Source organism: Jaculus jaculus, chromosome 5, assembly GCF_020740685.1.
Source record: "Jaculus jaculus isolate mJacJac1 chromosome 5, mJacJac1.mat.Y.cur, whole genome shotgun sequence".
Classification (NCBI taxonomy): Eukaryota; Metazoa; Chordata; class Mammalia; order Rodentia; family Dipodidae; genus Jaculus; species Jaculus jaculus.
In genome coordinates, this window is record NC_059106.1 from 143,475,949 (window position 1) to 143,548,037 (window position 72,089).

Sequence of the window (72,089 nt, forward strand, 5' to 3'; positions counted from 1 at the left end):
AAATGGTCTCCACTTTCTGGAATCCTTGGACTCACATCACTTCATGTAGGAACGTGATGGATAAATAGGTAAGTCTACCTTTGAAAGCTGACTTGGGAGAGAGCCTGGAGCGTGAAAACAGAAAGCTCCTTAGGGCCAAAGAATGCAATGGCTGGTTTTGAACTAAAATCCCAGAGATGTACTGAGAGGGAACAGTGATGGTCTTGGGTGCCAGAGTAAGTGTGGGGAATAGAACTAAGGCTTAGTATGGGCCATGACTAGGTATATCAATGTCAGAATCAAGCTACCCAGTTCTACTATTCTGTGGTGTTGAGCAAGCTTCATGCTCCTCATGTTTTCATGTGTAGAATAAGGATAGTTGGATCTGTCTCACAGAGAAGTTGTGACAAGATGCAAAGATATGGGAAGAACAGTGCAGTGAAATTTCATAAATGCTAGCTAGCATTTTGTTACTTATGTCAGCTGAGGATAGTATGATGTTGTCAATTCAAAACCACTTCTTTCACACTGATGGAATTTGAAATGGAGGATCAAAGATTTGTGTTGAGAGCCATTACACCATTTCCTCACTTATTTTTGCTTTAAGTATTGTTACCGTTTTGTACCATTAATCAATACGGTTTATTGTTTTCCCCTTGCTTTTAGTGGATAAAATCCAAGAATAAGAAGGATTTCTACTAGATTTTCCACTTTAATTTTCTGTCCGCTATATTATTTTAATCATCAAGCTTTATTTTCTTATGAAAAAATCATAGTTCTATACCTCTTTTCCCTACTGTCGGCATTCTCCTCAGCATCAGCTTTGATCACTTGATCGAGGTAGATTTTGCCAGTTTTCCACACCATAGAGTTACTTGTTCTTCTTTGCAAATAATAATTACCTAGGGAAGGTATTTTGTTAATCTCCCATTTCTTACAAAAAAAAACTCAAGTTACTCATTTTTCAATCAGCTTAGATACATAAATTCTAATTCATTCTAACTGATTCATTGATTATTTCAATGCTTAAATTGACCCTGATTTGGTCAGTTGGTTCCTTTCTACATTAGTGACCTTTGGGTCCTTTGAAAAGGTTCCTGTGCTTTGTTACTTCTGTACTTTCTGGAACAAAAAGATGTTCTAGACTCACCTTGCATTGTCTTCACCAGTTCTAATGTCAGTCGTTTCTTACCATCCAGGGATGCTGTTTCAGTAAAGAACAGTTAAAAAAGAAACAAAAAAACAAGATTTGGTATTTGTAGCACTTGGGAGGTGGGAACAGATTAGGAGTTCAAAGTCATTCTCAACGATACAGCAAGTTCAAGGTCAGCCTGGAATTGTGACCTTGTCAAAAAGAAGGAAGGAAGGAAGGAAGAGGGTGGGAGGGAGGGAGGGGGATTTGGCCTGGCCTCTAGGTGTCATTCTTAGTGGATAAGCTCACGTGGGTACATTCAGATATGTGGGCATTTTGAGTCTTATGTTCATCTATTTAGACTGCCATGAGGTCATTCACTATCTTTGATTATAACCAGTCTTGGGTTTCATTCTGGGTCTCTCTCTTTCCCTATCTGAAACTCCTTGAGGAATGAGAAACCAGGCTTCCATTATCCTAATGTATCCATTTACTGATCACACTTCCTGTGTCCATTGGCACCCTTCCCTTTCTTTGCACGTGCCCACCAAGGCTTTGATTCCCCATACTCGGCCCCATCTCTCCCTATTGCCCTCATGGGTGTCCTCCTCACCTCACTCTGATAGACTGTATATGGGTGTCCTGGTCCCCTTAGAGGCCTCCTCATTCTCTCCAGCTCTGACAGCCGGGTCCTCCTTGCTTGTTGTACCAATATCACTGAATCGTTCCAGAAGACAGGGGAAGCAGCACACACTGGGGGTTTCCTTAGGGTGTTTTGCTGGTGCTATTTCTGGCATCTTCACCGATGACATTTTACCTGGGTTGACTGCTCAGCACATCTAACCACAGGCTATCAGCAAACACTGATGCTTGCTTATAGCATAGGTAGGTCTCTGTTTCTTTCCCTGCACAACAGGAAGCAGAGCAGTGGGTAAGGTTTCTGGTAATGACTAAGAAGAGAGCTACTTAAGAGTTTCAGAATCTTGGGCTGGAGAAATGGCTTAGCAGTTAAGGTGTTTGCCTGCAAAGTCAAAGGATCTTAGTTCAATTCCCCAGGACATAAGCCAGATGTGTCTGGAGTTTGTTTATAGTGGCTGGAGGTCCTGGCATGCCCATTCTTTCTCTCCCTCTCTCTTTCCCTCTCTTGCTCTCACAAGTAAATAAGTAAATGGCAGTCACAGGCGCACATAGACTTAAAAAAAAAAAGAGAGAGAGAAAGAGTTTCAGAACCTGTCCTAAAACTCTAACTGGGCTTCCATTTCAGATTGACTCCAGTGTGAGGCTATGATTGGGTTTCTTCAAGTGATTCTTTGTTGCTTAACTATTTCAGCCTTCCTTTCACTGGTACTGGAGAGCAATATAGAAATATCACCTCTTGTACCAAGAAATAAATGCTTGCCACTTCTCTTAATGGTCATACCCATATATATACTCTCACTTTTGGTAGAGAACCTTCCCTATTCAGATGGCAGTGACCTTGGGATGACCCAGAAGGCACAATGGTGCTGAAAAGTGACAGAGGAGTGCTCAGCACTGAAATATCTCTATCACACCTTCTAAGGCTCAGGGTCCATTGCAGAAGAGGTGGCAGAAAGAATGTAAGAGTCAAAGGAAGGGTAGGGCTCCTTACAATGTGTTCCTGTATCAAGGAAAATACCAGTGATATATACATAAGATCCAAGTGTCCCTTATTATACAAGCAATTATTTTTTTAATTGATTTTTTTATTAACAACTTCCATGATTGTAAACAATATCCCATGATAATGCCCTCCCTCCCTCCACTTTCCCCTTTGAAACTCCATTCTCCATTGTATCCCTTCCCCCTCTCAATCAACTTCTCTTTTATTTGGATGTCTTCATCTTTTCTTCCTATTATGATGGTCTTGTGTAGGTAGTGTCAGGCACTGTGAGGTCATGGGTATCCAGGCCATTTTGTGTCTGGAGGAGCATGTTGTAAGGAGTATCTCAACACCACATACACAAGCCTTCAAACACTGCAATATATAACTATTTCTCCTCTACTTTGAAAAATCCAGAAGCAGTAGGCTGTAGGTCCCCCAAACCTACCAAGGTAATAGCAAAGGATGGATATAAACTTTGAAATTTCAGAGCAATGAAACTTTTCTGGCTGTAGCTTTTTTTGGTGTCAGGAAGACATACACATGCTCTATTACAATTGTAGTCATGTGGGCTTCTCCTGTCCACTATCTTCCAGAAGAATAGAGACATTCAAGATATTTCTGGGTCCACTAAAAACCTTGCCTTGCTAAGTCTTCTCCAAGTATGCTGTTCTCTTTCTGGCTATTTCTGTGGTCTATCAGAGTACAGGGCCATTTCATGAGACAGAAGAGCTCATGTGACAATAATAAAAGCTAGAAGCCAAGCTGAAGATGGCACGTGTTGTGGGAGCTCTGTAAAGAGAATCAGATTAGGGTTTGGTTCTTGCCTCTGATTAAGCACAGAGTGTATGAACGATCTTAAAGCAAGTTAGGACACACATGGGTAATGAAGTAGACAAGCAGCTTCTCAGTGGTGCTTTGCGGGCACACAGGCACTCTGGTTTCTTAGGGCTGCCTCAGAGGCTCATGGTGGCAGGTTCTAGAGGCTGAGAGTCATGAGACAGATGTAATGGAGACTATGCCCCAGTAATCTCCAGTCGTTCAAATAAATCAGCAGGTGTGTTTTCACATATGTAAGTTGCTCATGAAACTTTATTTTATTTATTTAGTTTTATTTTTAAAAATATTTTATTTTAATTTTATTACTAGAGAAAAAGACAGGGGAAGAGAGAGAGAGAGAGAGAGAGAGAGAGAGAGAGAGAGAGAGAGAGAGGGAGAGAGAGAGAGAGAGAAAATGGGCAAGCCAGAGCCTCCAGCCACTGCAAACGAACTCCAGATGGATGCACCACCATGTACATCTGGATTATGTGGGTTCTGGGGAATTCAACCTGGATCCTTAGGCTTCATGTGCAAACGCCTTAACCAGTAAGCCATCTCTCCAGCCCTTTATTTTATTTTTTGAAAGGTCTTTGTTGTCAGGCACAGTGGTGCATGTCCTTAGTCCCAGGACTAGGGAGGTAGAGGTAGGAGGATTGCTGTGAATACAAGGCCACCCTGAGACTCTATAGTGAAGTCCAGGTCAGTTTGGGCTACAGTGAGACCCTATTTCAACAAACAAACAAATAACTAAATAAATGGCCTCTTTTAAAAGAAAATAAAACAAGATTAAATCAATTGCAAGCAGCAAGACTTTCGAAGGGCCTTCTACCAGTTAGTTGTCTCCCATGATATTTATATCCCACATGCTGGGTTACTGTGTCCTTTGAGATAAGATCACCGGGTAGATCTGGGACAGAAGTTCCTTCCATCTGTGATGAAAGGTACTGTCGCCTTGTGCCAGGCGGCTCTGTTGTCTCTTACCTTGTTCATACAAGTATGATGATGAGAAGGTTTTGCGCTTCACTGGCTCAGCTCCTCACTTCCCCCCACCGCACTGTTCCTTTGTAAGTGCAGGGGGCTCCTCAGTCTCAGGAGGGAAGCAGCACACTCTCCCCGCTGCCCCCCACCCCCAGCCTTGGGTTTCTGTCGCTTTTGTGTTTTCTGTCAGCAGCAGCAGCAGCTGAGAGAAACCTAGCGGGAGGCCCAGATGCCTTTTCTAGTTTCAGAGCTATCTAATCAGGACTAAAAGGAACAAAAACGCACCCACAGAAATAGCCAGCAATTTAGTTATTTACCCAGTCAGTCCTGGGAAGCTTTAGAGATCTTCCGGCACCCAGGACTACGAAAATTTGTTTCAAATGACCTGCTCTGCAAAAAGAGCGCATGCAATCACTGGTGGGCTTGGCCTCCTTTTCCCATTCTTACCTTATCATTCCTGACCTGCTGGATGGCACACCCCACACTTAGGGCTAGCCTTCACCCTGTTTGCCAGTCAACTCTGGAAACACGTTCGCAGACATACCTAGTGTTGTGCTGCACTAACTTCCCAGGTATCTCCTCATCTGATCAATTCAGCAATCAGGATTAACCATCCTAAAGTAAGAGCAGACAGAATGAAAAAGCAAGCCGCTAGATGCAAATGAAAGCCTGTTGCCTATTGTCAGTCTTTCAAGAAACAGTTTGCTGTCCCAGTACCTGGAAAGATGTAATCTCAGAATGAAACACAATCCTGTGAATGTAGTACCGAATCTAACAATGTTCTGCTCAACAGTTGAACAGGTGTCTTCACCTGGCGCATAGCCCATGCGCAGGTGAAAATGATGTGTGCTTGATGACTGGTCTTCCGATTGCGTTGGTAAGATTATTTCTACTGTTCTTCCGGAGGAACTCCCCCCCCCCCCCCCACACACACACAGCTTAGAGGCTTTGAAGCAGCTAGCACAGAACTGTAGAGCTGCTTAGGAGCCAGGCTGACTGGGCCCTTTCTAGCTTGCTCATTATACAGGCTTCAGTTTCTTCTCGAATGAAACCATACTTCCTCCGTGACCTTTCACCTCAGACTTGCTGCTCATGCAGGGGCTGGGCGGTTTTCCATCGCAAGTTCTTAATGTTTCTCATAGCTGCAGGATGTTGGATTTGGAAGTTCCCTCAAGAATCAAGTTCTTCCATGTTTTACAGATGAGGAAAAAGAAGCTAAGAGAGATAGATAGTTGCCCACAGTGGTACAGGAGAACTGGAACTGAACTTCCTGGAGGTCAGGTGAGCCATCCTTTGCTCCTTAGAACTTCTCTGCTTGTCCTCATCACCTCTCCAGTCACTTTCCTTTCTCCTGGAGCAGCTTTGCTATTGGACATTGTCCTTGGAATCTCTTGGCTAACTGTCCTGGCTTTCTTCCACATTCGCAGTGCTGGCCCGTTCTCTTACTAAGCTGCTTTCCTTTGGGACAGAGATTTCTCCAAATTCCTCCTGGTGAAGCTTGATACCAATTAATTAATAGAGGCTGAATTTTCCAAGTAGTCTTAGTTGCCCCTTTCTGGTAGAGCCAATTGAGAAGAAAACTGATGATTGCTTGAATAGAATGAGTTAAAAATTACAGACTTCTTTTCTGCCATTTGCAAGAGCTTTTCAAATTGGTTAATATATATATATATTTTTTTTCTGTTTTATTTATTTATTTGAGAGGGACAGACAGAGAAAGATGCAGATAAAGAGAGAGGATGGGCGCGCCAGGGCCTCCAGCCACTGCAAACGAACTCTAGACGCGTGCACCCCCTTGTGCATCTGGCTAACGTGGGTCCTGGGGAACCGAGCCTCGAACCGGGGTCCTTAGGCTTCACAGGCAAGCGCTTAACCGCTAAGCCATCTCTCCAGCCCTCAAATTGTTTTTAATCATACTTGACATTTCATCTGTTGGTTAGGGTCTTGTGAATTTTCCTCACACAAAGTTATCTGAGTTTCAGATCCTTTTCCTAGTTGTACAGCTTAAGTTACTTCAGTCAATTATAAAAAAAAAAATCCCCCCCACAACACCCCACTCTGAATAGCAGCACAAACCTGAATGCAAATTCAGAGGCAATCATTCTCAGGCCTGTTTCTACCTTTCCTCCCATGTGGCAACCCTGTTGTCGTCAGGACTTGGAACACGGGCAGCTGTTTAGCTCTTTTCCTTCACCAAGCCTCTGACCCCATCAGCGATCCCTTCTCAGTCACAGAGAGTAGAGGCAGCCAACGAAGAACTTTCTCAGCTGAAACCCCAACAAACCTCTTTCAAGGGTGTTCACCTGCAGTTTCCCTTCTTTCGCGCTGAAGGTCTCGGGAATACCAAACTTCTTCAACCATGGCTGTTTTAGGGAGGATATTCTCTCTTTGATTCTTATTGCTTCATCTTTTCCACTGGACCTCTCCTAAGTATTCAGTCCACCCTTGCAACGTAAATACTGACTTTGGTCCCACATGCTGACTGCCTCAAGCCTACTTCAGTTACAGTTTTGAAAAGGTAACACCTCAAATCCAAACCTAAATCTATTGTCATCCATTTTTGCTCCCACAAATTGGTTAAAACCATTCTCAGCATGAGGAGATGGATGGCTCAGCGGGTAAAGGCACTTGCTAGCAAAGCCTGCCAGCCTGGGTTAAATTCCCTATACCCATAGAAAGCCAGATGCACAAAGTGGTGCATGTATGTGGAGTTTGTTTGCAGTGGCAAGAGGCCTTGGCCTGCCCCCCATCTGTGTCTCATAAATAAATAAAACTTTTTTTAAAAATTCTGGGCTGGAAAGATGGCTCAGCATTTAATGTACTTGCCTGTAAAGCCCAAGGAGCTGGGTTCAATTCCCTGGCACCCACAAAGCTAGATGCAAAAAGTGGCACATGTGTCTAGAGTTTGTTTGCAGTAGCTAGAGGTCCTGGTGTGTTCATTCTCTATCTGCCTCTTTGTCCCTCTCTCTCTCTCTCTCTCTCTCTCTCTCTCTCTCTCTGTCAAATGAATAAATTAATTAAATATTAAAAAATAAAAATTTCTCAATAACTTCCTGGTGGCTAAATATAAACACTATCTTTCAATTTGGATTTTTAAAAATCTTCTGGTAGGATACTTTTTAGCTGATTGTGTTAGTTTTGCTGACTTCTATATCCCCTGGATCCAACATTTTAAAGTGCTTAATGGAGTTGCTGCCACTTCTCCCCTCCCCTTTTTTTGTGTGCTAGGGATTGCACCCAGGGCCTTATATGTGCAAAGCAAGCACTGCATCACTGAATGTCAAGCCCAGCCTCCCAGTGCAGAACACCAGTGGAAGACTTGAAGTGGGAAATAAATGGGTGTGGAATGGCGAAGGCTTTAAATGCTACTGTGGGTGAGTGTTTCTATTATGTAGACAATGATTATCTTTCTTGAAGGATCTTTGAGCTGAGAAGCACCATTGTCACATTGTTTTTCTGGGATCTAAGCGCTCTGGGGTCCCATCATCACAGTCGACCTGGACATTTGCTACATGGAAAACTCTTTAGTCCCATCTCTGACCGACTGATCAAGAATCTCTGGAGCTGAGGCCCAATTTGACAAAACTCGCAATGTGGAGAATTACTGATTTGTAGAAGGAATAGAGTCAAAGCAATATAGGTTGTCAATGGCCCAAGATAGTGGGGGGCATGGGGAAGGCAGGCGTGGTGATCAGTTACTGGAAGAGAGGCTTAAGCTTTATATCTATTTACTCTTAGCGGATACACACTCCTGATACCGCATCTGCTGTCTGTCATGCATTCATCCCACAGATGCTCACTGGGCTGGCAGTCATTTGTTACTACCGAGGGGAACACAAGCTAACCTCTCTGATCTCTGGTTCCATTGGGCCAAACATTCCGGAACCTAGTAGCTGGAATTCAAACACTTTTCAGTTACTAGTGGCAGAAAGTGAGAGGTTCTCTAAGGTCAGCTCTCCTGTGAACCAGCTACAATCTAAAATAACATATGAGTTACCAAATATTTAAAGTTTAAAAAAAATTTTCTTGTCAGTTTTAGCTGACCCAACAATTTCTGAGCCATAGTTTAGATATATTCAGTAGCTTTCACCAGTATACTTTTAAAAAGCAATTGCATAAGATCTCGGAGTAGTTATGAGAGCCCTGAACTCCAGCCAGACCAGAGGTAAATGTAGCAGAATTCTGTGTTGCAAGCTGGTGAAAGCCAAATAGTTGATTTATGCTGAAAAGAATTTAATCAATGTAAAAATACCATCCTGAAGGCTTGACAGCCCGAGCAGAAACAAAGGGGATTAATCAGTGACTAGACACACTCAAACTCACACGACGCAGGGACTACTCCACACAGGTGCCACCCGTCCTCACTGGGGTAGGAATGCTGCCCCTATTGAAGACAGCGACACTCTTCTTACCCACAGCCTTTGCTTCAGCAGCTAGGATGGGTGCCCCACAAATAAAGGAGGGCTAGGAGAGCAAGTTTTTGCACCCAGAGGTGAAGTTTTGTGGCCTGTGCCTGAAATGAGATTTTGATGGAAAGGAACATTTAAAAAATTCTGGGCTGGAAGAGATGGTTTAGCCATTGATATAAACTTTAAATTTTCAAGATAGAAGCGACTAACATCATTTAGATCAGACTGTAGAAATAAGAACTTTTAGAAGCTCTTTTACAATTCAGAATATTAATAAATCATATAAAGAGGACGTAGTTCCACTTACGGCTCCTCCTCCCGTTTTATCCTACACTCGCAACCCTACTGGCCAGCTTCTCAGACATCCACAAAGAACTCTGAATCGTGCCAGTAACAATGGGGGAAAAAAAGAAAAGCTGGAGAGATAGCTGATTAAGGCACTTGCCTGTGAAGCCAAAGGACCCAGGTTTGATTCCTCAGGACAATATGTAAACCAGATGCACAAGGGGGCGCATGTGTCTGGAGTTCATTTGCAGTGGCTGAAGGGCCTGGTGCGCCCATTCTCTCTTTGTCTATCTCTCTTTTCTCAATCTCTCTCTGCTTGCAAATATATATATATATATCGTTTGTTTGTTTGTTTTTTCGAGGTAGGGTCTCATTTTAGCCCAGGCTGACCTGGAATTCACTATATAGTCTCAGGGTGGCCTTGAACTCACAGCGATCCTCCTACCTCTGCCTCCCAAGTGTTGGGATTAAAGGCGTGTACCACCATGCCCAGCTTAAACAAAAAAAAAAATTTTTAAAAGCAAGAAAAATAAGTCATTTTAAATAGTTTGAAAATTCTCAAAAAGTGAGGGAAACTCAGTGCAAACAAAATTTAGTGAGTTAGAAAAGTCAGTTTACCCTAAAATTTCATTTGTAGCTGACTGCTTTTCTCCACATCTTTCCAAACCCAGCTCTCAGCTCCCTTTCTTCTCCCATTGAAGTGCAGTGACAGACTGTTTGATTTGGAAGAGACGTTCAAGGACAACGTTCAAGGATTCTCCTAGCTCATCAAATGTTTCATTGCTCAAACATTCCTTAATATATAATCTGTTTCTGATCTTTTGAACAAATGTCTTTGTTTCCTAGTTTTAAATTATTAGCACAAAACATAATGATTGCTTTAAAAATTATTGATGAAACACAGATTTGTTATTAATAATGTAAGCCATAAGTGATCCGAAATACTTATTGTTTTCTTGTATTAAATATTCTTTGAAAAGCTAGTTGCAATATAAGTGTAAGTCTTATTCTTAGTCCAGCCTGGGGAAAAAAACTCAAATGTTCATCAATAGAAGAGGATAAACAGGTATGATTAAATAAATAATAATAGCAATAAAAAGGCAATGAGCTGTTGATCCCTAAACTGGCATGAATGAACTTACTCAGCTCAGTGGACAAGAGCAAGAGAGAAATGACTACTCATGATCTGAAACATATAATTTCCAAAGCAAACCCATGTGAATTACGGTGATGGAGATCTTGAGTGGGTGACAGATGATTGTGATGAGCCAGGAAAGGGGCCAAAGGAGCCTAAAACTCTTGTGGAAATCACATCTTTCGTTCTGCTAGGAATCAGACCCAGGGCCTCTTGCTGTGCTATATATCCCAGGCCTTACACCCCAATTCAATAAACTAAACAATTGCACATACATCCAGCAAGTCCCAGGAATCTTACTTTATGCTTCTGCACTTTTGAGAAAAAGGAAGAAAGGAGGTATTATTAAAGATAGTATGTGATTCTCACAAGAAATTAAGATAAATTGTCACAATATAAGACAATTTTATTCTGTTGTGCTCGGGAAGCACTCCTCACTGCTCTACATTCCCAGATAAGTTAAATCCCCAGAGTCTGCAAAACCAAACTCTTTTGTAGTTTTCATTTTCAAAAACCTTAAGGATACCAAAGTTCCCATGTATGTGGAAGAGCTGGATAGAAACCATGCACGGGAGGACGTGATTCTAAAAACGCACATGAGGAATTTCTGACTTGGCAGCCTCACAGTATTCAATGGTCACCCATGTGGCAGGGCACAGCCCACCAGTACTGTCATCACCCATGTGGTGGGGCACTCATTTTCTACATTTGGAAACAGATCTTTTAAAACAACAAATGGGGGCTTGTGAGGGTTTGGCTAGTCAGTTGGCCATACGACCTGCTCCACCAGAGCTCATCTGCCCAGGGCACTTGGCAACCTGCACGCATTACAGTAAGCCTGCCGGAGGCTGCTGGGTAAGGAGCTGTGTGCTCAGTTCGTCTGCACCATTCCAACACATCTTTGAGGGAGAACATCTTGGTGCTTTCCTTTCAAGAGTTCCCAACCACAACAGGCAGGCTATACAGATGATTCAGTCTCATCAAGGAGGGCTGCAAGAGCAGCTTCCTGGTTCCTCCTCCTCCTCTGTGTGTGTGGACAAGCCCTTTCTGAGTCTGCGCTCCTAGTCAACCAAGGGGCTACAGAGATGGCTTAGTGGTTAAGCGCTTGCCTGTGAAGCCTAAGGACCCACGTTAGCCAGGTGCACAAGGGGGCGCATGCATCTGGAGTTCGTATGCAGTGGCTGGAGGCCCTGGCACACCCATTCTCTCTCTATCTGCCTCTTTCTCTCTATCACTCTCAAACAAATAAAAAATAAGCAAAAAAATTTAAAAAAACAAAACAAAACAGGAATCAGAAACAGAAACAGTAGACATTATTGCAAGCAGGAAAACTCCCTCTAAGATGGAAGGGAACCTTGGAGTCGGGGCTAGCTCGTCTGAAGGGCTGTGTTGGGAGTATAAGTCTGTTGGGACTGGAACTGTCCACAGGCAGGGTGTCACAGGCTGATTGTCTATGTGGCAGTTTGTCAGGAGTAATAGTAAAACCTTTGTGTTGAGGAAGGAATGAAGCAAGCTGACAACAGAAGCAGCCAATTGCAACTGAAACAGTTGACCACATTTCTGTGTGTGTGTCATTGGGTTAGTTCTGGCTGAACCTGTACCTCAGCTGGCCCTCAATACCTATATGGTTCCTTTCTCTCCCTCAACTCATGGTCCTTAACTCTTAGGGTACAGCTGCCTCTCTGTGTCAATGCCTGTTTAGATCTCAAACCTCATTCAAATACTGGGCCCTGGGTCAGCAGGATAGGACCCCTTGAGTGTCCTCTCACCTCATCCAGAACCAACCTAGCTGGTATTCAGAACACACAATATGGAGGGGTTATCAGTGGACAATCCTGGGTCCAACTGCATTGCAAGCATGTCAGACCATGTAAAGGACCAAGTGGATTTGGTAGCAGGGGCATCAGCTGGCTAAGGTAACAAAACCACCAGGATCTCAAATAATTGTTTATAAGATTCCTTATTTCTTGCATTTTTTGCCACATGAAAATGCTGAGTACATATACATCAGTTTATGTCCAGTAGAGGAATTAGTAAATTCCAAATTGCGGGCTGGAGGGATGCTTTAATGGTTAAGGCATTTTGTCTGCAAAGCTGAAGGACTCAGGTTCAATTCCCTGGGACCCATGTTAGCCAGATGCACAAGGGGGGCACATGTGTCTGGAGTTCGTTTGCAGTGGCTGGAGGCCCTGGTATGCCTCTCTTTCTCCCTTTCTCTGTCAAATCAAATAAAAATATTTAAAAAAATTCCAACTTGCCTCCAAATTCTGGAATTTGAGAACCTCAATATCGTAGGCTTACTTTGTGTGTACAAGTCATCCATATATTCTAAGGTGAAGTTGGACATGTATTTACTTTGGGCAGAACCAACTGAGTGACATAGCTGGGAGACAGCAAGCAGGTCAGTGAGCAGAAGCCCTTTACCCGACATCCAGCCCATCTTACTGATAACTGGGGACTCTCTTTCTTAAGAGCCAAACATACATTTTATCCTAATATAATTGTTACAGTCGTTTTTACAATCTTTCCATAATATAATCTTCTGTTGTATCCTCTAGCTGATGAAAGGTTGTCCCAGAACTTGTTCTATAATATTAAGTGATAGAACCAGGAGGGAATTCTGTCTGCCTCACATCACATGCAAAATAACAGTCAAAACAGGGAATAGGTGGACCACATAAATCAGATGCCAGTTGAAGATGGACTTTCCAATGTCTTGAGTTCCATAAAATAGGATGCCAGGGCAGCTGTTTACTAAATAAAAAATACTGCCTACTCTTCCAATCTTGAAAAGGCATGCTCACTTAAATCTGCCTTCTGATATCAAATGACCTCAGTTAAATATTTCTATTTAATCTTCACAGGACTCTCTTGCATGGAAATGTTAAGACAAGCCTGGGTAGCTGCTTACGAAGCTTTACTGGCATCCCTGTTATCTGCTGTGGGGGAAACTGCTCCAGCCCACCGTATCTGCCATCCAATTTCAGATGAGGTCTGAGCAGAGGCTGAACATCCCTTAGGACCTTCTTTTCACTTTCCTTAGTCACTGGGTAACAGGACTATGGTTGGGGACATCCCCAACACCTCCCAGCTTGGACAAGGATGTTCGAGGGGCAAGAGCCCAGCCTGGTGCCCTTCCAGTCTGAGGGGCCTGCACCTCAGCTGCCCCCACACTCACTGCCTTTTGTACCCTGCAGGCTGCTAGCGCCCTCAATAGCAGGACGGCTGGGACCAGGCCTTACAGACTTGCAGGCCTGTGGAGCAGCAGAGACCCATCTTGAATCTCAGCTCCTCTGATGCTTAACTTATAGGATACATGGACCAAAACACAATAAAAAAGGTACTCTTAAAATCATCCAGTGAAACTAGCAGGTAACAAAATATTTATTTTATTATTGTAAAATTAAAAATAGACAAGCCTTATATAGTTATAGATTCAAAGCAGAATACAAATATATAAATTATTGCAGTTTTCAAAGAAAATATAACAAAGTCTGAATAAACTTTTTGAAACAAACTTAACAGTTCCAAACTTAACTGTACAGCAGTTTCATTTACATTTTCTAAATGTTAGCACAATTCTAAACTGTACTTCTAACACCAGAGATTAAAGTTCAATGACCATAGCATACACTTACCAGATTTACAGTAAGGTTAACACACACACACACAAACGCCCACGTTCTCTTTCTCTCTCTCTCTTAATAAATGCAGGAATGGTATTCAAAAGAAGCCACTACCAAACACTTTTTAAACTACCATTTTTGGAGGCAGTAGGATGAGGAAACAAAAGCAAAAAAACAGTGTGTTTCATTAGATAGGCTTAAGGAAATAAGGAATGAAGAGATGCATCTGGTCTAAGTTCAACGAACACTCTTGTAGGGAATATACTCATCTCCATGATTTTTAAAATTTATTTTTGCTTCACTTTGGCAGCATTAACTGTGAAATAATTCCAAGCTACTAAAATGCATTAAAGTAATACAGATTCACCAACAGTTACACTGACAGTATATGTGACATACTAGGTGTTAATAAAAACTGAATGCTACAAACTTGCATAGCAGGGTACACATCAAGGTCATGTGGCTAAAGTTTCTCAGCAGGTTAGCAAATGTGAAGGGACAGAATGAGTGAAAGATGCTGAGAGGCACAGGGCTTTGCTGTCTGTCCCAAGTTCAGCCTGATGGCCTTCTTTTTCTTGTCATGTTCCTACTATCTCAGTAAATAGACGGCTCTGTACCATCACCACTAAACATGGCAAAAGCACTTTGTTTAGTTGGGTTTTCTCCCTTAGTGATTTTCACCTCACATTTCCTTCAATAAACATTTATGAATCTAATCATATACAGAAATGAAATCAATGATCTTTGCTTTAAAGTCTTACTTAAATACAAAGCCTTTTAAAAATATTTTGAAAATATTAAACTTTTTAGTAAGCACTGAAAATAGTTAAAAGTCCATAGCATAAGCAAAATGAACTGGCAAGTCACAAAAAAATAACATGAAAAATTACACTGCACCACTTAACATTGTTCATTGACATGTAAACCTACTTTTTTATGGTTATGAACCTCAACCTCCTAATTAACTACACAAATAATTTAACCTTTAAAAATTCCTACTTCATTTTAGAGCATATACATTTTGTGTTACATATTACAATGAATGATAACAATGAAGGCAGAGCTCTCCTACAATGAAACAAAACTCAAACTGGTAAATACTAACAGAAATATATCCAAAAAATTAATTAAAAAAATTAGTAACAACTAATAAACTGTGTAAACACCAAGGTAAATATTATATAAACAATCCAAAAGCCATTTTCAATGGCAAAGAACATGGTAAAATATAAAACCAAAAAATAACCTATCACAATGACAGTAAAATATATCATAACTATATTTCTGAAAGCACTTTACAACACAAACTAGAATTTTAAAAAATAATCCTTAAATATATATCTAAATGGGCACTTTATGGTGAAATGAACACATTTCTTTTCTTTTTTTTTTTTTTTTTGGTTTTTCGAGGTAAGGTCTCACTCTAGCCCAGGCTGACCTGGAATTCACTATGGAGTCTCAGGGTGGCCTCGAATTCACGGCGATCCTCCTACCTCTGCCTCCCGAGTGCTGGGATTAAAGGCGTGCGCCACCACGCCCGGCATATTTCTTTAAACTCTATAAGCACTGCTCTTTAATCCACCTTTGTGCATATAAAATTATACAACTGATCAAAACGTCACTTAGCTGCTCAACCATGTAGCATTGGTGTTTCCAACAAATGCCCTTTCCAAAGGACTAACTTAGCTATAACACCAAGATTAAAGGATAAGATGAAATTCTAAAGGAGAACATTTTAAGGTTGGACAAGTTAAAAACTTTAATTAAAAAAAAAAACCTTTAATTAAGCCAGGAATGGTAGTATATATCTGTAATCCCAAGGCCTGTAATATGCTAGCACATTAAAACTTCAATCTTTAAAGATGGAAATCATATGATAAAAATTAGTTTTCAGCTGGGCGTAGTGGCGCACACCTTTAACCCCAGTAGAGGAGAGGTATGTGGCAGAGGTATAAAGACTGCTTAGAGTTCAAGGCCACTCTGAAACTACATAGCAAATTCCAGGTCAGCCTGAGCTAAAGTGAGACCCTACCTGGGCGGGGGGGATGTCTTGACTTCTTCTTTCTTTAAAAACATCTTTAACTTTTCTAATTTTGAAATATAACAGAAAAAAATTATTTTAATCCCCTTAGTCATATAAATGCTGAAAATGTTAGTGACAGATCATTAGCATGAGATTTTCTTTCAATCTTTCTCAAAATGCATGGGCCTGTACCAAGTGTGGAAACCAAGCCAGGTGTGGAAACCAGTATTTGCGACAGTTTATGTTCTCTGAGCTTAGAATTTAACTGTGTCCATCCTTATTTTTGTATAACCATGATTAAATCAACAAAGTTTATGAAGCCAGTGTGGTGGTGTAAGTCTATAATCCCAGCCCTGGGTAGGATTATCCTCCAGAGGCAGGAGAATTCCTCACAACTGCGAGGTCAGCCGGTCAGCCAGGACTACATAGTAAGGCCTTGTCTGGGGGTGGGGGAGGCCTACTGAATGTTTAACAGGTACTTGGACAAACTGTATGCAATACAAAATTCATCATCCCCTAAAATTTCATCTGAACACTAGTGAGAGAGCCAGCACCACAGAGGACTTTGGCAGCACCTTTCCTTTGACATTTCAGAAGGAACAGCTAAATGGATAAATCAGAGTCCTCAATGAAGACCTTAGTAGATGGTGCAATCCCACTCAAGTTATTTCAAATGTATTAGTAGAGCTACATGTTGCCAGAAAACTCTCTAATGAGACAAACAAGTATTTTCTTTGCATAACACTGCTGTAGTGAAGACTGTGCCATATGGCTCAGTCTGGAAATATACTACTACTGATACTAAATGGAGCATGCCCTAAATGCCCACAACTGTCCTTAAGCCATCTAAACACAAGGCCACATGTGTGTAACCACACTGGCTGCTAACATTCTTAATCAATTATGCAAAAAAGAGAATAAAGCCAAACTCAGAAATGTAACCTTAACTACTGAGCACTAAAATACTCAGGACCCATCTTTATCCAGCCTGTAAATCTGGATACGTCTATATTGCACAGATCACATTAAAGCTTATCAAAACTAAGGCAATGTCTTCATCTCCACTCCCCTGGACTAAACAGAGAAATTGAAAGCATTTTTCAAAAGTTCCCTCTGAAAAACTTGACAGTTAAGTTTTATTTCAAGGCCCACCCCCCACCAAAAACAACAACAACAAAAAAAATCAATGAACTATCAACTGATACCCATAGACCAATTTAATACAATTTCGTGTTAGGAAAAATTGCTTTCAACTAGAATAAAGCATTGCTTTGCTTAATCAAATACTGTTTTTTGTTCAAAACTAACATCTCACCCAAGCCAGGATAGACTGCCAAATTTAAGGCAGAAATTATTTATATCTTTATGCAGAAAGCTGGCAAGTTAATGGGCTTATCTGCAGATTCTTCCACAAAGGACCTGCCACATAAGTATATCCTCAGCACCAGTTAAAAACAAAACTTAGAGCTCATCTTAATGTTGCATTGGTAACTGCATTATTAACACATCTAGCTTCTTCAGACTATTAGTGAAGAGCTCTTTAGGAACCCAAGTAGCTTTTAAGAGTAACCTTTAAACATGGGTTTATTTCACTGAATGAAGACTTTTTTCTTTTGTCAAGCAATCTTCCCTTTACATTCTAAAGCTTAGAAAAATACCTTACAATGTTTTTTTTTTTCTTTTGAACATGAATATCAATGATGTTGGTAATAGAATTTGGACAGGTTATGGATTCTTGGAACGTAAAAGTGGCACAAAGATCAATTCCATTTTTTTTCCAAAATAGGATAATTTGAATTTGAAGAGATTACATTTGTCTTAGAAGTGAGACTTATTTACTCTATCCAAATTCTAATACATTCAAGTCATTAGAATGAACATGAAGAAGATGCACTTATTTTTATGGAGACAAACTGACATACAAAAATTAGGCTAGTATTTTTTTCCTCAGTTTGTTCAGATAGCTTTTGTTAGAAAAAGACAATGTCATTTATTTACTTGAATATTTACTTTAAAAAATTATTTCCCTTTACTACATTATTAAAAGTTCAATTTCTACTCCAAAATACACTTATCTTTGGAAAGACAACAGTTAAAAAACTCTGTACTGAGAATAAAATGCAGTGATCTGAAACATGAATGAACACATTCATTCACAGTATAACCACACATAACCATCCAAACACATTTATAAAGAAAATGATAAATACCTAAAATATCAATTTCATATATAAAAATTTATACCAAAATATTGTGCATAAATTAGGGGTTGTATTAGGAATTCTATTTCCCTCTTAAAATTTCTTTAGAAGGTTAGACTAATATAAGGAGCTTATTAAACTATTGTTTTGACAGTTGAATTATATTAAAATGTTCACAAAACACTTAATTGTTTATGTAAGTAGTCACACATGGCAAAAGTTAGGGAGGAACAAATGATTCCCAAATGAAGCCAAATGACTAGCCCTAGAGACCTGGGGTAATCTGCTTTATTAGACAAAGATGTTAAATATTATCTTATGCTTTGCAAATATAATGACCATGAAACATGAACCACAACTTTCTTTACACTTTTTCTAAGTACACATGCTTGCTTGGCAGGCCAATGGGGAGGGAGGAAGCACACGGAATGCATCAGTTCCGCTCAGTTGTTTATGGGGAGGTGTGACTTCATTCCTGCCCGGCCTACTTGTAGACACGGCAACTTGGAGTGGTTCTTGTGAAGTTGCTCGATGGCCACGTGACGGACATGGAGCTCAGAGGCCAGAGAATCCTTTTCTTGCACTTGGAGTGTTAACTCTTCAAAAACTTCTGCAAACATTTTAAAAGCAGTTTCGTTTTTTGATATGCACAAAGATAAGCCTAACATCTATGTATTTTAAGTAACTCTAAGTATCCTTACTGAAATAAAGCCAATGGGTAAATTTTAGCAACCAAGCTGATTTGACACATAGGAAACAGCTGTTTTCCTCTAAGCCTATCAGTTCTGATCACACTATCACACAACTGGAATGTTGTTTCTTTCCCATCACAGTGACTGCACTCATTCTCAGCATAAACAGTGGTTACTTGCACAGCTGAGCCAGTTTTCAGTTATAACCTCTAAAGAGGCTCAATCAGTATTTAATATGACAAAGTGTTCATCTGGGTCTGGAAACTCCAAGCTGCTTTGGAACAGATTACCTGGATTTTTAAATTCCTTCCACCTACATCACTTTATGCTTTAAAAGCAAGTAATTTCAATCTTCTGTTTCATTTTTTCCTTCATGGGTAAGAGCAATAATGATAGTAAAAGCCTTATAGAAATACTGTAAGAATTAAATTCAGTCTTACTTGTAACATACATAGGTAAATACTTAACACATGCCATTTTCTTTTCAAAGTCTACATATATGTTCAAGAAAGAATCCAGTTGTTTTTATGAAAAAGACAGAATCCTTGATCTGTTACTGACTAGGTGTGTAATCTCTGCAAGAAACTTAAAGGTCTCCAAAGCAATTAATTTCCTCCACCGAGATGAGAATAAATTATAAAAGTCAAATGGGGGAATCTGAACACTAACTTAGTGTTAATATATATCACATTTAAAAAGTTTTTGAGACAGGTCATATAGGCTGGGTTTACCTCAAACTTGTTATGTGGCCATGGACGACCTTGAACTTCTGGTCCTCCTGCCTCTACTTCCTGAATGCTGGGATTACGGGTTTGCACCACCATGCTTAGTTTATACAGTGCCAGGGATCACACCCAGGGCTTCATGCATGCTAAAAAAGTACTCTATCAACTGAATTATACCCCCAGCCTCTTTCTAAGAAAATCCTGAATTATTTGTGAACAAAATAGTAAACTGTCAGGAATTTGTTTCAAAACAACCCCTCCAGGGCTGTGCAGCATGGGGCAAATGGAGTGAGAACAAGCAGAGGAGAAGAAAGGAAGATGTTTGAGAGTAAGAGCTGAAGCTGGGGAAGATGGGCAGAGATTTGCTACACTGGCTTCACAGCTTTTTCTATGATTGAAACTGTTCACAACTAAGAACAAACAAAACAAGGGTTGGAAAGATGGCTTAGCAGTTCAGGTGCTTGCCTGCAAAGCCAAAGGACCCAGGTTCAATTCTCCCAGTACCCATGTAAATGGAGATGCACCATATGGCGCCTGTGTCTGGAGTTCGTTTGCAGTAGATAGAGGCCCTAGTGTGCCCATTCTCTCTCTCTAATAAATATATTTTAAAAAACAGAATAAAAGAAAAAGCCAGGCCTGAAGACTTTCTAGCCAGCACACACCAGAATGCCTGATATGTTGCTAAGAGGTATAGGTAAACTGTATTCTCCATTTTTACTTAGGTGAGAGACACCCATCATTTTTCTTGAAGGTCAGAAAGTTATTGGTTACTCTCTTATTCCCTTTGCTTTGGAAATGCCAACAGGTTGGAATATCTAACTATGCAATGTAAATGCTGCTGAAGCGAACAGTTTTCAATCAAAAGGTAATTTGTGCTTCAAGCTTTTCACACAGAGAAAAAAAGCACTGAGGGTGGGGGAGATGGTTCAGTTGGAAAAGGGCTCTTCTTGAAAGCAGAAGGACCAAGTTTAATCCCCAAAACCCACGTCAAAACAGCCAGGCACGGTGGAGCACATGTGCAGTTCCCTGTTGCTTGGGGGCCAGCTAACATAGTACACTGGGGAGTTCCAGGTTAGTGAGAGACAGTGTCTCTCAGTGAGGAGGAATGGCACCTAGATTGTCCTCTGTCCGTCACACACACCTCTACACATGAACATGACTTGCACACTCATGCACACTCACACTCATTCTTTACCCTGGATTTGCTGTTGGAGCTTTGCATTCAATTGTTCTACTTCAGCAAGAGTCATCAGGTTCACTGCAACATGAAAATATTCATTGTTATTACAACAATCTGAGAAATGAGTGGCCTAGCATAGCATGTTGTTTTAAAAACTGGAGTTATCTACCAATACAACATTCAAGCAGTACCCTAGGATTCAATCGCTAGTTCCCAGTGTGGAGTTTGCAAATCCTGACTTATACAAAATATATTTCACATCACATCACTACCATTAACACCTCCATCCTCCACAGGAAATAAAAATTTACCAAGAAATGCTTAGTAATGGGTCAGCTGGATTCTGGTGTAGTGTTTTTATTTATTTTGGTTTTTCAAGGTAGGCTTTCACTTTAGCCCAGACTGACCTGGAATTCACTATGTAGTCTCAGGGGGGCTTCAAACTCATGGCGATGCTCTGCCTCCCAAATTCTGGGACTAAAGGTGTGTGCCACCACGCCCAGCTGTTTTTTTTTTTTTTGGTTTTGTATTTCCATTTTCTAAAATTACTAGTCACTACTCATTCACACTGACTTTAACTTAATATTACACAATTCATGACCTGCAGTCTAAAAATACTATGTTAAAGTAAAAAGAGTTTGAAAAATCAATTTGTCCATCTAGTTCAATTACCAATTCATTCACAATGTCTTACCAGCTTTAAATCACTTGATTTAAAGCCAATTAAAACTGCCTCAGTTTCTGTGGAGTTTCTATAGAATATATACAGATAAAATGTTACTCTAATTTTTTTTTTGCACGTGTGGTGTGCATGTGAGTCAATATGCACTTGTAGGCATGTGTATGTTGATATGTATGTACAGAGGGCGTACATGTGTACATGTTTGTATTGCATGTGGGTGTGCATATACAAGTGAAAGCAAAAGGCAAATGCACTGTCCTCCCTCAAAGTCATTCTCCACTTGCACTTTTGCGACAGGATCTATCTGAGGTTGGAACTCCATGATTTGGCTAAATGTGCTGGCCAGTGAGCCCCAAGCATCCTCCTGATCCCTTCCTGGTGCTGGAATAGGGACACACACCACCATACCTGGATCTGATGAGGATCTAAGGGTCCCAACTCAGGTCCTCATGCCTGCATCTTACTGAGTTTTCTTTCTAACCCACTCTTTTTAAAAATTTAAAATAAATGTACAGACTACCTTTTGGCCTTCAGTAAAATGTCTGATATTTTGCTTTTAAATTGACCTCTAGCCAATTCATCCTGTAGGGAATTAGCAACGCGACAATGTGCACTGGCCAACAAATGAGGCCATATGATGTTCCAATTTAGGGCTGGAGAGACTGCTCAGTGATTAAGGTGCTTGCCTGAAAAGCCTAAGGACCCAGGGTCTATTCTCTAGGAGCCACGTAAGCCAGATGCACAAGGTGGCACATGCAACTAGAGTTTGTTTATAGTGGCTGGAGGCCCTGGTGTACCCATTCTATCTGTCTCTCTCTCAAAATAAGTAAATAAACAAAAACATTAACATTCCAATATGGTTGGCTGATTCCACTAAGTTTAATCATATAATGGCAAAATAAATGACAGAATGCTGAACTTCAATGTGATACTCAGGAATACTCCAAAGAATAAAGTTTTAAGACATCTCATTTTTGTTAAGGTAAATCAGTCATTTAAATGTTTCACAAATCTATAATTCTACATTTAAACTGTCCATATCATACACATATAAAATCATAAAAACCAAAACCAAGCACCTCCTCCCTTTCCTCCAAGTTACTTACGTTCCTCTCTGCTGTAGCGCAGATTCTGGGTCTGGACATCAGCCTCTGGTCTAGAGTTCATCTCTTCTTTTTTCTGTGCCTGACTGTGACTACGAGGCCACAATACACCTTTATGGCATAAAGTATCCCCGGACTCTTGTAATATAGCAAGCCCCAAGTCTGTATTTTCTCTCTGCTCCATAATCTTCTCTGTACAGCTTGAGTTTCCACACCCTGTGGGTCCATCTATCCATTTTGCGGAGTATTTTGGCACTTGAGAGTCAGACTGTGGGAGCAATTTCTTCTCTGGCTTATGTCTAAAGTTAAACAGGTGATGCTGGGGAAGTTTAGAATGCTCTGCATCAGAATCCAGGTCTTTATTCTGTGCATACTGAACAATCCAGTTTATCTTCTTACTCAAAATTGTTTTAACACCTTCATAAGTACTTTTGGACAGCTTGGATCTAGAACAATCCTGGTTTGCAATTAAATGGTATTTTTCAAAGCAGTCTTTATGGCCTCTCAAAGATTTGGTGTGCAAAAGATTTGATTTTGGAACTCCTAAAGGAAAGAAAAGGAAAACAAAACAAAACAAAAAGTACATTTACATAAAGATGCCTTAAGATACAAATCTTAGTAAATCAGAGTACCTTATAATTTCTAAATTAGAGGAAAAATATTAAAGAATATTGACACTGAATCATGCAATCTAATAATCTATGCTTCTATTTGTTTTTATATTCAGTAATTTTTATAAGGAGCAAAATTTTTCAAAGAATTTAATGATTTGATTTGAATCTTAATGCTATGACACGCTAGTACATACAGTATAAAAACATACTACTGAACCCAGCAACTCACCCTCAGACTACTGGTCTTTACATTATAGTGTTTGTATTACTAGTATTCTTGAGGTGCCTACTTAACTTTTTTTGTGTGTGTGCCAGTCATTGTGCATTTTTAATCCCAGCACTCTGGAGGTAGAGGTAGGAGGATCATCTTAAGTTCAAGGCCACTCTGAGACTACAGAGTGTATTCTAGGTTAGCCTGGGCTAGAGAGAGACCCCCTATCTCAAAAACCAAAGGGAAAAAAAATTAAATCAGACTCAAAAACAGAAATGTTCAATATGCTATTATGGCTAGCAAAATTAAAGGTAAGTCACATTCTTCAATTACTAGCTATGTTTTTACTGGGGAGAAAGAAACCAGAACCAGAGAATACATATTAGTAAGGCCTTAAAAATTTAATCAAGTATTTTCATTTAAAATACCTAACAGTTTTCACATTTTTATTTTATGCTTACTAAAACTCTTAATTTTATTTCCTAGAATAAATGAATTATATAAAATTATTACTCATATAGTAGTAAGTTCAAGCTGGCAAGATACATTAGTCAGTATAGATTCTTCAATTCAAAAATATTCATGCAACACCAAAAATAAATATTTCATTACATGTTTCTTTTAAAAAAATTTAATGAATTTGTATGTGTGTGAGCACATACACGCCAGGATTTCCTGGCCCTGCAAATGAATGCCTGTTCTGCTTTCTGTAGGTAGCTGGGGAACTGAACCCAGATAAGCAGGTATTGAAAGCAAGAGCCTTTAACTGCTATGCCACTGCCTCAGCTTACTGGATTACATGTCTACCTCCTTGTTTCTTAGAATATAAGTTTTGTACAGTACAGAATATATTTTTAGACATAAAATGCATTTTAAGATATAGAATATTCATATAGTTTCATAACTTCAAACCATATAATTCAAGGTAAAACAGCACTGTTTTTCTGCTCAAGGCAAATCAGGGATGAGTGCTGGCCTACAAACCATCTGCTTGATTTTGATAACTGAGTGAGTGGAGAGCCAGGTTCAGACTTGTTAAACTATTATAAGACAAAGACGGTTATTTCATGTAACTACTGCTCAGTGAAATCTGAGCCTCTACCCTTTTCAGTTAAATTACTCTCAAATTTTAAGTCAACTGAATTTTAAAGTTTAATGTGAAAATGTTTTATAAACATACTCTAAGTATTTCATACAGTAACAAAAGGTAAACAATACAATATACTGACTACTTCATATGATTGAACAAGTTACATGTTAGTATAGAAAACCGATCTCAATTTATGCTATAGTTTAAATGTAATATGTTTCCTCACAGGCTCTTTGTTTGAGTACTTGGTCCCCAGTGAAGTGGCTCTGTTTGAGCAGGCTGTGGAACCTTAGGAGGTAGGTGACTGGGTAGGACTTCAAGTGTTATGTAGCTTGGTCCCCACAGGAGGCCCTGTACGCTTGCTGCCAGTGGCTGTTCCAATCTGACTTGACTAGTTGGCCACAATGAAACTTCCCTTCAAAATTATAATGTGAAAAATGATGATTTTTATCAATATAAGTGGCATCCTAATTATCATAAAATTTGCTCAAAAGATGCCTCCAAGGGGCTCAGATTATTATTATTATTATTGTATCACAAGGTTTATTAGAGAGACAAGACTTAATTGGAAACTATAGCAGCTAGTTTTTTCAAAGCACTAATCTTTTTTTTTTTTGGATAAAAGATGTTAAAAAATTTCAATGTTTTATCTGAACAGTATTTTACAAAGTCCAGCAGTTACTATTCAACAGTTAAAAAAATATATTTTCCTATGTTTTTCCATCGTTACACACATGTAGCATTTTTTTTCCTGAAAATCATCCCACTAGCAGCTAATTCATCTAGATATTATCCTCACACTTATATTCTTTTAAATCTCTCTTTAAAATAATTGTTTTATGAGAATTTGGTCAAATATACAGAAGAGCAGAAACTACTCAAATGTACATGTTTATCTCACTACCACAGTCATACATAAATTAAAAGTATTCTGGTATTTTTATTTAATCTGCCCATTGTAGTGATACATTTTTTCCTAACAATATATATATATATATTACAAGAAAACAGCCATATTAGCCAATACTCAGGTGTAGTAAACTAACTCCCAGAGAACCTGAGCCCCGATTCAAGTTTTCCACACTTTTTATAGCAAAGAACCACATGCAGTAATGGTGATCATATGTGGCAGTCCATGACTGGCTACTTTTATTACTAGGCAGAACAGGGTTTGTTTCTCCAGTTTTTCTGTATCATCTGGGCTCTCCTAGGCGACTGGGCTTCAAGACTTCATACATGCCTAGGGACATGTAGCTGTCTTCTCTGCTCTGTGAAGGCTCTTACCACATCCCCCCCACCCCCCCATGACCACATATACAAAGCCATGCTCTTGAGCTGGGCTATAATACTCTTAAAGAAAGCTACAAATGGGCTGGAAAGATGGCTCAGCAGTTTAAGGTGCTTGTTTGCAAAGCCTCATGGCCTAGGTTTGATTCCTCAGTATTCACATAAAGCCAGATGCACAAAGGAGTACAGAGAGCTGGAGTCTGTTTGTAGGCAGTAGCAAGAGACCCTACTGTGCTCATTATCTCTCTGCTTGCAAATAAATAAACATTTTTAAAGCTACCAATATCAAAAACCCTCAAAAAGTTCTGACATATCTCATTACCCCTAATGTCTTGAAGATCTTACTTATGATTTAGTAGCAATGGAGTAAACTAATCAGTCATTTCCCCACAGTTCACCAGCCGGTCCTGTAGCAGAACACTCTCTCAGCACTTCCCCCTGATGCCACAGCAATCTACTTCACACATTCTTGAATCACATCCTCTGACTGCCTTATGCATATTTATCAACTAGATTTTATTTTAAATTCAATTTTATTTATGTGCAAGCAGGATGATGGGAGACAGACAGACAGAATGGATGCACTAGGGCCTCTAGCCACTGCAAATGGACTCTAGATGCATGTGTCACTTTCTTCTTCTGGCTTTACGTGGGTTCTGGGGAATCTAACCCAGGTCGTTAGGCTTTGCAGGCAAGCACCTTAATCACTGAGCCATCTCTCCATCCCTAGACTTTCTTTTGAACTTGATTCCACACTGTGTTTTCCAATAAAAGGAACAGCTTCATATCTCTGCAGCTCCACAGGCAGAGCCTGTCCTGCCTCCTGCAGCAGGAAGCAGAGCTGCGACACATACACAGAGGAACAGTGAGAGACACAGGCTTTAGCAGGAGCCCTTTACTCGCCTCAGCTTGGGCAGAATTAACAGAAGCAGTAGTATGGGTTTTCCGACTGGCAATATGGTGGATTTGAGTGTTTTTCTTTAACGAGGTATGAAAGTTTAGTTATGACTATAAAATTCTATGTTGTTAACATTCTGTGAAAAAAGTGTTAAGCACATTACCTTCAAGTAAGACAAACATTTATGCAACAATTCTTGTAAGATTGCTTCAAAATGTTTTTCTCTGTATGGAGGCTCACATTTTGCCCAGTTTAAATCATTTCCCAAGATTCAAGGTGTTTTCTTTTTGCAGTAAGTTTACCTTGGTTGCTATGGAAGGGAGCAGGAGAAAGAGTGTGTGAGTGTGTGTGTGTGTGTGTGTGTGTGTGTGTGTGTGTGTTGCCCAAATGAAGTAACATGTGTTTCTTTTAAAAAGTGTTCATTATAAACATGGAAAGAGGGGCTGGAGAGATGGTTCAGTGGTTAAGGTACTTACCTGCAGAGCCTGACAACCTGGGTTTGATTTCCCAGAACCCACATAAAGCTAGATGCACACAGTGGTGCACGCATCTGGAGTTCATTTGTGGTGGCTAGACGCCCTGGCATACCCATTCATTCTCTCTTTCTCTGTTTGCAAATAAATAAATAAAATATTTTAAAAAACACAGAAGGAGTATCTACATAGTTGATTAGAAAAGACTAAAGGGAGTAAAAGGCCATTTCTTTGTTTTTGAGAATAACCACTTCGTTCAGCAGAGGTGGGACACGCATACCTGAAGACATATCTATACTATATACGTACACTTTGTTTGGTCTCCAAATATCTTTAAGAGAGAAAACAAAATAACTACTACATTCACATACAATTCTCCACTTCTTGGCTTTGTTTAAATCAGAAGATTGGCAGCAACTGGCTTGTATGCAGGACCAACCACTGTATGAAAATAGGGCATGTTACCTTCAAACCGAATCTGTCATGTCTGCTGCCTTAATGAGCCCACATGTGCCTGTGCTTCCAAAGGCTCTGGACCCCATCAGGTCACCTGTACTACACGACGACCGTATATCCACAGTGGTGTGGTTGCTGCACTGCAAATGCTGCTTGTCAGAACAATGCTTTGACAGGCAATTTCACTTGACTACCCAGACCTTCCTAAGCAAGCAGTAGGCAAACCATGACTCCAGGAAAGTTACTACCATTCTATGCATTGCTAATCACTGCCAGTTAGTGGGAACATGTTCAGGTTGTTTATTCTCTCAGGGAACTACAGGGGAAGACAGAGATGTACTGAATACCTACTTCCTCCATCCACAACGGGGCAGGTTTCTGCTTCTTGGAAAGCTGTCAGTTGTCCTTCATACTTTAGAGTATAGTGGTAAAAAATGCTCCTTCCCCTCCTCCAAAAACACCTTTAGCAAACTCAAGAGCCACTTTAGTGACTAAATAAAGTCTGTCAAGTTCCCAACATACTGTTTGAAAGTAAATAAGAGGTAACTGCTTGTCTCTGCACTGGCAGCAGATGGAATTATTGGCAACCACACTAAGCCAATACACAGATGGGTATAGCAACTTTCCCACATTTGAGAATTACTGCTTCAAAGAAAGACACACCAACAGGTGGCCTTTTAAGACAGCAGATTTCGGCATAGGGATGACTATGCTAGGCTAAAGTTTCTGTGTGCTAAGAGAAGAATTAGGCAATTAGCAAGCCAGCTTATGCCAACAACTGAACTAAGAGACAATTTCAGTATAGTAAGAGTTCAGAGAAATGATGTTAAAGATAAGCCTCAACATCTGATAACAAAGAAAGACAAAGCAGATGTGTGTTCTTGGTTGGTAGTATAAATGTCTATACATTACAAGTGGCTTGTCAAAAAACCCCCACAAGAAACAGAAACAACCTTGTCCCAGTGAATTCTACTTTTTCATTCCAACAGGTAGGAAGATGGTAAACACACCTACCTAACAACTCTTTATTATTAAAAGGATACAAAAAAATAAAACTCATCCTCAATTTTACTCACTGACTTTTTTTGTTGTGATTTCTTTAACAATTTATTGTTCATTTTTACAAAAGTTGTAGCCTTGTATTGCGTCACCCCTGGTTCCCATTTTCCTGAGGGCATCCTCAGTAGGGTTCTTGGTGTTAGCCAGTGACGCTCAATAGAAGGTCCTGTGATGATGGCCATGGTCTATGTCAAGTTCTTTAATGCCATAGTCAGCAGCCACAGACACATGTTTAGTATTTGACCTAGGAACTTTGAATTGTATATACTTTTAATTCATTTAAATTTAAATAACCACACTGTAGCTACACTACAGAACTGGGACACAGCTTGTCTACAGGAAAGGGGAACCGATTGTGCAAAAAGACATTGGAAAGAGAAATACATGGGTGCTGTTACCACTTCTGTAGACGTATCACGGATAGGCTATAGGCTAACTGGACATGAAGTTCACAGCAGCACAGAATGCTAAAGGCTCAATTTTTATTCTGGCTTATTAAAATGAATCAAATCTAGATTTGATCCAAATAAACCTCTATGTGTTCAAGTTTTCAATTAACTAGGTTTTATTTGTTGTTCTAACATTCATGCTACTTTTTTGTTCTCAAGTTGTCATATCAAACTTCTACAAAGTTACCAAAACTAATCATGCTATGACAGACTTAGCAGTTTTGAACATCTACTTGCATATGACTCATGAGGAAAACCAGTTTCCTAATAAAGTATGAAAGGTAAATGTTGGATGAAAAATCCTTTCAGAACAACTAGATGGGCTGGGGGAGGACCATTATGACCAAGTGAATTCCATGGAGTTGAAGCCAAGACACATGTACAACTCTCTGCCTTTCCTCTCCTGAACAGCCTGTGGTTCTGACTGGGAACCTGATTACAAAGCTGACTCAAAATTATTACAAAACATTACTTTTGAAACTCAATTTCTTTGCATATATTTCAGACACTGATCCTGAAATTTTAGATAAGTACTCTTTGTTTCATAACAGCAGTTAATAGATAAAGAAGTTTTGGCATTTATTATTCAATTGCTGCAGCTAATAATTGGTAAAAATCAAGGCTAATTGCAAAAAATTACAATTACAAATAAAAAAATCTAAAGCTAAAAGGGAAGCAAGAATAAATGAATCATACTGTAAAAAACTGAAACAGAATTTATAGCATAGCTCAGCAAAAGACATAAATGCGATATTTAGCAGTATACTTTAGCTTATCTATATTTCAATCACATTTTTATAAATACCTTTTAGCAATACTATTATTCAGAGAAAATGCTAAAACACTTAGCTTATTGAAGGCTGGGGAGATGGTTCAGTAGATAAAGAGCTTGCCATGCAGGTGAGTATCTGAGTAAGAGTACAAAGCCTGACACTGGGAGTCTGTACTCCCAACATGCCTATGCAAGAAGGGAGGGGGAACAAGACAATCTGCCCGAAGCTTACAGGCCACCTATCCTGGCAAATGCAGAAGGCAGACGGTGAAAAGTCACCCTCTGATCTCCATGCCAGTGCAATGGCATATGTCCATCTACACCCCCAATAGTACTACTGAGGCATTACTTCCTTATACCTAGGAACACAAATTTTAGCTTAACATGAGATAATTTTTTTAAAATACTGTGATTATTTATTATAATTGCATCATAGTAATTCTAGGGTAAAAATAACTTTGATCTAAACAAGTATCATTAGATAACTAAGATAAATAATTTTTGGTATAATGAAGCTGTTTTAAAAGGCGTATTACACGATATCAATTTAATAGTAACTTTCCCCCTGGGAAGTTAAGCTACAACACAACAAGAAAAGTGAAAGAGCTGACAAGAATGCTTTTGTACTAGCCATAAGTCATCAATAGAATACTGGTTGGATGGATACATTATGGTACAATGTGATGCAACCTAAAAACCTGATGTGGTCAGTTTATGTACTGACATGGAAAGATGTCCTTAATTTATTAAATTAATAAGTTGGCTATTAAATGTTACAAGTACATAACTTCATTTTTAAAATATGATTTGCCCCTCCCCACATGGCTCACTGCAGAAAATTTGGAAACAGAATTGAGGTTAATAATATTCAAAATTTAATTAAAAATATTAACTAATAAGAAGTATGAGTATACATCCTTTTCTGACTGCTTTGTGTCAAGCATACTTTGATTTTTTAAAATAAAAATGGAAACTTTATTTTGGAAAAAAACAAAATCTTTTTATCATTTTAAGGAGTAACAATTTAAAACATGATAAAAATCCCATAAATGAAATAATTTCTACGGTGTTCTTTAGTTCAAGATACGCAAGGCTCCAAGTACTTACAGTTACTTATTTGCGGCTAGGGACAAAACAGCCAAACAGAAGCAGCTTATAGGAGGAACGGGTCTATTTCAGCCTATAGTCACAAGGGGAGGTTTCCTCACGGTGGGGAAAGCAGACAGCACAGACCTCTGGGTCTCATCAGGAGGAGCTGACCTATGAACTGTCAAGGCCAGTCCCCAGTGACACACCTCTTTTAGCAAGCCCCTCCCCCAGGTGCTCTACCATCCAAGGCCTATGGCCTGCCCCAGTACACACCTCCTTTAGCAAGCCACCCCCAGGTGCTCCACCAGCTGAGGACCAAGGCCTCTTCCGTCCCAGAGACATACCTTCAGCAAGTCACACGGATGCTCCACCAGCAGAGCTAGGGATCAAGTGTGAGGCTTAATCACAAACATGTGATGCACTTGTGGGCACATTACACATTCAAACTACCACTACAGTGTGTGTGTTCTGATAAACTCATAAATGGGGAAGACTATGATATTGATTCAGTAAAAGATAGGCATCCTGGGCTGGAGAGATTGCTTAGCAGCTAAGGTGCTTGCCTGCAAAGCCAAAGGACCCAGGTTCAATTCCCCCGGACTCATGTAAGCCAGTAGCATAAGGTGGCACATGTGTCTGGAGTTTGTTTACAGTAGCTGAAGGCCCTGAAGTACCCATTCTCTCTCTCCACCTTCTCCCCCCCCCTCAAATAAAAAATAGGCATCCTAAAAATATCCTAAAGTTAAATTTTTATTGTAAGAATTCTCTTCAGTTAACACTATTTCTAGCAAAAAAAAAAAAAAAAAGTATTTAACTGTAAAATGAATGCAGACTCATCTCCCTTGAAACAAAAGCACATTAGTTTTATCGGGCAACCCTTGATGGAGATCCAAAGTATGAAAGGAATGGGGGAGAAATGAAATGGTAAGTAAATAAAGTCTATTGTGTAGCTTCAAAAAACAAACTCTCCCAACAAAACTAGGGAAAGCACTTACTGGGCAGGGCAGAGAGAGGAAAAACCTATCATGGGAAGGCCAACTGTGCAAGATTTCACTGTCAATGTCCACAAAGCATTAAGTTGCTTTGTTCATGAAGAAGCTATTCAACATGAAATAGCGATGTTGTTAATACCTTATCTTAGAGCAAACTTTACTTCAACATAAATACTAACATAGCAAACTGTAATTATTCAGGGTTCTTACATTTATCTTTTCTCATCTTCACAATAGCCTTCTCTCATAATGATCTTACTTCTCTCCCTTATTTAATACATACTCCGAAAGCTCAGCAACTGCATGTGAAGAGGAAGGAGAAATCAACAGTGTTTAGGACAAAGAGCACTATATGGCCAAAGGTATAAAAACGAGACAAGTAGGAGAAAGGGGGCCATGGGTAGTTTGTAGAATTCCTTTGGAGGGAAAAAAGATGTAGTCAGCCACTTAAGCGGGTTCTTGGCATGCTGAGCCCGGTAACACAAACCTATAATCCTAGCTATTAGGAGGCTGAGGCAGGAGGATAGCAAGTTTAAGGCCTACTTGAGTTACAGAGCAAGTTCAAAGCAAGTATGGACAAGGTGGCAGGATCCTGTCTTAAGGTAAGAGAGTGAAGAATGAGGTTTGAGATCTGGGTGATTAGATGGAGTGATAAATAACAGAGCACTTGTCTAGCATGTATGAGGCCCTGGGCTCAATCTCAGTACTTATACTTGCTCATGAATCATCTTACATGCCACATGAAGGAGTTAACACAGCTTAACCTGAAGAAAATGGCAAGAAATCATAGAAAAGCTGTTTGCAAATGAATGTATTATCAGGCTTGTTCTTTAAAGACCCTTCTTGGTGGTACTGAGGAAAATTTACAAGTAGGAGAGTCAGAATGGATGAGAGGGGGGCATTAAGTGATTCTTGAGGTAACGCAAATACAAGGACATAATGCCTTGGAGTAAGGGTGACAGGGCTGCTGGTGCCCAGTCAGCTTGCCCTTGTGACTCACACCATCTTGTGCCAGGATATAAGCACAAGAAGCAGAGCTCAGGATAGACTTGACTCCAGCTCATCTGAGCACCCACATAGTTCCACATGCTGAAGAGCTTGGTCCATAAATTGCCCATATAAAGGCCTGCTGCTGCTGGTAAAGTGCAAATTCCAAAACACAACTCTAGATCTCCAGGGAGCCAAAGTCTCCTGTGGCTATCTCCCATGGGAACTAATAAAGGAAACAAGATCCAAGTCTAGATAAAAGTAAAGAAATAGACTTCCGGTTAAGATGGCGGCATAGGTACCACGCCAAAGCAGCCTGGGGGGGGAAAGACCAAAAAAAACTCAGCAAAATACACACTTTTACTAAAAAGTGAGGTGTATAGGAAGTTGAGGCGGCAGCGGAGAAGTGGAAGAGTTATAGAGCATCCAGAGCCTGCACAGCCGGGAACAGCGGCTCCGGGGCGGCTCGGCTACCCGCCGCAACCGCGGAGCGGCAGAAAACCGCCGGACTCTCGGCTCGAGCCACAGGACAAGCCAGGTGCGGGATTTTCCCCTCACACCGCACTCTCCGCAACTCGGGAAACGTGAGGGGAGAGCGGCAGCGAGCAACGGAGGGGAGAGCAGACCGCGAGGTAAAAGCACGTGTGGAACAGCGATACAACCAGGGCAGCCGCGGCTCCCTCCCCTCACCCGCCGCCTGAACCCAGCTCCAGCGAACACAGCAGCGGCCCGGGACCCGGCCACGCCAACTTGGGCTGACGGCGGGACCCAAGCAGGAGCAGAATTCGGCAGCAACTTCAGCGGCTCCAGCACCGGTACCAGTGGCCCCAGCAACAGCGGACCCAGGAGCGACTTCGGGGTGAGCAGCACCGGTGGACACGGCAACGGCAGCTTCAGCAGCGGTGGGGGCTCCGGGGGAGGCAGCTATAACAGCTGCAGAGGCGGCAGCAGCGACTCAGTTTGCCCCGTAGGAAAAGCAAGTGCCCAGCTCCAGAAATCAGAACAGCAGCCCGACGACCCAGGCAGCAACTTGACTGAGACCACAATCACCCAAGGTAACTGGGATTGCACCAGGGAAGGGTCTCACTTGGTCACAAACTGACTTGGATACCTCAATAGACCAGAAATCTAAGCCTCTTTGTTGATAGAGGATCTGGTCATTATAATAACTACTCTTGCATACATACTCGGGGCTGTTTTTGATGGAATGGGTACAGTGTTTAGTTAAATTTTAGAATCTACCAGTATATTATTCCACTCAGCCTGCTTGAATACTCCTATAGCAGGGAAACTCAACCCCTAAGAACATCTTTGTAGATACTCTGAGAGTCTTAAGTGCCACACCTAATACCTTAAGGTCCTACCCTGAAAATATATTACATCAAATCAATTGATACAGCTAAGAATACACAGCTAGCTAGAAAATCCAAGCATTAACTTAATCCAAGATGCAAAAATATATACATTATAACACAAGAAACACTAAAAAGCAAGACGATATAAATCCACCTAAAAGTATTAATGCATCAGAAATGTCCTCCAGTGAGAAAGAGTTAGAGGAAATGCCTGAGAAAGAGTTCAAAAGAATAATTATAAATATGTTCAAAGAGGTCAAAGAACACATGAAAACAATCAAAGAAGAAATCAAAGAGGAAATCAAAGAGGAAATCAAAGGAATCAAAGAAGAGGCAGGACACCAATTTAATGAAATAAAGAAGGCAATACAAGACATAAATAGAGAAATAGAAATAATAAAGAAAAACCAGTCAGAATTACTAGCAATGAAGAACACAGTTAATGAAATAAAAAACTCTGTAGAAAATCTCACCAGTAGGATGGATGAGGGAGAGGACAGAATATCTAAGCTAGAAGATCAGGTGGCAGACCTAATGCAGTCCAACAAAGAGAAAGACAAACTTATAGAAAAGTATGAGTGGGAATTTCAAGATATTCGGGACACTATGAAAAGATCCAATATAAGAATTCAGGGCATAGTAGAAGGAGAAGAATTCCACTCCAGAGGCATAGTAGGCATCTTCAACAAAATCATAGAGGAAAATTTTCCCCAAATTGGGAAAGAGGTGCCAATACAGATACAGGAAGCCTTTAGAACCCCAGCCAGACAAAACCCAGAAAGAAACTCTCCTCGCCACATTATACTCAAACTTCCAAACACACAAACCAAAGAAAAAATATTGAAAGCAGTTAGAGAGAAAAATCAAGTTACCTACAAAAGCAAGCCCATCAGGATTACAGCAGATTATTCAACACAAACTTTTAAAGCCAGAAGGGCCTGGAGTGATATATTCCAAGTTCTGAAAGATAACAACTGTCAACCAAGGTTACTTTATCCTGCAAAGTTATCCATCCAAATAGATGGAGAAATAAAGACATTCCATGACAAAAGCAGGTTAAAGGAATATCTGAAGACAAAACCAGCTCTACAGAAAATACTTGATAGAATCCTCCATGCTGAACAAAAGGAAAAGCACACATATAAGGAACCTAGAAAAAACCAGCCATACTCAAATACCAGTTAACAGAAAAGAGCACAGGTAGAACAAGTAACACACACACACACACACACACACAAATGGCAAACATAAATACACACCTTTCAATAATATCTCTTAATATCAATGGTCTCAATGCCCCAACGAAAAGACATAGATTTGCAGACTGGGTTAAAAAGCAGGATCCTACAATTTGTTGTCTTCAAGAAACTCACCTTTCTACAAAGGATAGACATTATCTTAGGGTGAAAGGTTGGAAGACGGTGTTTCAAGCAAATGGGCCTAGAAAACAAGCAGGGGTTGCTATCCTAATATCAGACAGGGTGGACTTTAGTCCGAAGTTAGTCAAAAAAGATAAGGAAGGTCACTTTATATTGATTAAGGGCACACTACAACAGGAGGACATTACAATCCTAAACATATATGCACCTAATATGGGGGCTCCCAAATTCGTCAAACAAACACTATTAGAACTAAGGTCACAGATAACACCAAACACGGTGGTGGTGGGTGACTTTAACACCCCACTCTCATCAATTGACAGGTCATCCAGGGAAAGAATAAACAGAGAGGCATCTGGACTAAATGAGGTCATAGAAGGAATGGACCTAACAGATATATACAGGATATTTCATCCAAAGGCTGCAGAATATACATTCTTTTCAGCAGCACATGGAACATTCTCTAAAATAGACCATATATTAGGACACAAAGCAAATCTTAACAAATTCAGGAAAATTGAAATAATTCCTTGCATTCTATCTGACCACAATGGAATTAAACTACAAATCAGTAGCAAGATAGGCTATAGAGCATACACAAAATCATGGAAACTAAACAATACACTACTAAATGATGAGTGGGTCAATGAAGAAATCAAAAAGGAAATCAAAAAATTTATAGAGTCAAATGATAATGAGAACACAACATACCAAAATCTCTGGGACACAATGAAGGCAGTTCTAAGAGGTAAATTTATAGCCTTAAGTGCCTATATTAAGAAATTAGAAAGGTCGCAAGTAAATGACCTAATGCTTCGCCTTAAAGCCTTGGAAAAAGAAGAACAAGGCAAACCAAAAAGTAGTAGACGGGAAGAAATAATAAAGATTAGGGCAGAAATTAATGAAATAGAAACAAAAAGAACAATCCAAAGAATTAATGAAACAAAGAGTTGGTTCTTTGAAAGGATAAACAAGATTGATAAACCCTTAGCAAATCTGACCAAAAGAAAGAGAGAAGAGACACAAATTAATAAAATCAGAGATGAACAAGGTAACATCACAACAGATTCCAGAGAAATTCAAAAAATTATAGGGACATACTATAAAAGCATATACTCCACAAAGTATGAAAATCTGAAAGAAATGGATGATTTCCTTGATCTATATGACCTACCTAAATTAAATCAAAATGAGATTAATCACTTAAATAGACCTATAACAAACATGGAGATCCGAGCAGTTATCAATAATCTCCCAACTAAAAAAAGCCCAGGCCCGGATGGATTCACTGCTGAATTTTACCAGACTTTTAAGGAAGAGCTAACACCATTGCTTCTTAAGCTTTTCCAGGAAATAGAAAAAGAAGGAATCCTACCAAATTCCTTCTATGAGGCCAGCATCACCCTGATACCAAAACCAGGCAAAGATAGAACAAAAAAAGAAAATTACAGACCAATCTCCCTCATGAACATAGATGCAAAAATTCTCAACAAAATATTGGCAAACAGAATACAAGAGTATATCAAAAAGATCATTCACCCTGACCAAGTAGGCTTTATCCCAGAGATGCAGGGATGGTTCAACATACGCAAATCTATAAACATAATACATTACATAAATGGGTTGAAGGACAAAAATCACATGATCATCTCATTAGATGCAGAGAAAGCATTTGACAAAATCCAACATCCCTTCATGATAAAAGTCCTACAGAGACTGGGAATAGAAGGAACATATCTCAATATAATAAAGGCTATTTATGACAAGCCTACAGCCAACATATTACTAAATGGGGAAAAACTGGAAGCTTTTCCACTAAAATCAGGAACAAGACAAGGGTGTCCACTGTCTCCACTTCTATTTAATATAGTTTTGGAAGTCTTAGCCATAGCAATAAGGCAAGAGTCACACATAAAAGGGATACAAATTGGAAAGGAAGAAATCAAGTTATCATTATTTGCAGATGACATGATTCTATACATAAAGGACCCTAAAGACTCTACTAGCAAGCTGTTAGAGCTGATCAAAACCTACAGCAATGTAGCAGGATACAAAATAAATACACAGAAATCAGTAGCCTTCGTATATGCTAACAACAAACACACAGAGGATGAAATCAGAGAATCACTCCCATTCACAATTGCATCAAAAAAAATAAAATACCTTGGAATAAACCTAACTAAGGAAGTAAAGAATCTATACAATGAGAACTTTAAGACACTCAAGCGAGAAATTGCAGAAGACACTAGAAAGTGGAGAAACATCCCTTGTTCCTGGCTTGGAAGAATCAATATCGTGAAAATGGCAATCTTACCTAAAGCAATCTACACATTTAATGCAATCCCTATCAAAATTCCAAAGGCTTTCTTCATGGAAATAGAAAAAACAATCCAAAAATTCATTTGGAATCATAAAAAACCTCGAATATCTAAAATAATACTGAGCAACAAAAAAGAGGCTGGTGGTATCACCATACCTGATTTTAACCTATACTACAGAGCCATAGTAACAAAAACAGCATGGTACTGGCATAAAAACAGACATGTAGATCAGTGGAACAGAATAGAGGACCCAGATGTAAGCCCAAGTAGCTATAGCCACCTGATATTCGATAAAAATGCCAAAAACACTCATTGGAGAAGAGACAGCCTCTTCAGCAAATGGTGTTTTGACAACTGGATAAATATCTGCAGAAGGATGAAAATAGATTCTTCTCTCTCGCCATGCACAAGAATTAAGTCCAAATGGATTAAAGACCTTAACATCAGACCGGAAACTTTGAAACTGCTAGAGGAAAAAGTAGGGGAAACCCTTCAACATATTGGTCTTGGCAAAGACTTTCTGAATACAACCCCAATTGCTCAGGCAATAAAACCACAGATTAACCACTGGGACCTAATGAAATTACAAAGATTTTGCACCGCAAAGGACACAGTGAAAAAAGCAAAGAGGCAACCTACAGAATGGGAAAAAATCTTCGCCAGCTATATATCTGATAGAGGATTAATATCTAGGATATACAAAGAACTCAAAAAGTTAACTAATAAGGAATCAAACAGGCCAATCAAAAAATGGGCTAAGGAGCTAAATAGAGAGTTCTCAAAGGAAGAAATACGAATGGCATATAAGCACCTAAAAAAATGTTCTACGTCACTAGTCATCAGGGAAATGCAGATTAAAACTACATTGAGATTCCATCTCACTCCTGTCAGATTGGCCACCATCATGAAAACAAATGATCATAAATGTTGGCGGGGATGTGGAAAAAAAGGAACCCTTCTGCACTGCTGGTGGGAATGCAATCTGGTCCAGCCACTGTGGAAAACAGTGTGGAGGTTCCTAAAGCAGCTAGAGATTGATCTACCATATGACCCAGCTATAGCACTCCTGGGCATATATCCAAAGGACTCATCTCATTTCCTTAGAAGTACATGCTCAACCATGTTTATTGCTGCTCAATTTATAATAGCTGGGAAATGGAACCAGCCTAGATGTCCCTCAACAGATGAGTGGATAATGAAGATGTGGTACATTTATACAATGGAGTTCTACTCAGCGGTAAAGAAAAATGAAGTTATGAAATTTGCAGAAAAATGGATGGACCTGGAAAGTATTATACTAAGTCAGGTAACCCAGGCCCAGAAAGCCAAGCGCCACATGTTCTCCCTCATATGGGGATCCTAGCTACAGATGACTGGGCTTCTGTGTGAGAATGAAAATACTTAGTAGCAGAGGCCAGTAAGTTGAAAAGGAGACATAAAGGGTGGAGAAAGGAAGGGAGGAAGATACTTAATAGGTTGATATTGTATATATGTAATTACAATGATTGTAATGGGGAGGTAATATGATTGAGAATAGAATTTCAAACGGGAAAGTGTGGGGGTGGGGAGGGAGGGAATCACCATGGGATATATTTTATAATCATGGAAAATGTTAATAAAAATTAAAAAAAAAAAAAAGTAAAGAAATAAATACAGTAAAGGGACAGACTTAAGATACAGAAAGAGCATCTACATGGAGAGGTCTAGCAGAAGGTGGGATACAAAGGTCTCATGCTTAGAAACAACAGACTTGGGAAGACAATAGGTAAGTGGGGAGCAGAAGGGGCTAGAGCTACTTACCACAGAATCCAGAGAGGAATGTTACATATTGGACTTTGAAGACCAAGACCCTAAAAGATATCTGTACTGGTAGACGTGAAAACATCAGGGGAAGCAAAAGGGCAACAAATTACAGGGGCTGAAGAATAGGTCAGGATGCAGTCTTTTGAAGGGGCATGAATGCTGAAGGAGTGTCCTGTTCTTCAAAGTCTGCTTTATTCCCCCCTGGATTAACAAACTGGCACCATAGCTGGTATTGTGGAGTATAAGAAATGCAGGAAAGAGAGGGTCCCTGAATTTGCAGCATGGTCTTGTGTTCTGGAAATGGCCATGGGTAGTGTGAAGCAGGTTTGCTGGATGACTGCATGGAGACCCAAAGAAGCCCTGAAGATGGACTATGGGTTGCAGTGAAGACTCAGTGGAGATGCTGGGACCAGGAAGTGGCTGCTAAGGAGAACTGCCAGCCTGATAGTTTTCCAGGATTGTGAGTAGCTGATAGGGGCAGAATTGGAATTCCAGAGACTTGTTGATTAGAATTGCTGGACTTGGAGAGCCATCACAGGCTAAAGTTGTTTCATTGCTGGCTAGCGTTGTTGAACTTGAAGCCAGTTTTGTGTTTGCCCTGCTAAAATCTTGTACTGGGGCTGGAGAGATGTCTGCAAAGCCAAAGGACCTCAGTTCAATTCCCTGGGACCCACATAATCCAGATGCACAAGGGGCACATGTGTCTAGAGTTCCTTTGCTGTGGCTGGAGACCCTGGCATGCCCATTTTCATACTCTCTCTCTCTTGCAAATAAGTATTTTAAAAAACCTTGTATTAGCCAGGCGTGGTGGCACACACCTTTAATCCCAGCACTTGGGAGTTAGAGGTAGGAGGATCGCCATGAGTTCGAGGCCACCCTGAGAATACAGAGTGAATTCCAGGTCAGCCTGGGCTAGAGTGAGACCCTATCTTGAAAAACCAAATCAAAAAAACCTTGTATTGGTTGAATCTTTCTTTGCTATGCCCAATGCCATCTTTTACAATGTGAATGTTCATTCTGTGCCATTCTGGGGTTTTTCAGTTTATTTTTGGTACTATGGCTCAGTTAAGATACCTTGAATTATGGGGATGTTTGAACATCACTGGAACTGATAAAAATTATGGGAACTTTTAAAGTTGGATGAATGTGTTCTATTTTATATTATGTATGGTTACCAGTTTATGAGGACCAGGGGTGGATTCCAGTGGTTTAATTCAGGTGTCCTCCCATTACCTTAATTGTTCTGAATGCTAGGTTCCCAGCTGATGGAGACTTGAGAATTAACAGTTCCTGCAGGCAGTGTATTGTTGGGAGTGGACTTATAGGTATTATAGTCAGTGTCCCCATGCCAGTGTTTGGCACACTCTCCTGTTGCTATGGTCCACCTTATGTTGGCTAGGGGGTAATGTCCACCCTCTGCTGGTGCTATCATTTTCCCCTGCCATCATGGAGCTTCCCCTATATCCTTTAAGCCAAAATAAACCTTTTTTTTTCCCCATAAGCTCCTCTTGGTCTGGTGATTTCTGCTAGCAATGAAAATGGAGTACTTGGTCTCAGCTGTACAAAGAATGAAATAAAGCAATATATGCAGAGTACACAAACAATACCCAACTTCAACCTGTGTAAGAGGACACATATCTAAAAATATAAATTCCCTGAGAATTTACTAGGCAACAGTTGGTCTATCTTCGCAATAGAGGGTGATATTCCATTTCCTTTAGAGGAGAGATAACCTCCCTATTGTCTTCTTCACAGGCCATTTTTATTTGCATGTAACACAAAAAAGCTCCCTTATTTCTGGGCTGTTGATTGATTTTTCTTTATCAGCTTTTCAGGAACAGTTATTTCAACTTTGAAAACTGTATCTGCTTCTGCAAATATTTCTGTCCTAAAAAGACTTTCAATCTAGATTTAATCACCTTCCATATATCTCATAAGACATTTTCACTTCTTTTAGAATCTTGAGATGAATGAACCATGATTCTGAGCCAAAAAATAATTTTTACATACTAGAATAAATCTTTTGATTTATAATTGTGACATTCTTATTCATTGGGTATTCTGAGTTGCATATTCTGCTTTAAATCAACTTTTAATTCCAGATTTAGCAAGTGCTCAGAATCATCAAATGCATAGTGTGGCCACCATGAGCCCCTCTGCTGTGGTGTCCAGAGGTGTTAGAGACTCAGATGGCTCAAGAAAGTCATTCTGAAGACAAGCTTGGCAAAACTATTTGTCCTGTGTTTGGGGAAAAATACCACTTTTTAACCTCCTAACTTAGTAAGATAATCAGACACAACTGCTAGCACAGACTGTGTTGTATATTCTTTTGGATGTAAGAAAAGCTGAGTTTGGATCCCCAGCACCCACGTAAAAGCCTGGCACAGAAATGGGCTCCTGGAATCTCACTGCTGCTGAGGCGGAGACAGGAGGATCCCTGGGGCTTGCACAAATCTAGGTAAATTCTGGGTTCAGTGAGACCCTGTTGGAAAAAAAATGAAGGTGAAGAGAGACAGAGAAGATGCCTGATGTCAGCTTTTGGCCTTCACACGCACACAAGTGCATAAGCACCTGTACAGGTATACCCACCCTAAGAACTTACACATACGCCACAAATATACGTACATATAAAAAGCCTTCTCAAGCTGGGTGTGGTGGCACACACCTTTAAACCCAGCACCTGGAAGGCAAGGTATGAGGATGACCATGAATTCGAGGCCACCCTGAGATAACATAGTGAATTCCAGGGCAGTCTGGGCTAGAATGAGACCTTGGGCGGGGGGGGGGGGGGGAGCGGATTTCTCTATGGCTCATTTTAGTAGTTGTTTACTTAATGCTCATAGTATACCTTTCTTATAAAACACCTGTTTTCTGTGGAGCAGTTTTTCTTGAACATAAAGGCAGTAAAATGAACAGAAAATTGGTTGGTGGTATTTCAAGGGAAAACTCCATTTTCTACACAGGACAAATTGTTGACATGGTCCTTTCTTTTCTCTTTGGGCATATGGAAATAATGGCTGGAGTTACAACAGTTCCCTCCTGGCTTGTGAGGTGATCCTGAAGATGCCAACTATGTGTTAAGTGGAATAAAAAGAAAAATGTTTTGGCCCTTTCTATCTTGAAGATGCTGTACCAACTCTATGCTACCTGACTCAACTTCTTTTCATATGATGGAAATAAATATTCACTCCATGTTACTTCACTATTTCATTTGGCTTTTCTTATAACAGATCTATCCAATTCTATAACCAAAATCTGGGTATGATAAAAAACCTTTAAACTTACCCCAGATTTTTAAAATTAAAGCTAGTAAGTTAAAGAGGAAAAGATGAAAGTAATTAAAAAGATGCTACATAATTTGAACCTACCTCCTCATTTATGAGTTACAAATTAAGTTATGAATCATTACCAGGTACTGTGAGCCAGTTTCAGCAACTGTTCTTTTTTTAAAAAAATTATTTATTGGAGAGAGAGGCGCGCACAGAGGTAGATATATAGAGACAATGGGCACCCCAGGGCCTCCAGCCACTAGAATGAGCTCTGGACACATGTGCCACCTTGTACATCTGGCTTACATGGGTACTGGGGAATCAAACCTTGGCCCTTTGGTTTTGCAGTAAGTGCCTTAACCGCTATTCCATCTCTCCTGCCCTACTTTTCTTTTAAAATATTCTCTGCCTTAAGCTTATAACCAATTAAACTTATTTCTACTTTTACCTCTTTTGTCCCAAAAATAAAAAAATCATTTAAAATGTACTAAGTTATTCAAAGTGCCAAAAAGAGAGCATTAAAAGTAAGTTTGAGTCAGTAGATCAAAGGGTATCAAAGATCACCAAACGTTTACAAGTCACATCAGTATTTACACTTTAAAGATGCTTTTCTAATAATATTTATATACGGTGCTGTCACTACGGGGTGGGAAACAGAAGTGTATCAATGCCTTTTGCACTACTTGGACAAAAACACCCAATGGAAGCAGTTTGGGGAAGGAAAGAGTTTGTTTTGGCTTATAGTTACAGAGAGTAAAATCCAATGCAGCAGGAAAAGCATGGCAGGAACAGATAGCCGCATCCCATCAACAGGGAGCAAGCAAGGGAAAGTCCAGCAGGCAGGGCTGCACCACAAAACTGCACAGCCCACCCCCCCAGTGACACACTTCTTTCATCACGCATCCATCTCTTAAATATTCCACAAACTTCCAGAACAGCAACAGCAGCTGGTGATTCAAACACATCTGTCTAAGCAGTATGTTTTCCATTCATTTCACCACTAAAAGAAAGAGGATACTGTCAGAATGAGCTTTTTATTGCCCTCTACCACAGGGTAGGACCCTTTCCTTAAGTGTCACAGGACACGTAGAAGAATGACAGATAGGACACATAAATGACCATCTTTGACTCCCAAGCTAAATCAGGGATTGAACATTGAGATTCAAACTGCTCCTTGATTACTGACCATGAACAGGGCTATGGCTAAAAACTGAGGACCTGAACAGAAGCTCAACATAAGCCACACACACAGAAGCCAGACCTACATGTATTCACTAAATAGCAAGGTAAGCATACTGAAAACCTTGGTATATTAGGAATTGGTCTAGTCAGTAGAAGTTTTTCTCTGCAGTAGAGAAAGTAAATTACTTATCAGAGGAAGGTAGAGATGACATAGGAATTGTTTGTACAACTTTTCTGTGGAGCATAGTGAAGTCAAAAAGGTATCAAGTTAGCTGGGTGTGGTGGTGCACGCCTTTAATCCCAGCACTCAGGAGGCAGAGGTAGAAGGATTGCCGTGAGTTCAAGGCCACCCTGAGACTACAGAGTGAATTCCAGGTCAACCTGAGACCCTACGTCAAAAATAGTATCAAGTTAGAGTAATGAAGCCCTCTGGGATTCAATCCTCAGGCCCATTGATGACTTGGTTCATTACAGTTCGGTTTTACTACTGGTTCCTCACATTCTGAATGCCTCCCCCTCTGCTTCAGTTTAGGGAATAGTAGTGAGTGGGTGATTAAATAGCTTTAGACACTTTACTACAATGAAGAAGGTATGTGTTAAAGAGCATTTGGTACTAACCTGTGAGAAAAGGTTTACCCAGTGTCTTAGGACCAAAGTTAAGACATACGTGTCAGGAAGCTTATGCATCTGCCTATGAATAGGTAAATTATTCTGATGGTTAATTTTAGGTTAAGTTCAATCATGAGTATTTACTGATTTGAGAACTCAAGGTACATTTCTTAGGTTCTTGCAAGTGTAGCATTCATGGCTTGGAAGCATACAGAAGTTAGGTACTCTTTCTTTTGCCCTACTGTGAAACTTCAGGGGAAAAAAAAAAAAACAACTTAGAGCCATGCCTATTAATACAAACTCTGTCCAACTAGATCAGACTGTCTGTTAATTCTCCTTTGTCTCTGCTGACGAAATATATGCAGGCACACAGCTTTTAAACAACAGGCCAGTTATTAGAAGACCAGAGTTATTTGATGTAAACAACCCAAAACATAAAAGTTATTTTTATTTGCTAAAAATGTGTTAATTCAAAGCTAGCCTTAAAATAATTTTTTTCAGAAAAAAAAAAAAAAAAGAGAAGGGCAGAATGCAGAATGGCTTAAAGCTGAGTTAACAATTTACTTAGTAAGTTAAGAAGCCAGGAAGTGGTATTACCATGTAGCAGGAGTATTATCCTAGACTAGTACAGCAGAAGTCTGTTTTCTTCACATTCTGTTGCCTGATAGTGTGCCAAGAAGTTGTTAATGAAAAGAAACATACAATATTTAAGAACATTAACAAAGAATATCCTCAACAATTTTTCTGATATGCAATTTCCTTTTTTTTTTTTTTTTTTTTAAGGTAGGGTCTCACTCTAGCCCAGGCTGACCTGGAATTCATTATGTAGTCTCAAGCTGACCTCAAACTCAAGGTGATCCTCCTACCTCTGCCTCCCAAGTGTGCTGGGATTAAAGGTATGTGCCACCATGCCTGGCTTATATTGTTTTCTTTTAAACCTAGGTGCTGACATAAAAACATATTCTATGGCACACTTTCCCCCTTTCCTCCCAATAATCTCATGATACTAAATTAAGCAAAGTGGTTATAATAATAACAGAATAAGCTGAGACAAAATTTTGATCTCATTTTCCTCACCAAAGTCAAATTAGCATTTTAGCAGGTAAAACAGAATATACATAGATTAACAGATGAAACAGTTCTAATTCACATTCAGAATTGTTTTTGTCCTTTAGACTGTGTGGTAGTTTGAATAGATGACCCCCAGTATAATCAGTGTTTTATTAGTTTGTAGTTTTCATATGCAGCCACCTGGCTGGAGGCAGTGTCACTGGGTGGATCTTAAGGTGGGTTTGAGATTCCAGTGTAAAGATATGCGAAGTACCTAGCTCCACCTTGAGTTCCTGAAGTGTGCTGGGCTGCATGGCTTTTGACTTGAGCTTCTCTCTCTCTCCTTGGACCTGTGAAGGCAGGCCAGCTTCTTAGGCCATTATGGAACTTCCCCTGGATCTGTAGGTTTCAATAAATCCCTTCCTCCATAACTGTGCCTGGTTTGGAAGTTCATCTCAGCAAACCTGAACCTGTCTGCTACAGACTGATAGACAACTATTATTTTATGCTTACATATCAAAAGTTGCAATGTTTACAATTCAGTTAAAAGGCGTATTTAAAAAGGACAGAAAAGTTTTAAAAATTTAGGCTTCTGCAAAAATTCTACTATGGCATGAACCCCAGAAATGATTTATCAGGAAGCCCTGGTCAGGAAGTATTGGCTGAAGCAACAACCAATCAGGATTTAGGACAGATTTCCAGCAGCAGTCTTACAACTAATAACTCCTGACAGCCATCAATGGATAAGACAACATACAAGAGAACCAGATGGCTAAGCTTCAAATCCCAGGACTATCAATTATTATCTGTGACTTCAAAGTGCATTTCTTAGGTCTCTAAGGTTCAATTCCCTCACATTCAACCTGAATAGTAACAGTAGTCCTCCCCGAGCTTTTCTGAGGTAAATACAATAGTCCAGTAAGGAGCTTAGTATAACGCCTGGCACAGAAGTGCTCGCAGAAATGCCTGGCAGTTGCCCCCACCCCCTACTACAAGAATCACTACCTGGAGAAGTCCTTACTTTCTCAGGTGGAAAAATACAGAAACTTCCTTTGGTGATTTCTAAGGTCTTTGACCAGTTAAAATGTAAATTATAAAAGATGAGAATTCACAAGGACTACTCTATTTTTAGAATAAAGAAGATAAAAGGAGGTCTTTTACTCTAGCATGATAGTTTGAACACTATAGAAGAATCAAATTTAAAGTCATTCCCCTGAAATTAATTAAAATTACTCTATCTATTAAAGACAAGGTTATAGCTAGTCTACTCTCTCCTGACATAACGAAAATTCAAATTGCAAGCAAACTTTCATTTGTAGGAACATGAAGATTCCCTTTATCTCTCAAAAGAACAAATATATAGGAGAATGTGAAGATTATGGTAAGATCTGATATGCTTTTTGGAAGCCAACTATTGGTATCCACAAGACTCATTAACTGTGCATCAACTCAAATACCTTTAGCAAAAGATTTATTTTAATCTCTGGAGAGCTTTTTCCTATCTAGTGAAATTACTATCAGAAAAAAAAAAGGAAAGGCATGTGTAGTCATGAAAAGTTACCTAAATTTTAGATACATTCTTCCCAATGATGGGAGAATTAGGAAGAGTTCAAACCCAAAGGAATTAAAATGAGTCTGTCCATCAATGTAAATGGCTCTTAATTCTTACTAGGATGAACACACTAAAATCTGACAACCTGGCAAATTTTCATAAATCAGCAAACATTCATCAGGCATCTCCAGACCTCATCAGCAAAATTAGAGGGAATAATGTAGTTATTAAAAAAAAAGATTTCCACTAAATTCATTAATAAAATAGTAATTCATTAATAGTAACTCCATCTTCATTTCCAGAGAGCCTTATCTTTACCAGATCTTCAAACTCACCACAAAGTCTAACCACTCAAGAAATCTGACTTTTACCTTACAACAGTTTAGCGTAAGTTGCATAAAGTTCACGGCAGGAAATTAAAATCACACTGCGTCCTTACCCTCAATATTTAGCTCAAAACAAATGTGGCAGAAGGAGAGCGTCTCTTTGTCTGTTCCCAGTTTACAGACACTGCAGATGTTGTCATCATTCAAGTCAATGTTTACAAACTGCTCCTCTTCGTTCATAGTGCCCCTGGTAAGAAACAGAAAAGGACAGTCACACAATTTCAGAAACTTGCTGTGGTGGCTTGCAAAGCCGAGAACTTCTAGGAACCGAGGAGGGGCGGTGTTCACAGCAGCCCCAGCCAGCCAGCCAGCCCGGCCATACTGGTGGCTTGGTGTCACTGTGGACTAACGGCAAAGTAGGACAAGCTTGACCACAGGTGACACAGGCACCCTCCACCCCGATTTTGTTGGGGGAAGAGGCTCCGAAGGACAGAGGTGTGTGTAGGTGGGGGCGCGCTCGGGTCCAGCGGCTGCACCCGCAGAGCCGGCCCGGAGGAGGACACCTCTCCAGCGCGGGCCCGGCAGCCAGGAGCAGCTCGGGACGGTTCCGCCAACTTCACGTGGGCGTCTCGGAGGTTTCCCGGCTTCGCACCGGGCTCTGCGGCAGGAGCATGCAAGCGGGGACGCGGACACCGGGGCAGCGTCTCGGACCCCGCACCGGCTCCGCGATCCGGGGCCACGGCCGGAGGGCGCTCCGCGGAGCCGGACACTCAGGGGTCCCGGCCGAGGGAGCGCGGCGTCCCTTCGGGGCCCCGGCGAACGGCCGGCCCGCGGACTCCTCAGGGCATCGGGTCCGCCCGTCCCCTTCACAGCACCGAACACTGCGTCCGAAGGGGCTCCCGTCGCTCGGCAGCGCGAGGGGTCGGACGGCAGCGGGGCGCGACGAGGGGACACGGTGGCTGCAGGGGACAGGGCGGGGACGGGTCTTTACCGTCCGGCTTCGCGGGCCGCCGATCCGCGCGGCTCGGGATGCTCCACTATTGTTTCCGGCCGCAGGCGAAGCCGCCGCAGCGCAGGCGGCCGCCGCGCGCCCGGCCCCGCCCCCCGCAGACCACGCCCCTCGCCCGCCCGCCGGCGCCATCGCGAGAGCTCCGCGGGGGGGGGGGAGGACGCGGAGAGCGGCGGAGCGCGGACCCCTCGGAGCGCCCCGTCCACAGGCCCCTGCGCCGACGTCGTCGCGCCGCACCTCGTCGGCTTTCGCGCGGGCCCGACACGCCGCGTGTCTGGGACCGGGTTCCTCGCCGCTGCCCGGAGCGTGTCCGTCCACCACCCCCGCCTCCAGGCCGCCAATGGACAAGCCCAGCCCCGCCTGCCTTCGCTCCCAGACTAGGGGCGCGCGGGGAAGCGCCGGCGAGTGACGGCCGCGTGGGAGGGGGGGCGGGAGGCTGCAGCGGCTCCAAACCAGGAGCCTGAAGCCCGGTGCTGTCGCTGGACTTCCAAATATAGGCCGTGGGATTACGCAAGCCCCACTTTAGGTGTCTTGTGTGGGCATGACTTTCCTCGCAGAAGCTTCCGTTCACTCAGTTTCTTAATAGGGCGCCCCTCCCTCCCCCGCAGTTGGTACATTCCGCGCACATCCCCGGGGAATCCAGAAGCCCCGCCTCTTCGTTGTAGGTGCCGCCCCTTTCTGAAACTCCGCTAGACTTTTTTTTCTGTAGTGAAGATGCGAGTTTGCTGTCGTCATCAGCCTCACTTTTCCAGCCCTTCTCCTGAACACTTTCACTTACATTTTCTATTATAATCTTCACCACAGCCCTGGGAAGGAAATAACTTCGTAATGTTCCTTCTTCTGCTGGCGACTTTCTCTGGTTTCGATATGCCTGTTTTCTTATGATTAGTGTTGGCATATGTATCTTTCACCTTCGTTTTAGATTTGCCACAATGTATATTACATTAATACATCTTTATAGGTAACATAGTTACAGCTAATCTTGTAGATCCAGCCTGTCAATTTATCTTTTTAAAAAAATATTTAATTTTTTTTAGAGAGGTACTTCAGGTGCTGTAGCCACTGCAAATGAACTCCAGATGCATGTGGCACCTTACACATCTGGCTTTATGTGGGTACTGGGGAACTGAAACTAGGTCTTTAGGCTTTGTAGGCAAGCACCTTAGCTGCTGAGCCGTCTCTCTAGCCTTCAATCGATCTTTTAACAGACATGGTTGATCCTTTTTTTCTTTTTTAAATATTTTTTGTCCATTTTTTATTTATTTATTTGAGAGTGACAGACACAGAGTGAAAGACAGATAGAGGGAGAGAGAGAGAGAATGGGCGCGCCAGGGCTTCCAGCCTCTGCAAACGAACTCCAGACGCGTGCACCCCCTTGTGCATCTGGCTAACGTGGGACCTGGGGAATTGAGCCTCGAACCGGGGACCTTAGGCTTCACAGGCAAGCGCTTAACTGTTAAGCCATCTCTCCAGACCAAATCCTGATATTAATATGGCTAGGTCTCAACCTACCATCTAGCTATTTGTGTTTTCTAATTATTCTGTACGTTAATGCTCTTCTCTGCTATTTGTAGGCTCTTTAGATAGGGATGGTTTTATTTTTATCTTTTTAGTATTTGTTCTCATTGCTTGTCTTTTATGTTTTGTTGAGAGGATGAAAGGGAAGTTTTCACCAGGATTCTTTCCTTTAGGAGATACATATGTGAAAGTAAAATGAGATCAAAGGAAAGAAAAGGAAGAGAGCAAGATGTGATTTTTTTCTTCTTCTCTTGTTCTGTTGGAGACAGCCATAGAAGGGTAGGTGGAATGGACATGATCTAAGGTGTGGAACAGTGGAATGAATATGATCTGGTTGTGGAACAGTGAGGATGAGTCTGACATGGATACTCATTTATCTTGTTTGTAGGAGACCATGAGCTCTCTGAGGATAAGCCTTTAGGTCTTACTCATCTTTATTAATTTGCTTACTTTTTAAAATTTTTGGCATACTTTTGGTAATTTTTTACTTATATATAATGCATGGTAATCATGTAAGGGGATTATCTGGGCAGAAGGACCCCAGAGAGGGTGGGAGGAAGCCTAATCCTAAAACCATTGGTTCTGGCTTGTAATTCTCAGTACCAGAAATGGGTTACACCTCATGATGAGCTGTTGTTTGGAGAGACCAATGGGGTCCCCCAAACAAGGCAGGCTTCTCTCAAAGCACTTGATTACCTGCCTGAGCTAAAACGTAAGACCCTATTGCTGAAGATACCACAGGCTGCTAGTATACAACATGGAGAGAGTGTGCCAGAATTTGGAAGAAAGCCAGCTCCCTAAAAGTGCTACATGAGCTGCTGAGGGGGAAAATGGCCACTAATGTTGTGATCAAACAGGAGATCCTGCTAGATATGGAATCAGCTAGCCAGACAAGATATGCATACCTGTGAAACAGTGGAACTCAGCTTAGGTGGGTAACCAATGGTTCTATGATTGCATGAAAGACCTGTTCAGTGGAAAGGAACTTATAGTTGGTACTGGGATCCATGTCAGAATCCTATCCAAGGCCTTCTGCCATTCCAGATGAATTTTGAGATAATTTTTTCAATCTCTGTGAGGAATGATGCTGTTTTTTTTTTTATTGGTATTGCACTAAATATGTATATTGCTTTTGGTAGAATTGCCATTTTCATAATATTGATTCTACCTATCCAGGAGCATGGGAGGTCTTTCCATCTTCTCAAGTCCTCCTCGATTTCTAGCTTGAGTGTTATTATGTTCTCATTGTATAGGTCTTTCATATCCTTGGTTAGTGTTAATCCAAGGTATTTAATTTTTTTGTTGCTATTGAAAATGGAACAGCCTCACTGATATCTTTCTTTGTATATTTTTCCTTTGCATATAGAAAAGCTACTGATTTTTGTGCATTGGTTTTTTATCCTGCCACTTTGCTTAAGGAATTTATCACCTTTAGAAGTTTTGAGATGGAGATTTTTGGGTCACTTATATATAGGATCATGTCATCTGCAAATAGGCTAACTTGACTTCTTCCTTTCCAATTTGAATCCCTTTTATTTCTTTCTTCTGTCTTATTGCTTGGGCTAGTACTTCTAGTACTATGTTGAAGAGCAGCGATGAGCATGGGCATCCCTGTCTTTTTCCTGATCTCATTGGGGACTCCTTGAGTTTTCCCCATTAAGTATTATGTGGGCTTTAGGAGCTTTATCTATAGCTTTTTTTATTGTGTTGAGATAAAAAACCTCTGTGCCTCTTCTTTCCACTGTGATCATGAAGTGGTATATTTTGTCAAAGGCCTTGTCTGAATCAATAGAGATGATCATGTGGATCTTATGGTTCAGTTTATTTATGTGGTGTATTAGGTTGACTGATTTCTGTGTGTTAAACCATCCCTGCATCCTTGGGATGAAGACTACTTGATGAAAGTTGATAATGCTTTTGATGTGTTGTTGAATTAGGTTTGCAAGGATTTTGTTCAGGATCTTTGCATCTAAGTTCAGTAGGGATATAGGCCTATAATTTTCTTTCCTTGTTGCATCTCTGTCTGGATTTGGTATAAGGGTGATGCAAGCTTCATAAAAGGAGTTGGGGAGGATTCCCTGGTCTCCAATTATGTGGAATAGTTTGAAAAAAAATTGATTTCAGTTCCTCTATGAAGGTTTGATAGAATTCAGCTGAGAAGCCATCGGTCCTGGACTTTTCTTTTTTTTTGTGGGGGGGAGGTTTTTGATTACTTTTTCAATCTCCATGGATGTAATAGGTTTGTTTAGGAGATTAATCTGCTCTGAGTTTAGTTTTGGTAGGTGGTCTTATCTAGGAATTCTTCTGTTTCTTCCAAATCTTTCAGTTTTGTGGAGTAGAGGTTTGGGAAGTATGCCCTGATGATTCTTCCAATTTCATTGATGTCTGGTATGATCTCTCTTTTTTAATTTCTGATTTTGTTAATTTGAGATCTCTCTGTTTTTGCTTGATCAATTTGGCCAGGGGTATGGGCTGCTGAGACGAATGTGTATTCTGTAGAGTTGGGGTGGAAAGTTCTGTAGATATCCATTAGGCCTAGTTGATCTATGATGTTGTTGAGCTCTAGTATTTTCCTGTTGATTTCCTGCTTGGATGATCTGTCTATTGATGTTAGTAGAGAACTGAAGTCTCTGACTACAATGGTGTTGGTGTTTATTTCTCTTTTGTTGTTGAGTAGATTTTGTTTTATAAACTGTGGTGCCCCTGTGTTTGGCATATATATATTTATGATTGTGATGTGTTCCTGTTGGATCATTCCTTTGATGAGTAAGAAGTGACCTTCCTTGTCCTTTTTGATTACTTGGTTGAAGTCTATTTTATCAGATAATAATATAGCAACCCCTACTTGTTTTTTTGTTTTTTTTTTTTTTCCCAGTTGCTTGGAATATCATTTTCCAACCTTTCACCCTGAGGATGTGTTTATCTTTAGTGTTGAGGTGGGTTTCTTGGAGACAGCAGATAGAAAGGCCCAGTGTTTTGATCCATACTGATAACCTGTGGCTTTTGATGGGTGAGATAAGACCATTAATATTTTAGGTTATTACTGTGAGGTTTGAATTAACTCCTGCCATGATGAGATATTTTATGGGTTTTGGTGCTTTCTTGTGTTATGTTGAGCCAGGTTTGTTTTGTTTCTTGTGATCTTCTTGTTGGCTCTTGAGATAAGTTGTTTGACTGTTCTGTGTAGAGTATTCCCTCAAGGATTCTCTGTAGGTTTGGCATTGTGTTCATATAATCAGAGAGTTGACTTTTTTTCATGGAAAGTTTTTCTTTCACCATCTATTATAAGGGATACATTTTTGGGTAAAGTAGCTTGGGTTGGAAGCCATAGTTTTTCAGACTTTGGAATGTTCCATTCTAGGCCCTACTGGCTTTCAGGGTTTCCATTGAGAAATCTGATGCAATCTGATGGGATTGTTGTGAATTGCATCTCTCTTTCTGTTGCTTTTAGCACTCTCTTCATGTTTTTGTTGTTTCAACTATGATGTGTCTTGGAGAGCTTCTTCTTTGGTCCTGTCTGTTTGGTGTTCTGTGGGTGTCTTGTATCCAGATGGCCCTCTCTTTTGCAAGATTTGGAAATTTTTCTTTTTTTTTTATTAGTTATGTACATATTCACTGTGTAAACAGCCATGCTTGTACCATTATTAGCCTCCTCCCTGCCCTTCCCCCTCTGAAGGGACCCTCCTCATTGGGCATTGTGGGTTGTGCATTGTGGGGTTAGCCATAATTTATGGGGAAGAGGCAATGCCTCTGTGTATAATGTCCCCACTTGTGGCTCTAACAATCTTTCTTCCCTCTTTTAGGTGAATTTCCCTGAGTCGTATTTGGTTTGTTTTAGGTCTGCTTCAGTGATGAGGTCTTGGGAGCCTCTGTGTCTCTGGATATCTGGTTTGGTAAGAGTTGAGTGTTCTTTGTGTCTATTTCTTTCACCCTTGTGCTGATTGACAACAGGTTCACCAAGAAAGCAGCACTCTTGTTCATTTCCCTAATTCCTCTATGGTTTCAGCTGGGGCCCTGTCAGAAAATTTTCCACAATAATTTTGTTGAATATGTTCTCTATACCTCCAGTCTGGATTTCCTCTCCTTCTGGTATACCCATTATCCAGATGTTTGGTTGTTTTAGGGTGTCCCACAGTTCCCTCATATTCCGTTCACTTGTTTTTCTGAACTTAGCAATGTTTTTGGCCTCCTGATCAATTTTTTCTGTCTTATCTTCCGGGTTAGAGGTTCTGTCTTCCACATGAGTAATTCTGTTGGCGAGTGATTCTAGAGAGGTTTTGATTATTTCTATTTGATTTTTGTTTTCTATTGTGTTATTTTGCATCATGTCCATCGTTTTTTTTTTTTGAGGTATGATTTCAATTCAAGTTCTCATTTTCGTGTTGCTTCCTGTAGTTTATTCTTGCATTTGATTAAGTCCTCATTAAGCTTAATCCACCAGTTGTTGAGGTCTTCCATTTCTTGACTTACTTTCAACTTATTTGTATCTGTTTGGAGGGTTCTAACATTTTCTTCAATCAAGTTAAGCCTACTGTCAAAAGCTGAACTCTCTAGGAGACAATTCTGTTCTTTTTCCTTGATACACTTGTTGGTTTTTTGATAGTTTTCTTTAAGTTCAGGATTTTTTTTTTCAAGGACTCATTGGTGGTTGTATTTTCATTTTGGTAATGAATTTCTGTGTGCTTTCATTAGAGGCTTCCATTGTAGGACTAAGCATCCTTGATGGAGATCTCTCAGTTTTATGACTTTCCTTGGATTTTTTTTGCATTGTTGTCTACCCATTTTTGGAAGATTATTTTGTTGAAGAGGAAGCAAGTTTTTGTCCATTGGCCCATTTACCCTCTGACTCAGATAAACAGGGATGTTGGTACCTAGTGGACAGTCTGGATACCAGAGCAAAAGGCCTGATTCCACAGCTTGCTCAGGGACCAGACCTTCCTAAACAAGGCACAGTGGGAACATACCAGGACCAGGGGACTGGGAGGACCAACGGAACTGGGATCTGGCCTACTTCCTGCTGTGCCCTTAAGCGCACAGACCAGTGTGGATAACCCAGACTGGGGTGGTGGGAGAAGCCCAGCTACAGGGGTCTGACCTACTCACTCCAGTTCACCTTGCCAACCTCTCACTGCACAGGAATTCAGATCCAGGAGGTGGGAGGAGCCCAGAAATGGGCCTGGCCTAATCACTCCAGACACCCCCCCCAATCCTACCCACAAACTGTCCATGTAAGGAGCTCAGATGGGATAAGTGGGAGGAGCCCAGAAATGGGTCTGGCCACTCACTCCAGGTGTGCCTGCCCACACACTGTCCCTGTAAGGAGAGGTGGGAGTAGCCTTTCCTGCTTTTTTTTTTATTGGCTGTTACAAGCATTAAAAATGTGGCATTGTTTTGTGTGGTTAGCTGAGTAGCTCCCCAAAAGATGTCCACATCCAAATCCATGGATACTATCAATATGTTTCCAAATTTTATCTCCCTGGTCTCCATGGTGCATGGAATCACAGAGTCTTGGCATGCCAGGCAAGAACTCAGTAACTGAGCTACATCCCTAGCAATGTGACTATGTTTATAATGTAGCAAAAGGTATTTTTGTAGATATAATTGAAATTATGGACTTTTGGATAGGCTTATTATGCTGGATTGTCGAAGAGAGCCCGGTCTAATCATATAAACCCTTAAAGTACAATTATTCTACTAACTCATCAGAGAAGAGGAGGTCCAAGCAAATGGAAGCATGAGAGAAACATGAGGAAGAGAGCCATCAAGAAACACAAGGAAAAACGGACCTCAGTCTTCAATTGTAAGGAACTAAATTTAGCCCACAACCCAAATAACCTGGGATACTCATTCCAATAGCTTGCTGGCATCTTAATTTTTGCAGTATAAAATTCTAAAAAGAATTCATTTGAACTACACTGTACTGGATTTCCTATGCACAGAACTAAGATAATGAATGAGTGTGTTCTAAGATATCAAATGTGTGTTATTTTAAGGGAAAGGAGCCTGTAGCTCAGGGGTGGAGTGTTTTCCTAGCATACATACATCCCTGAGTTTGATCTCTGGCACCGAAAAACACAGTGTGTTAAGGCACCTTTATAAAATTAGTAGTTTGAGGGCTGAAGAGATAGCCTAGCAGCTAAAGCATGTGCCTGCAAAGCCTAATGACCTGGGTTTGACTTGCCAGAACACATGCAAAGCCAGATGCACAAAGAGGTACATGCATCTGGAGTTCATTTGCAGTGTGGCTGGAGGCCCTGAAGTGCCCATTTTCTCTGTCTGTCTGACTTTGTCTGTCTCTCGCTCCAGCTTTCTTTCTGCTTGCAAATAAATAAAAATATTAAAAAAATTAGTACATTGAGTATGTGAATTTTTAAAGATAGTAGGACTTTGTTTTGGAGGTAGTTACTCTAGTCATGGCCAGCTTGATCTGTTCCAGACTTTCTTCTAAACTTAATTTGTAAAGTTCTGTACTTGCTTTGTTGTAAGGATAATGTTGCAGTCAGGTTTGCATTGCTGGTAGAAATCACCCAACCAAGAGAAGCTTGTGGGGAAAAAAGAGGTTTATTTTGCCTTACAGGCTTGAGGGGGAAGCTCCACAATGGCAGGGAAAATGACAGCATGAGCAGAGGGTAGACATCACCCCCTGGCCAACATAAGGTGGACAATAGCAACAGGAGAATGTGCCAAACACTGGCAAGGGGAAACTAGCTATAACACCTGTAAGACCGCCCCCAACAATACATTGCCTCCCGAAGGCATTAATTCTCAAATCTCCATCAGCTGGGAATATAGCATTCGGAACACCTAAGTTTATGGGGAACACCTGATTCAAACCACCACAGATAAATTTAGTCCTACTCTTAAAGAGTGGCTTTCTGGACAATGTATTGTATGTCACAGACATTCAGTAAGCTCCTGTCTTCCAGTTGAGTAAAACTCAAATGTCTAATGTTCCTGAGTATTCCAGTAGATGTTCCATCTTTATCTCCAGTAGTTGTTCTTTCTCTGTTAATTAATTTTTGCCTAGCCTCTCTGAGTCTCACCCTATAGATGCTCAGGTTAGTATCCAGCCAAAGATGTAGAGAATATTTCAAAATATTTTCTATGTATAATTCCTCCTTTCTAACTGTTTATTGCAAATTCCAGCCCCATCATGATCTCCAGACTCAGTCTTTTTCTCCATACTACAGATGGTTTGCCCTTCCATATGTGTACTGTGGTCTGAAAAATATGCATAGGTATATGTTGTAGTTATGTTTTTGTCATTGGGATAAAGCACCCGGCCAAAATAGCTTAGTGGAGGAAAGGTTTTATTTTAGTTTACAGTCTCAAGGGGAAGCTTCATGATGGCAGGAGAAAGCAAGGCATGAGCAGAGGCTGAGACATCACCTCTGCCACAGCAGGTGGAGAACAGCAGCAGGAGAGTGAGCTGAAGGCTGGCAAGGGGGAGTTGGTCTACCCCAGTAACACACCTCCTCCTATGTTCCACATTGCCACCAGCTGGGAACCTAACACTCAGAATGCATGGGGACCATGCAATTGAAACCATCATCGCAAACCAGGACAACCACAGGACTCATGCATCTCATTTTCCCCCACTTCCCATGGAGGACCATATGTTTGGAGCTGGGAATGTAGCACAGTTGGTAGGATGTTCATTTAGCATGCATGTAACCCTAGATGTCATGGCACACATCTGTAATCTCAGCAGGAGGATCAACAGTTCAAGGTCATCCTCGTTACATGATGTGTTTAAGGCCAGACTGGGCTACATAATATCCTGTCTCAAAAAGTTTTATATATGAAAAATAGAGCCAAATGCTTCTATGGCCTGTATACCAGTACCTAAAAATAGGTATTTTGTATATTTTGGCTAGCTTTCTTTTAACAGCTGTTATGGTACCAATGATCTCATTCTGGCTGGACTACTTGGTTATTATGTCATTGGGACTTTTATTCAGTTTGTCAGTCTATTCACAGCCAATTCTGAAACAAATGCAGATAGCCCTGTCTAAAAACTTGTGATGGGTTTGTCATCCTAATAACAATACTAGCAATATAAATCTTAGCCTTTAGGCAGTTACAAGTAGATTTTTAGTCTATTGTCTAACTTGAAAATATTTTATTTATTGAATAATTGTTTTTAACTATAATCTTTTCTAGACAACTTAGTGAAATGTGCTATAAATTTCAAGGTGATATATAAAGATTATGTCTATAATTAATTCTTGTCCTAAAATAGACGTTACCATGAAGTTGGATTTAGATCAGCTAGGAATCCTTTAAGATGCAAGGGGCAGAAAACCTAATTAACAGTATCTGAACAGAGTAAGGGCTTATTTGTTCCACAGAACAAAATCAGCAGAGCCAACTGCTGGCAGTTGTCATGTTGTCAAGACTACCCTCACTGTGCATATCCTGGCTTTCTTCTCCAGTAGCTGCTCTGCAATTAAAGAAAATGTTTTCTTCCAGGAAAAAGGACAAGAATGGAAGATGTGGGAAAGGACTGAGAACAAGCCACACCACTCACTTCTCTCAGGAAGGAAGAGATTTTCTAAAGGAGCAGAGATTTGCATTCATACATGCTCTTGAATGATAACAGGTTTTTTGTTCTTTTTGTTTTCAGCCTTCAGGAAAAAAGAAAGGTGAATACGCCAACAGTATCTGCTGGACAGGACCCATCATTTTATTTTCTGAAAATTGTTGATACATGTATGATAGTGAAATCACCCCACCCAACTTTAAAGTCCACTTTATATTTTATTTATATCTTTATTTGAGAAGAGAGAGAGAGAGAAGCAGATAGAGAGAAAGAGAGAATGGGCATGTCAGGGCCATTAGCTACTTCAAACGAACTCTAGGCACATGTGTCTCATTGTGCATCTGGCTTATGTGGATATTGGGGAATCAAACCTTGGTCCTTTGGCTTTTCTGGCAAGCATCTTAACTGCTAAGCCATCTCTCCAGCCCTAAAGTCCACTTTAAACGAATGCTTGCTAAAAATATTTCTATAGTCTTCCTGCTTTTATTACTTCCTTTTGCTTATGGTACCACTATACTTGTTTTTTTTTTCTGTCAGGATCCTATTTGTAAAGGGATGAAGTATAATTCAGTGTACCCATCCTTCTATAACTCACTTCTAATTTTTCTTTATGTGCTGCCTTATTCTCTTCTTAAGGAAGATTGGAATATGTAGCTCCACGCTTAGAGACTTGTGGGGCCATGACCCTACAGGTACTGGAAACTCATGTTTGGAAAATAAGTTGCATCGTGGTTTCTACTTCTTTATCCCCCCCTCTTGTCCTGTGTGGTGGTTTGATTCAGGTGTCCACCACAAGCTTGTATGTTCTCAATCCTAGGTCTCCAGTTGGTGGCAGTTTGCCAATTGAAGCCTCCTGAAGGTGCTCTATTGTTGGGCGTGGGCTCATGGGTCTTATAGCCAGCTTCCCCTTATCAGTGTTCGGCACATTTCTGCTGTTGTTGTCCACCTGATGTTGGCCAGTGAGGGATGTCCACCCTCTGCTCATGCCATCGTTTTCCCTTGCCATCATGGAGCTTTCCCTCAAGTAGGTAAGCCAAAACAAACCCTTTCATCCCACAAGCAGCTCTTGATAGAGTGATTTTTTTTTTCTTTTTTTGTCAACATGAAGCTGACTGCAACAGTAAGTTGGTACTGAGTTGTGGCTACATGTAGCCTAATGCTAGGTAGACCAGCTGGTATGCAGAGCCGTGACCTACAGTGATGCTGAGGCATTGAAATATGTGTGGCTTATGATGCAACATGTTGGAGTGGTGGCTGATTGTAGTAGTGGGACTCTGAATTCCTGTGCTCATTCCCTGAATTCATATACTAACCCCTAAATTAAAGTGGCCACTGTGTTAGTTGGCTACACTTAGTCATATCCTTATCTCTATCTTCACTTCTAAATAACTGAAGTTGGCTCAGAAATGAGGCATAAGAATTACAATTTAATCTCATGACATGAGAAAAAAAACTTCATTCAAAGGATAATGATGGGTGTTACCAGAGGTATTGGGATTGATTTGAAGTATAAGTGAGGAAAAAAAAATCATAAGGTGTATCAATGCTTCTTATGCATCAGTGTTCATTCCTTGATTTTAAGCATGTTTTATTTAAGTACTCAGTGTTACTTATTTGTGTTTACTGTAATACTTATATATCTTAAAATTTGTGCTTGAGTCACTATGATTAGATCTCACCATCCATAAGTAATATAAAATGCCAAATAACAGTAACTTAGAAAGATAGGACTCCAAGTTTTCCCTTGCATTTCATCTAGCTATAGGGAGCTTGGGCAGGCTGGTAGCTCTGATCAATGAAATTCTCAAGTATTATCATTGCTTCTAGTTTTATGTTCTGCCATGTTTAGGATGTGTGTCTTGTTTTTGTTTGCCAAGGTAGGCCCTTCAGTGTAACTGCATTGCAAACACAAATGGGTTGGAAGCTGGGAAGACAGGGAGAAGAATACATAGAAGGTATCTTTTCAGGACATCACTCAGAAGCTGCTGTCACTAGCTCTTCTGGTTACCACAATCTCCTAGTTCAATGGGGGTTTGAGAACCATGTGTCCAGACAAACATAAGGGCTTCTGAAGGAGGGAGAACCTGGGTATTGACAGACTAAAACTGCGCTTTAGTACTCAACAAAGAATATTTGAATGAATGCTCAAGTGGATGAATCACACATTATGCATCAAAATTGATTAATAAAGGCTAAAGACCCAATTTTCAATCATAGATTCAATACCAGCTTAAAAGGAACATATTTGAAGTTAAAATATGTATGTAACCTATCTTCCACTTTTAGTAAGCAAGAAAGCAGTAACTATTTGTTTTAGGATTATTTGTAATTTCCACTTAAATTGAACTGTGTTGGGTTCATTTTAGTTTTGTTGACCCATTTTCTAAATGTCTAATCCTTTCAAGATTCTGTGTAGGGAGTCAACTGCTATTCTATTGGAATCCTTAATGCTAAAGAAAATAGCACTTTTAATATTACAACTTTTCTTAAGCTTAGGTAAGCATACCTTTGAAAGTTTGGGATACAAATATTTGTATTAAAGGATTTACTGTCTAATGCTGACATTATGGGTAAGCTGTCTGCTGAGCCATTGTCCTGTTGTATAAGCAGAACAAACCAAGCCTATTTTCAGGCTGTGGATAAATTCTGTGTTGGCATTTCTGGGGAAGGACTGGTTGTTAACTACTAAGTGATTGATTTCTTTTTCACAGTGGACCAAAACCTGTCTTTTTTTAGTAATGTGCACAGTTGTCACTGTTAAACTCAAGGTGATAAAAGAAAAGTTTAAGATTGATGTCTGAAGTTAGAAGACAATGTTTCACAATATTTTACCAGAGGTGTTTTTATAACTCATTGTACAAAAATCAAATCTCTGGATGTGGAATACTCAAGCTGTAAGTTGAGATCCAGACATATTTCAGAGTTAACTACTGGTATGCATTTTGAGTTAGATATTTAAACTTTCATAGTTCAGAAAAGTTTGTGGATGAAGAAGATAAAATTAAGGGTTAATGGCAAAGAAAACATTAAAAAAATTCTAGTAAGTATCTCAATTTATAAAAATGTTGAAATTACTAAAAAGTTTAATACTTTTCTTCAATAAATTACTAATTATCTTATTCATTCAGCACATAATTGTTAAATATGTATTAAGTGTGGAATACTTTGGCAAGCATACATGACTTATACACTATAAAGCAAACCAATTTTTCTTTTAGAGAATATACCACATTTTGCAAGAGATAGGAGTTAAGTATAGAATGGAGTTTTTAGTGCCATTGAAATATATTTGCATTTTAGTTGCAGCACTATAAAGATGTTTAAGTACCACAATGGCATATAACAGTTTTATTTTATGCTTCTTTCAATGTTTTGCTGAATCTTATGCAAGTATGGTAATAATTCATTGTCTGTATCCCAAAGAGGGGTTGATCAATGAATACTAATTTATATTAGACAGGAACAAGAAGTTCCAGTGAGATAGTATATAGTAAAGTGATTGCAAATAGTAATGTTATAACTTATATTTAAAAACTTCAGAAAAAAAGGATTATGAATGTTTCACCACCAAATAAATGTTTGAAGAGACAGGCATTTTTAACCTGATTTGAACATTATAAAAGATTTCCATGGATCAAAACAGTGCATGGTATCCATACATATGTATAAATTTTATGGTTTCATATATTAATTGAATATTATTTGAAATAAGATGGGTTATACTATAGTCTAAATTTATACCTGGAAAGTGTAGGTTTTAAAATGAACTATCTTAGGTATTTGAAAGCAAGCTTTCTAAAGTATACTGTTGACACTTAAAAACATAGAAGATAACTTATACAGTAGCTAACTTTCTGTGGTAGCATATAATGAGTAATTATAAACGAAGAAATTAGCTTGTGATTTTTTCACCCCCTCGCCTTGACTTTGGGTCTTGGTCAAGTCTAGCCAGTAGGTAGGTGAGCAGTATGGACATACCTCTCTTAAAAGGCTCCAGTCTTGAAGAAGCAGACACATCTCCCATTTCACGGGTGAGCATTTAGTCACATGATTACATCAGTCTGCAGAGGAGACTGGGAAATGTAACCTGATCACATGCTCAGAAAGAAAAGTGGATATATTTTGGTAAATGCCCAGCTACTCTCTCCCACTGCCTGGCGTTCTGGCCATCAAGTGTTTGCATCTATTTTTTTTTTCTCTCACCTTTTCTGTCTCCAAGTAAGACACAGAGTGCACATTCACCCTTCCCCAGGAGAGCCATTTCGCAGTTCCCACTTTGATCATTTCACAGAGGAGGGCAAGGAGTTGCATTTTGTTCCATGTCTGTTCTGCATTCACAGAGAGCTGTTCTTTGACAGTCATGGAAACTGTGCTCTTATTTGTTAGTGATCAGCAGTCTAGGCCCTGAAAGGTAAACAAAACATTGTAGCATGGAGCACTTCCAAGGAGGAAGACATTTTCATACTTATTCACATTCTCTCTGCTTTGAAAATTAAAAAACATGTAACAATATGATACTAGAACTTCTTCATACTATAGTCATGAAGGCACACATTACTAACATAGTGAGGTCAGAATAGCAGAAAGACTTAGAAAAAAAACTAGACTATGATATCATTGAATTATGTACCAACTTTGCAATTACTTCCTTTGTTTCTTTATAGTTGTTGTCTGCTGTTTGTCTGAGTCAGGGTCTCCCTTTAGCCCAGGTTTACCTGGAACTCAGTCTATAGCCCAGGTTGGCCTTGAAGTCATGCTGATCCTCTACCTCAGCCTTCTCAGTGCTAGGATTAAAGATGTGAGCTACATTGTGCAGATTTCATTTCTGTTTTACTTAAGACACTAGAATCCATTCTACTTAATCAATTTAAAAAAAAAAATCTTTTAGGGCTGGAGGAATGGCTTATCAGTTAAGGTGTTTGCCTGCAAAGCCAAAGGACCCCAGTAGATTCCCCAGGACCCACATAAGCCAGATGCAGAAGTGGATGGGTAGACGTATGTAGAGTTAGTTTGCAGTGGCTGGAGGCTTTGGCGTGCCCATTCTCTCTCTCTCTCCCTGTCAGGATGAGTCTTAATAACATAGTTGAAAAATATATCATTAAATACATGGGCCACTGGCTTATCAAGAGCTTGGAGAATATATTTATCTATACTGTATAAGAAAAATCAGGGCTGGAGAGATGGCTTAGTGGTTAAGCACTTGCTTGTGAAGCCTAAGGACCCCAGTTTGAGGCTCGGTTCCCCAGGTCCCACGTTAGCCAGATGCACAAGGGAGCACACGTGTCTGGAGTTCGTTTGCAGAGGCTGGAAGCCCTGGCGTGCCCATTCTCTCTCTCTCCCTCTATCTGTCTTTCTCTCTGTGTCTGTCGCTCTCAAACAAATAAATAAAAAATTAAAAAAAAAAAAAGAAAAATCAGTTCTCACAGGGCAGTTCACTGATTTCTGGCTGACTTAATGAGTAGGTAACTTCCTGCCCATGGAAGCAGTTCAGGAGCTACTCCTAGTGGCTTCACATGCTTAGTTTCTATCAAGTATCTTTTATGACTACATATCTCTCTTTTATTAGTCTCTGTTCAAGAGTTGTTATTTCTATGCTTTGTTTTATCTCTTCTGTGGTCACCAGGTTCTCTTATAGCATTTGATGGTTTTCTTTGTTGACTGTTTTTAAAAAAATTATTTTTATTTATGCATTTGACAGAGGGAAAGAGAGAGAGAGAGAGAGAGAGAGAGAATGAGCACACCAGGGCCTCCAGCCACTATAAACAAACTCCAGACACATGTGCCACCTTGTGCATCTGGCTGATGTGGGTCCTGGGAAATCGAACCTGGGTCCTTTGGCTTTGCAGACAAATGCCTTAACTGCTAAGCCATCCCTCTAGCCCTCTTTTGTTAACTTTTGATCTGTGTGATTAATCAAATGCAGAGGAAAAAAGTAAAAAAAAGTGAAATTATAATTTTCACTTGAAATACATGTAGTCCAGTGATTTTGAAAAGAATAACTACTTATGTGTCTCAAGTACAAGAACCCCCCCCCCACCAAATAGAGAAGATTAAAAAAAGTGTCAGAGGAAACAAAGCTAGTAGCCTTGCCTATACTAAAGCATATTTAGAAGTTTTATAGGATCCTTCTAAGGCAATCACAAATACTTCTTATGTTCATGATAGCCCCCTTGTTGTGCAAGGTCCGATGCCATCATTGAAGAGTGACTTTTCCATGGGGACAGAGATGAACATGACTCCAAGAGCAGTGAGTGCACCAATCAGGAAAGACATATTTACCCTATGCCATTCTGAACTAGGGTTGTGTGTGTGTGTGTGTGTGTGTGTGTGTGTGAGAGTGTGTGTGTGTGAGTGTGTGTGTGTGTGTGTGTGTGTGTGTACAGGTGTGTGCCTGCCACTGTATGTATGTGTGTGTGTACACTGTAGCCTGCCCGTGCACATGTGTAGAGATCAGAGGACAACTTTCAGTGTTGGTCCTCACCTTATACCTTCAGGCAGGTTCTCCTGTTCATGATTGTATTTCTAGAAATCCAGATGCAAAAGACAATTTCCATAGGAAGCACTGATGTCAGATTCAATTAGAAAGTAAGGAGGCAGGAAATCTAACTTTCTGGTGGACTGCATTGCGCAGCCTTATTCAGTTATATTTCTTGCAGCTATCCTCACATAAACCAGTCAACCAATTGTCAAGTTCAGGTGCAAGGAGATGAGACACACATGTGGTCCACTGTGGCTAAAGGACTCATGTCTCCAATAGGGGAGAGTGCTTGTTTCTCTTTTTATGTTTGTGTAGCATTTGTTGTTGTTGTTGTTGTTGTTTGAGGTAGGGTCTCACTCTCGCTCAGATTGACCTGGAATTCACTATGTATTCTTAGGGTGGCCTCAAACTCACAGTGATCCTCCTGCCTTTGCCTCCCAGGTGCTGGGATTAAAGGCGTGCACCACCACGCCCGGCGGTGTGTAGCGTCTATGAGTGTAGTATATGTATGTGTGTGATATATGTGCATGCATATGCGCACATCTGATATATCTTCATGCAGAGGCAAGAGGTGGAGGAGGGGTGTCCTCCACTATTACTGTTCTGCCTTATTTCTTTGAGACAGGATCTCACTGAACCTGTAGCTCACCATTTTTGACTGACCAAAAAAGCCCTAGCAGTCCTTCTGCATTTCATTCTCCATAGCACCGAGGGCATATCCACTCACAGTGTTCTACAGACGCAAGGAACCAAACTCAGGTTCTCATGCTTGCACAACAAGTGCTATGATCCACTGAGCCACCCCCAGCCCAAGTCTATCCCTTATTAAGAACCACATATGGGGCATCAGTTCCAGAGTCTGCTCAGAGTCTGCCTGGCTCTGAGAATCATCACATACAGAGAGCTCCAAGTGTGGCTTCCCACCAGATAGAGTTCATATATAGTTACTTTCTTGCCAGATATAGTACATCATTAAAAAAAATACTATTTATTTATATATTTACTTATTTGAGATACATACACACACAGAGACAGAAAGAATGGGTGCACCAGGGCCTCTAGCCACTGCAAACAAACTCCAGATGCATGTGCCACCTTGTACATCTGGCTTACATTGGTCCTGGGAATCAGACCTGGGTCCTTTGGCTTTGCAGGCAAGTGCCTTAACTTCTGGGCCATCTCTTCAGCCCCAGTTTGTCATTTTTCATGATAAGAAATAACTGCCTAGTAGCAACATTTCCATCCTACCTTTTCAGGTTTCCTTGGAGGCAGAACTATAAAATTAACTCAAGATCAAGTTTGTTCATAAAGGACAAAAGGTTTGTACTTACTTTACTCACTATTAGTCAGCTTCTTTTATATCTTTAGGACTAGTTCTTGATAACTAACTTATTTTCTCTGATCCTTGAGAAAAAGTGTGCGGTGACAGGTAATGTTATATTTAATAAGCATATTTTACAATCTCCCTATCTTATAAATGAAACCCAGTATATATTATATTTTATGTTAACAATGACTGATAGAGAAATAATTAATTCTTGGCATTTGTGCTGTGGAATAGATCAATAGATCAAAGAGAACACAGTCTCACTAGTAGTGAGGTAACCTGTTGAGTTAAAACATGGTCCACAGTGAAACAACCTCTCATACAGCATCATTTTATATTTTATTTTTTTGGTTTTTCAAGGTAGGGTCTCACTCTATCCCAGGATGACCTGGAATTCAGTATGTAGTCTCAGTGTGGCTTGAACTCACAGCAATTCTCCTAACTCTTAAAAGCATTCACCACCATGCCCAGCATCATGCAAAATCTCGGCTTTATACTAAAAGAGAATGCAATGTAACTCTTTTGGTGGTGGTTTTATATTATTTGCGAGACAAAATATCACACTTTAGGCTGAGCTTAACAGCAGTTCCCCTTCCTCAATGTCCCATGTATTAGGATTATAATTATAAACTACCATGCCTTGTTGCAATATGACTTTTAATATGCTAACTTCACAAAATGTACATGCAACCCAGGCCATCACACTTTGTAAGCAAGCAATATAAGCACTAAGATATCCCTTTAGTCCCCAGTTTTGCTCTCCAAAGGGAGATTATTCTCAAGAATGCAATAAATTAGCATAAGTTTTATACATACAGAAGAGTAACATTTTTTTCCCCTAATTGATCTTCATTGCTATGATATGTCTTAGTTCCTGAGATGGTATAAACTGAATCTAGCCATTTCCACGTAAACTTTACCTTTCTTGTGCCTTCTTAGTCATTTCAAGTTTAAAATCGTGTCAGTTCTAGATTTTACCTTTCTATCCTCTTTACAGTGATATTCCTTTTCCTTTGTATATTTTTTATAGAATATAGGTGATGATGAGGGGTCATGAATAAAGGGTCATGTTATTAATCAGTCCTTCTCTGCATTTGTAAGTATCAGTTGACTGATCCTTAAATGTTTTCAGTTGTCTCTTTTGACTAATTTCTGAGAACCACTTTGTGGAAATGGAGAAAGTTGATTTCTTTACTCCTTACTGGAAAGCTTAAGCTGGTGTCAAAGTTTCCTTTAGATCCACTTTGTCCTTTGATGTCACACCAAACTTGTCCAACCATTGCTCAAATGTCATTGTTACAGCAGTCCGCACTACCATTTCTGTCTCGCTACTGGTGTGCCACACTGATGCGGGAGATCTCGACTGCAGTTTCCACCTTTGTTCTCTTTGCTGAGCCACCACTGGAGGAAAGGGTCAAATTCCACTCTTCCTCCCATGAATTCTTCAGTCTGATTCAAGACATTCTTACCTCTTAAAAAAAAAAAAAAGATTTGGTTTATTTATTTAGAGAAACAGACAGAGATAGAGAATGGGCATGCCAGGGCCTATAGCCACTGTAAAGTAACTCCAGATGCATGTGCCACCTTGTGCATCTGGCTTATGCTGGTTCTGGGGTATTGAACCTGAGTCCTTCTGCATCACAGGGAAATGCCTTAACTGCTAGGCCATCTCTTCAGCCCCATCCTTACCCTCTTGGCCAGTACTTGCATGAAGAGAAAGGTTGAACTTCTTTCTATGAGTAATCTTCAAAAAGCTTAATGATTAAGAATATTACTTTTCAAGCTAAATGCATAGTGTGATATATTTTTATCTGAATTTTTTTCTGAGAAAATATTTCTGAATGAATAGGATGAGAGAAAGATCTTAGGTCAACAAGAAAGTAACCATTACCTCATTAAAAGAAAAAAAAAAGCCACATACACTTCATCTAGTTATCTGACATATAAACACAAACCTTTTCCTTTTTCTCCCTAGAGTCAATCAGATTCCAGTGTCTTCTGTATTTGGCCACATCAGTCTGGCTTTTACATTGCCATGAGTACTCCCTTTAACTAGAATGATTAACAGTTTGCAATAGTACTAGCTAGGCTGTGGTCCTACTTCCCTTCCTGCTTCTTTTCATCTTTAACAGTGATTCCAGAAGAATCTTTCTAGTAAACAATACAAAGGCCTTCAATGGTGCCATATTGCCTCTGAGGTAAGATGCACTGACTGACATGCTTCATATTATGACACAAACACGCTTTTTTTCTCTTTTCTTCCCTTTCTGAAATCCCTAGTTTATTTGTGTAGCAGCAAACATTAGGGGCTTACTTTATGTTGTGGCCATACCAGGCCCTGGGTAATGAATGAAAGATTGTAGTCACTCTGACTGAATGACTCCATGCTGAGAAGTGTAACCAGTGAGACAGTGAGAGTGCTCGTTACCTTGCTCTGTATCATGCCTCTCTGCATTTTTCAAACTTGGCCATGAATGAGGAAGGTGGAAGTCAGAAACAATCTCCCAGGGAAAATGAAAAGGAAGTTTTACAGCAAAGAAGTGGGAGGACTGTATTTAAGGCACAGTTCTCAGCACCAGAAAGAACCACAGGTATGTGACATTATGGTATATGATTGCGTTTGTCTTGTGTTTCAGTGACCTACCTGGTTCCTGCACTGAACTTCATTAAACCAAAGCCGTTGTACTGTGGAAGCTAAAGATGCTGATGGGAAGCTAGGTCATGGGCACATGGCTTAGGTTTCACCACTCAGACTTTGAACTGGGGTTAGCAATACCAGAAAGTATTGACCACACAGATGGTATGGCTGTCAGTGGCAATGTGAGCTATGTGCTGTTTCCCGGAGCCATCTGTGGGTCTATCACAAGTAAAATACAAGTCATGAAAATAATGAAATAGTTTTGGTGAACCATATTATAAAAAGGAAAATGGAGCAAGTAAGACAAAAATTAATAATATATTTTATTTTACCAACATCTCTAACGCTGGAGATGCAGTTCGGTAGGAAAGTGCACACTTTGCACATGGGCCTTGTGTTTGCTACCCAGCACCACAAAAAAGCAAACACAATAACCCAATATATCCAAATACTTCAACTCGTCAATATAAAAGTTATTCATGAGACACGTTATTTATTTTAAGTTTTCTAAACCTGTCCTTTAGCACCTCACAATTTGGATTAGCACATCAAGTCTTCACTAGGCACATGAGGCTACTGTGTCCAAACCAGTGTTGTCCTGTATGAGTTGTTTCTGAACAACAGAAAACTAATTCTCCAGTAAGGTGAATAGCACTATGTAAGACATGTAGGGAAAGGAACTACCATGTACCAGCAGCAAAGTGTTCTGTGTAACATCTTGGATTTTTCCCCTCACAGGTAGACTTTTGGCTGAAGGTCATTTATGTGACAGATGGTTCTAGGAAGCCAATTATGGGTGCATTTTTGAGGCACTCATTTCTGTGTGTAACCTGGTGCTTGATTTCAATTGGTCTCTAAAGTATAGCTGGAATGGGTTTCAGAGGAGTGGGAGCATTTGTCGACTGACTCCTATTTCTCAACGAGTGAGTGTTGTTCCTGTGGGTGTGAATACCTCCATATTCCTAGATGGTCTTACATCATACTAAGGAATTACCTTTAGAATGAGGTGCAAGTCAGAAACGCCAAGCAGTAAGGTAGACAGTTACGGCCTTACTGCTATGCATTAAAATTGTCTGTTACCACATCATGAGTGGAATCCAAGATGTGTCAGGCATAGGGGAAAATTACTGCTATGTAGACATTATACAACTGTCTTGGTCTGTTCTGGCTGCTGTAACAAAATACCATAATCTGAATGTCTTATAGCACGGAAACTTAATTCTTACAATTTTAGAGGCTAGGGAGCTCAGGATCAAGGCTCTGTCAGATTTAGTGTCTATGGAGGGTTTATTTTCTGATTTATAGAATGGTGCCTTCACCTGTTTCCTCCATGATAGAAGGGAAAAACTCTGGTCTCTTCAGTCCCTTCAAAGGCCCTAATCTCATTTATGAGGGCTCCACTTTTGTGACCTTATCAGTCATGTGTGTGTCTGTACATGTGTATTGTTCAGGTGTGTATACACATATGTATGCATAGTAATGGAGGCCAAAGTATAATTTCAGTGTCACTTCCTAAGGCACCATCCACCTTTTTTGAGACAGAGTCTAATGTAGCTGGATTGGCTGCCCAGTGAGCCCTAACGATCCTCTTGGATCTCCCTCCTCAGCACTACAAATGCCCACCACCGCACACATGAGCTCTGAGGATTGGACTCAGGTCCTCATGCTTTCACAGGAGGCACCTGTGGGCAGAGCTATCGCCCCGCCCCCTAGTCACTCTTAAAGACCTCCCTCATAATAATCACTTTGGGGATAGGGGTTCATTTTACAATATTAGGAGGATACAACATTCAAACCTAGCAAAAATACCTGGAAAATAGATATTGTTATTGCCAGTTTAAAGGGGAAACAGGATGAGGAAAACTTTAGTATTTATTCAAACTGAGCTAACTCAAGTTACTGAGTAGGTTTCTACACAAATATTACTCAAAGATCACAAGGGACAGTCTGAAGGACTTTGTTTGATCCTTTGAAAAATCTTCAAGATTTAAAAATTTTTATCTTCTTTATTATTTCAGAAAGTTAGAACAAATATAAAATATAGCTTTGACTGATCCTTAATATATTTTTTTAAAGTGTTAATGCTGATGGGCTCACGCCTTTATTTTATTTTATTTATTTATTTATTTGAGAGCGTCAGACACAGAGAGAAAGACAGATAGAGGGAGAGAGACAATGGGCGTGCCAGGGCTTCCAGCCTCTGCAAACGAACTCCAGACGCGTGTGCCCTCTTGTGCATCTGGCTAACGTGGGACCTGGGGAACCGAGCCTCGAACCGGGGTTCTTAGGCTTCACAGGCAAGCGCTTAACCGCTAAGCCATCTCTCCAGCCCAATCCTTAATATTTTTGAAAAGGTAAAATTGTAAAGTATAGTACAGTGTCTTAGGAGTGTGTTACACTGACTTAAAAAAAAAAAAATCACAAAGCTGGGCATGGTGGCGCATGCCTTTAATCCCAGCACTTGGGAGTCAGAGGTAGGAGGATCACCATGAGTTCGAGGCCACCCTGAGACTACATAGTGAATCCCAGGTCAGCCTAGGCCAGAGTGAGACCCCACCTTGAAAAACCAAAAAAAAAAAAAAAATCACATTTCTAGAGCATGGTGTAACATGCTTTTAATCCTAGCATTTGGAAGGCTGAGGTTGGAATATATTGCTGTGAGCTTGAGGCAAGCCTGAGTCTAATTCCAAATTTTCCAGGACTAGAGTGAGAACCTACCTTGCAAAACCACAAAAAGAAAGAGCTCAATAAATGTTTATTGAGA

General features: G+C 40.3%; 1 protein-coding gene across 2 annotated transcripts; it reads right to left on the reverse strand.

The window, feature by feature from the left end:
• Positions 1-17,606: 17,606 nt before the first annotated feature.
• On the reverse strand, positions 17,607-48,894 carry C5H21orf91 (chromosome 5 C21orf91 homolog). Of its 2 annotated transcripts, none has more exons than XM_045150552.1 (5): positions 48,805-48,894; positions 47,927-48,060; positions 22,594-23,133; positions 20,821-20,883; positions 17,607-18,815 (listed from the first exon to the last, which is right to left on the reverse strand). In XM_045150552.1, exons 2-5 carry the CDS (start codon positions 48,051-48,053, stop codon positions 18,652-18,654), a joined length of 894 nt encoding a protein of 297 aa, XP_045006487.1. In that variant the 5' UTR covers positions 48,054-48,060; positions 48,805-48,894; the 3' UTR covers positions 17,607-18,651. The 2 variants fall into 2 exon arrangements, with proteins under 2 accessions (XP_045006487.1, XP_004654427.1); XM_004654370.2 differs by having other exon boundaries at positions 17,607-18,818.
• Positions 48,895-72,089: the final 23,195 nt, after the last annotated feature.

Bases quoted from the DNA above. Each gene is read 5' to 3' on its own strand.
- C5H21orf91 (XM_004654370.2), bottom strand. From the start codon at position 48,053: ATGAACGAAGAGGAGCAGTTTGTAAACATTGACTTGAATGATGACAAC. The intron at 20,884-22,593 runs GTAAGTAACTTG...TTCATGTTGCAG, and splicing joins GCGCTACAGCAGAGAGGAAC to TGAACCTGATGACTCTTGCT. The intron at 18,819-20,820 runs GTAAAGAATGAG...AAATGTTTGCAG, and splicing joins GCTCCAACAGCAAATCCAGG to AAGTTTTTGAAGAGTTAACA.